Source organism: Furipterus horrens, unplaced genomic scaffold (genome assembly GCF_987537825.1).
Source record: "Furipterus horrens unplaced genomic scaffold, mFurHor1.1.pri manual_scaffold_12, whole genome shotgun sequence".
NCBI lineage: Eukaryota > Metazoa > Chordata > Mammalia > Chiroptera > Furipteridae > Furipterus > Furipterus horrens.
In genome coordinates, this window is record NW_028327182.1 from 89,630,622 (window position 1) to 89,702,710 (window position 72,089).

The 72,089-nt window shown below is 40.2% G+C and overlaps 2 protein-coding genes across 2 annotated transcripts in view; one reads left to right on the top strand and one right to left on the bottom strand.

The window, feature by feature from the left end:
- Positions 1-4,884, bottom strand: part of TRIML1 (tripartite motif family like 1) — a 5,205-nt gene extending 321 nt beyond the window's left edge. Inside the window, exons 1-6 of the mRNA XM_090258232.1 lie at positions 4,474-4,884; positions 4,134-4,229; positions 2,948-3,178; positions 1,896-1,918; positions 1,622-1,719; positions 1-245 (exon numbers count right to left, since the gene is read on the bottom strand). The exon at positions 1-245 is cut by the window's left edge and continues 321 nt beyond it. Coding sequence (XP_090114358.1) covers positions 1-245; positions 1,622-1,719; positions 1,896-1,918; positions 2,948-3,178; positions 4,134-4,229; positions 4,474-4,884 — 1,104 coding nt within the window. The remainder of the gene's footprint in view (positions 246-1,621; positions 1,720-1,895; positions 1,919-2,947; positions 3,179-4,133; positions 4,230-4,473) is intronic.
- Positions 4,885-29,854: 24,970 nt separating this feature from the next.
- On the top strand, positions 29,855-34,729 carry TRIML2 (tripartite motif family like 2). Its single transcript, XM_090258233.1, has 4 exons — positions 29,855-30,028; positions 31,093-31,115; positions 31,269-31,372; positions 33,775-34,729. Exons 1-4 carry the CDS (start codon positions 29,855-29,857, stop codon positions 34,362-34,364), a joined length of 891 nt encoding a protein of 296 aa, XP_090114359.1. The 3' UTR covers positions 34,365-34,729.
- Positions 34,730-72,089: the final 37,360 nt, after the last annotated feature.

Genomic DNA, 72,089 nt, shown 5'->3' on the forward strand with positions numbered 1-72,089 from the left:
ATTCCCCTTTCTGCTCACAGAGTCCTTACATATGCCCACTTCCCACTCTGTCTTATTTCCTACTTCCACCTCCCAGTAGTGTCTCCCACGGGTCAACCTCTGAGCACCCAGCACAGTGGCAGACTGGTCAAATCTCTCTGGGTTGTCAGGTAACTTCTGTCGGGTCCCTCCATAGCGCACACTTTTCAGATCCTCAGACAAGACGAGGTAGGCATTGGCTGTGGCCGGATCCAAAGTTATATTTGCTGCAAGAGGAGAAAAGAATAAGTCCCCATTGGTATTCTTGAAACACCTCCCTCCTTCCATATATATGCCATTTAAACGAAATTCTTAATATTCAGCCATATTTCTAAAAATATAACTTAGGTGGGCATGATGGGGATTTTTGCTTTTAGAAAAGAATCTGAGCCCTTCTTTCCTTAAATGCAAAGTAAATTTCTAAAAGAAAATAAAAAGCAGTTGTGTAGAAAGTAATAATTAGTCATCCTTCGTCATTTGTCTTTATTTCAGCCAAAACTGATTATGGTTGTCTCATTTGGATAGAAGAGAAATATAGGCATTTATCATTTACTGAACTCTCATCCTATTTAATCATGGCAAGTATTACTGTTTCTCTATTTTTTATTAAAGAGAAAACTGGGGTTTGTAAGGGAAGGGAAGTGGACCAAGATTACAGAGTTGCTGAGTGCTGGAACAGCAATTCCTGATCAGCCCTGTTCATTAAGTCATGCCTACTGGCAGCTTCAGAGGAGTTAGTGCAGCCCCCAGTGACTTTTGGATGACATGCCTTGTGACCCAGTGAGAGACCCTTCTCTCTCACTCTCTAGAAAGGATGTCACAGAACAGGCCTCCAGCTTTCCCTGACTCTCCAGGCAAGATTAGGCCCCTTTATCACACAAGTTATGCCTTTATTGATAGGTCAAATTCCAATGGTCACTAAATATCTGTGATTAATGTCTATCTCCTCGATTTCACTGAAAGGTCTACGAGAGCGAAGGCGAGTCTGTCTCGTTGGCCGCTGTAAGTATTCTCGGAGCCTGAGAGCATAGCACCAGGCACAGAGCAGAAGCTTGTGAGACATCTGTTGAGTCCAAAGCTGATTAGGCCTTCCTCTGACACTCAGATTGCCAAGGGAAAAGCTGAGCACCAGTGCTGACCTCTGCTGACCCTAGCCAGCCTAAATACCTGGGCTGTTCCAAAAGGATGGTCCTTGGCATGCTCCTTCGCTGGGATTTCATTTGTTAGCATTTGTCCTGACAAAGACAGGCGTAGAAAGGCAAAAGCCCCTGAGGAGAGGTGTACATGTGGACAAGCATGGGGGTGAGAAGGACAAAACAGAATAATGAAAACAAACAAAGGAAGAGCCAGGACTCCTCAGAAAACAAAGCCAGGCAGACAGTCCCTTCTCGCTGCTTCTGTCTGCTCCAGCACAGAGACGCTCTGTGGCCCCACTTTCCCTGGCGCTCCTGCTGGCTCCGGATGCCTTCCTTCCCTGACAGTCTGGCACCCACAGGCTGGATATTCAATATATTAGAAGCTGCCGAAGGGCTCAGTTTTGCACCCCTTGAAATATACTGAACTCTGGAAAGCCCCGCAGGTTGGACAAATGAGGCTGACTTACTGCTGAATTTTCTCAGCATCTCCCTCATTCCGGTGATGCGACACAGACTCAGCTCCGTGCTGGTGTTCTCTGGACACTGAAGCAGGAGTGGCTCACTCCTGCAAGAAGACAGACAGTCACCCTCTGCGCAGACCACATGACCTGCTCCAACTTGGGAGACCAGCTTATTTTGTCCCGGCCGCAGGGACCCTCTCATCTCCACTCTGTCCCCAATCTATGTCATCAGCACCCCATCTCTGTATCTGACATCACTGAACCCAGGATGGAAACCTACCTTTCCAGTGCTTTTTTCACCTCCTAGGGTAGAAAAGAAAGAAGGTTAGTATTTGTGCATGCTGATCACTAGCCAAGATTGAATTCCCATTGGATATAGTCCTTTGCAAAGGTCAGAGAGTCCTCGTCCCAGGGCTCTAGAGCTCCTTGAGTGGGAGAGCATATGGTAGAGAAAAAAAGTCCCCTGCTTCTCCTAGGGGCGGGTCCTTGTGAACATGAGCTGCTTCTCAGATGATGAGAGATCACTTTGTCTTTCTCTTTTCTCATGTCCACACTTTGTCAAGAGACCCTCTGGCTGACAGAGGGGCCAGACTATTGGCTTCACTATGCAACGTCTTGGGGGAGTCAGAGAGTAACGACAGCAAAGTGGCCAGTGGGGGCTGACCCCAAGCCTGTGTCTGGTTGGAGTGGGTTGTTAGAAAGGCATGAAATGACATCAGAGCATCTGGAGGAGCCAGTCCAGGGACGAGCCCTGAGGCTGGAGCTGGCTCACATGGCTGACGGCTGAGGAGGGCTGGAGGGCGCAGGGGCAGCCCAGCACAGCAGGAGAGCAGAGGTGGTGAGGACAGTGGCTCAGCGCGCGGACACCTGGCTTCTCCCATCTTCCAGCTGCTTGACAGGCAAATTACCTAACTGCCTTAGGTCTGAGTTATTAAACGAGAGCTACTCTAAACCCATTTTGTAGATAACAACCATCTATAGTACATACCATAGCAGTATTTAACCTCATCAGGCCTTTGTGAAGATATTTAACGTGCCCAGCCCGTAGGCAATGCTCACTGAACTTAAAATACTTGACGAAGCTGAGGCTGCAGGTGGGCAGGGACAGGAGCCAGTGGAGTCATCATCAAGCTTGGCTTAGATGGGTGGCCCTCTGCTTTTCTTCTCCACCTCTTCAACACTTTATTTATACCATATAGAATGTTAATTTCTTCAGAAAACTATTTTTGGACCATAATTCATTTTTTAAAGAAAAAAGAAAAATAACTTTGTATAACTTGAAATATTACATGTTACTACATAACTGTCCATTAATTTTTCCAATATGCTTACCTCAAAGGATGCTGTAAGCGATCTCTGACACGTGGACTCTATCTGACTGATCATTTTGCTGAGGCCCCTTATCTGCTGGGTCAGCTTGAGCTCATTGTCCCTCAGTTTCTTCAGGTTCTCTCTCTCCTCTCTGTCCAGTAACTGGAGATGCAGCCACTCCTCCTCCTTCAAGAACTGGTGCATTTTTACATACTCTGACACAACAACCTGTTTACAATTTTTTGTCTCTTCCTGCCATCACACACACACACACACACACACACACAATACAATAAGGTTAGTAAATGCAATTTTTCACCCTTACAAAGTCCTATAGTTCCACTGTGACAGTTCTTGAAACTTGACACATAACGTACATATTCTATTGACTGGCTGGGTGCATAATTTGATATTTTATGTGTGTGTGATATAGTAGTAAAGAAAACCAAAATTTCTATTCACAGGAGGCTGTCGTTCTAGTGGGAAAAGAACAAAAATAACAAATATATAACAGGTGGTGATCAGTACCATTATAAAATATAAACTGATATAAAGTAAGGACAAAATTAAGAAAAAAGTATGTTCACTTATTCAGCCAATATTTATTCAAGAAAGGTAGGCAGTGGGTCACATATTAGAAATAGAAATGTACATCACAAATACTCCCATTTAAGAACTCAACATTTATTGGAAGAATCAGATACACATGTATTTTTAAAGTATCTAAACATTTAGTTCTTTTCTTAGACAGCTCATATTCAAGTCAGCCTTGAGCATGCGTTCAGGTGTGCTAATCCAAACTACTATCTTGCTTTTATTTTCCTTCCTCTTTAGTTTTTGTATTTGTACTCTTTTCTTTGGGAGTGGGGTGAAGCACTTAAAATGTTTTTTGTTAATTTCCATTTCATGTTATATGAATATAAATTGTATTTTAAATCATGACAATAAGAGCTAATATAGAGGCAGCCTCTGAGTTATATATGTGGCCAAGGAGGAAAAGAAAAGCTGGCCTGGGGATAGAGGGATCGAGCTGAGGCTTGAGATTCCCAGGAAGACAATCAAGAGCTAAGGAGGCCACAGCAAAGCCATGGCACACTGTAGGCGAGGACTAGAAAATTTGCCTTTTCTCCCAGCTTTTTACTAACTATCCCTTTAGGACCCCCTCCTCACAGAATCATATACAAAATGCAAAAATACAGTTACTGACCTTACACAATATCACTCTCTCCTTCTCATGGGTTAATATAACCTGAGTTTCCTTTTTCTTTTTCCACAAAAGAGTGAGGACTTCCTGGAGTTTCTCCTGCAATAAAAACAAACACTCGGTGGCAAATGAGCAGCACACCAGGTTGTGAAGGGGTCTTGAGGACCACCACCAATAAGATGACTGGGACGCTAAAAGAACCAGTGAAGCAGGAGGCAGGCCACGTGTGTGGTCTGTGCCTGGAAATCAGCACCCGTGGTTGTCACCAATAGGCACTATTATGGGAGTTAAGAAATGGAACCCGGTCAGTATTCTGAGAGGTACATTAAGCAGCCAGTCTTACTTTGTGATGCTCCTCAGCCTCACTTGAGAGATACACTCTGTTTATTCCATGACACTGGGTTGAGAAGGCGTTTATATCCTGCTTATCACCATCAGGGGACACGTTAGTGGCTGTCAGCATTCTCCCATAGGGGCCTTGTTTGTCCTCACTCCTTAGCACCTGGGATCTGAGTTGCTTGCCAATGCCAGCCAGCCTCCCCAGACGCTCATTGGACTGGAAATGAGGGACCTCCAAGGTCCTCCAGCACTCAGGACAAGATAAAGGAGTTTTATGTTCCTCCCAGCTCCTCAGGAGACACACCAGGCAAAAGCTGTGCCCGCATTCAGTGGTCACTGGGCTGGTGAAATAGTCCAAGCAGATGAAACAGGTCAGTTCTTCCCTGAGATTCTCCATCAGATCTGCAGTAGACATTTTCTCTAAGCAGGACATCAGAGCAAGGTCACACCTCTATTCTGGAATTAGTAAATTCCTCTCCAAGGTTCTATTGCTTTGACTAACAAGTGAGTGATGAGTTTCTATGTTGTTAGTACAAGAAACTCTCCCTCTTTTCTGTGCCTGATTTCACCAACTGACATACCCTCCCAGCACAAAGCCAATTATGACTTAATGCGGAACTCCTATACACTGGTTCATCATCAACCCCAACCTTTTAAGGAATCTCTTACTGTATTAGCCACATGCTAGAACTGGGGATACTGGAACCTAACAGAGTTTTCATTTTGAGAATTGGTTATTATATATTCACAGCACCACAAAACCATTTAAACAGATTAGTCTTAGGCTGAAAGTTTGAGTAATTTGATATAAGCCAATACACAGATTTAAATCATGGATCTCTAGTAATATCTGAATTGGAAATATGGTCCAAATCTTTTGGAAAAATACACTAATGAAATCTAGTTTAGAAACTGAGGGAATAAAACTATAATATCTATTCCTTCCATCAGTAGGGACTTTTCTGTTCTTGACAAAAGTCTAAAAGCTCTTTGCCCCTTTATCAGGAATCATGTCCTTTCATCTTATTTTCCCCCAATAAATTAGAGCAATTCTACTGAAGTATTCCCTGACTTTAGATGTACAATGGATTATCAGTCCTGTTTATTGCTCTGCCCTGAAAACCATGATACTCAGTTCTCTGCCACCAGAGAAAGCATCTAAAATATCATTCTTGTTGCAAGTTGCCTCAAGAGGCTATTATACTATGGAGTGGAGGGAAAGAATTGCTTTTAGTATTATAAATATAATTTTGCTCACTTATTTTCACTCTTTGAAAATGTCTAGACTAGGACTTCTTAAATCCTCATTAATTCTTATTAGACAGAAATTAAATGTGCAGACATTATTTTTAGACATAAGACAAAACAAATGTATAAGGTCTGTCCAGAAGGTATCCCACCATGTACTATGAAAAATAAAGACATTATTGAAGAAGATCCAAGATACAAGAAACATCGCACATAGGACAATGACACCTCAGTCCCCTTCAAAGCAGGCACCTTGGGACCTCACACAGTTCTCCCAGTTGTCATCAGCTGCCCCGTCGTAATTTTCTAATTCTCGTGGACAGTCTGAAATCTCTTCTCTTTCAAACATAATTTTAGTTTTGTGAAAAGCCAGAAGTTGCAGGGAGCCAAATATGGGCTATAGGGACAATGAGTCACCTGGGTGGTTTAAAATTTCACCAAAAATCTCTGCACAAGATGTGACGCATGAGCAGGCGTATTGTTGTGATGAAGCAGCCACTCGCCAGTTGCCCACAGCTGTGGCCTTCTGAATCATCCGACTAGTGTCCACGGAGGAATGTTCAAGCTTAACGCAAAATATAATACAGATCCATTGCTCTACTCACTCATTCTTTTTGAATGCGATGGCCACACAGTACACATGCTCACTCAATGGTGTCTACCACCTCCACTGACTAGTACGGTGAAGTCATCATTGTTCATGCATGTACATTTCAGTCCATTTTCCTTGGCTGCCAGGTTACATCAATGTCATGCAAGCCATTCTCATTGTATTAACAATGGTTGGACCTTTTCTGGACAGACCTCATATAGAATGGAGACTGTGTACAATGCCCACTGAGATTAGTGTCAATTTCTATAAATTCACTATGCCATGTGCCCATGATTCAGTTCCTTTCTTGGCCTACCTTCTGCCACTGTATGCCAGAAAGTGGGACTTTAAAAGCTCTTCCTCAGAATCCAACCAATTTCACCCACCCACCAAGTTTATCATCCCTTATTTCTATTTTTATGTGGTCACTCTCCAGCTTAGAAACCTCCAATGGGTCTCCATCACCTATATTACTTAATTAATTACTTTCTGACTTTCATGGTTTCAACTGTGCCTTCTTCCCCGCTCTTCTCCAAGAGGATGTTTGGTGTTTTCTTATCTTGAGCCTTCGTAAAAAAATGTTTCCTGGCCTAAAATGGTCCCATCTTTCTTTCTTCTAGTTAAAATCCATTTTTCTGAAGTCATTAATTTCAAATGTTTTAATCATATGTCCTTTGTATAGCATTTGTGAATTACTAGAATGAGAATTTATGCTAAGAAAAGACAAAAACACCTGATCTAAGAGTTCTACTAGTTTAAATAGGAAGAAAGGCAGCATCATTTTGGAGTCATGACACCTTGATTGTTTAGATAGCTTCTAACCTAGTAACTTGGGCAGAGCTTTCAGGTATTAGAAGTTAGTTTTAAGACATGCTCTTGCAAAATATAATCTACAACACCACTAACTTCCCTCCTTCACCACACACCCAGGAGTCTTTAACAGTGACCAGGTTCATTAGAACAAGCCTCACAGTAGAACTATGGTACAACACAGAACCTGTATTCCAATTTGGAATGGGGAGACCAGCATGTTCTAAGTAGAATTCACACTGATCCGTTCCTTCCCACCTCCCTGTTCCAAAGACACTCCTTTTAGAGACTTCTTAACACAATACCGTATCTTACTCATCAGTGACGAGAAGAATTCTTTACACAGAACAAGGGCTCAACTTGACTATAAATAAATTTTAAATGAACAAATAAAAGACATATTATTATGGAATTATGGTCTTTTATCTGGCTGGAAACCAAGAGGTTACATAGTCAAAATCCCTTCCATGAAGAAACGTGAGACTTGAATAACTTGAGTTCACCTCTGAACACTTGCTTACCCCAGGAGTCAGGTCAGGGCATGGAAATGGGTTCTCTTACCTCCCAGTCCTTCTCTTTTATCAATGCATTACCCTGCATCTTCACTTGTCTGTGAGTGGATGAATATTTCCAGTTATCTCAGTGAAATAAGTGCTCGATTGCTTTCAGAAGGAAAGTGGACAGCTGTTATTCCAGTGTGATGCTGTGACAGGTATCTATAATCACCGGCTACATGCACTATTGGGAGAGCAGCCTTCTTTATCATCTCTCTGACAACACTGACTAAGCTTAACTCATGGACAAAGAAAATTATAGAGTGCAGCAGATATTCTAAAATACATTGCACCAACCCTCAAGGCTCTGCACTGCCAGACATGATTTGTGAGACCAACTACTCAAATAGCTTCTTCTTTGGCCTGGCTCCTTCCTGAGGAGGTGGTAATAGGGATATCCCAAGAGGTCCACAGTCATAACTATCACCCACATGCAATTAGGTTTAGAGCACAAAGCAAAGAAAAACCTTAAATATATCTTGCTTGAAAGCCTGGTTTTAAAAATATGTCTGTCGTTTCGTACTGGTGTGGAAAAGATAGATTATCTAACAAATGGTTTGGTACAAGTGGGGTGAGCCATCTGGGGAAAAAATAGTTGGATCTCTACCTAACAACTTATACCAATGTGTATTCCAGATGTGTGCATGTGTGTATTTTCTTTTCCCCCCTCTAGTCGTGAATTTCTACACGTATTATTTTCCTTTGTATTGTTTTTTGACTTAGTTATTTATTTTATTTTTGTGTGTCTTTGTGTTAGATTACCTCATATCTTCCTAGCAAGTAAAGACCATATTTGTTAAACATGTGGCCCATTATTATATACAAAGAATGAAGCACATCATAGGAGGAGATCATTGGCAACACAGTAGAAATTTAAAAGGGACTACTTATGGAAGGCATTTTAAAGCAGGATTCAGAGCTTAGACATCACTATGAAAAATGTTAATCATTTTAAATAATCAAAAATTAAAGATTTCAATACAGCAAAAGAAATAATCAACTAAAGTTTTTAAAATAGCAATTTAGGAAAGAAAATTTGGAACAAATGTTTCAAATACTTAATCTTAAATTAAGAAGAGATCTTGCATGAATGTATAACACTTCACAATAACAGATCTGTTCATATATATTGACATAATACTATATCCATTATTTGATATTAAAGGAAAAATATATGCGGTCTGTCCTAAAAAAAAGTCCAACCATTATTAATACAATGAGAACGGTTTGCAGGACATCAATGTAACCTGGCAGCCAAGGAAAATGGACCGGAATGTGCATGCGTGAATAATGATGACTTCTTCACGGTACTAGTTAGTGGGGGTGGTAGATGCCATTGAGTGAGCAGGTGCACTGTGTGGCTGTCGCATTCAAAATGACTGATCAAGTAGAGCAATGGATCTGCATCAGATTTTGCATTAAGCTTGGACATTCCTCCATGGAAACTGGACGATTCAGAAGGCTGGAGCTATAGGCAACTGATGATTGTCAGCCTCACCACAACAATACATCCATTCATGCATCACATCTTGTGCACAGTTTTTTGGCAAGATATCAAGTCACCTAGGTGACTCAGGCCCCCTATAATCCAGATCTGGCACCTTGAGACTTCTGGCTTTTCCCAAAACTAAAATCACCTTTGAAAGGGAAGAGATTTCAGACCATCGATGAGATTCAGAAAAAATATGATGGAACACCTGATGGCAATTGGGAGAGCTGTGTGAGGTCCCAAGGAGCCTACTTTGAAGAGGACTGAGGTGTCATTGTCCTATGTACAATGTTTCTTGTATTTTGTATCTTCTTTAATAAATGTCTCTATGTTTTAAATATTACATGGCAGATACTTTCTGGACAGACCTTTATGTTTGCTTCCCCAATTAACTTAAGTATAAATAATAAAAATTAAGTTACATAGTCTGTATTTTCCTCAGAAAACTAAGTTTCTGCTGTAGATGTTGATAATGCATTTACACACATAAAGGCATAGAAAAAGTTTGGCATTTCATGAATATGACACCAGAAGCACAGGCAACAGAAACAAAGATGGACAAGTGGGACTACATAAAACTATAAAGTTTCTGCAGAGCCAAAGAAACAACCAACAGAATGAAGAGACAACTAATGAAATGAGAGGAAATATTTTCAAATCTCTTATCAAAGAAGAGGTTAATTTCTAAAATATATTGGGGACTCTTACAACTCAATAGCAAAAACCCCAGTAATAATCCAATTAAAATATGGACTTGAATAGACATTTCTCAAAAAAAATTATAGACCAATAGCAACATGAAATAATGCTCAATGAATATACTAATTATCAGGGAGATGCAAATCAAAACCACAATGACAGCACCTCACACCTATCAGTGTGGCTATTTCTAAAAAAAAAAAAAAAAAAAAGACATGTGTTGGTAAAGATGTGGAGAAAATGGACCCCTTGTATACTGATGGATAAAATGCAAAATGGTGATGCAACCATGGGTAAAGTATGGAGATTCCTTTAAAAATTAAAAATAGAGCCCTGGCTGGTGTGGCTCAGTGCATTGAGCACCAACCTGTGAACTGAAAGGTCACTGGTTTGATTTCCAGTCAGGGCACATGCCTGGGTTGAGAGCCTGGTCCCCAACTGGGGATGTGCAAGAGGCAGCCAATTGATGCTTCTCTGGCACATTAATGTTTCCCTCTCTCTCTCTCTCTCTCTCTCTCTCTCTCTCTCTCTCTCTCTCTCTCCCTACCTTCCTCTCTCTCTAAAAATAAATAAATAAGATTTTTTTAAAAATTAGAATTACCATCTCATCCAGCAATTCCACTTCTGTATATCCAAAAGAATTGAAATCAAGATCTTGAAGAGATATTACATTTCAATGTTCATTATAGCACTATTCAGAATAGCTAACAATCTAAATATCCATTGATAGATAAAGAAAATGTGGTATATTCACATAATGAAATGTTATTTGTCATTTAAATAGATGGAAATCTCACCATATGTGACAACATGGATCAACCTTGAGAACATTATACTAAATGAAATAAGCTAGTCACAGGGCAAATACTGCATGTTCCACTTATATGAGGTATCTAAAATCATCAAAGTCATAGAATCAGAAGGAAGTGGGGGGCAGGAAGAATAGGAAATGGGGAGTCTGTAATCGAGGTGCATGGTGTTCATTATGAAAGATGAGCAAGTTCTACAGAGCTCCTGTGCCTAGTTAACAATACTATATCATAAACTTAAATTTTTGTTAGGAGGGAGGGTGGATCTCATGTTAAGTGATCTTACCACAATAAAATAAAAATTTTTAAAGGAATGAAAGGAAAAGTGTTAAAAATAACCCCAATGGCAGTTTCATGTGGTGGTGTTGGAGCACTGGAAGGGATCACTTTTACTTCTTCAGTATATAAAGTTTTTGTCTAAAAATTATAGTAAAAAATTATAGTTTTTTTTTTACCATTCTAATGTGATTTCAACATTTTCCAGTAAATCGGTGGCGGCAGCCGTCTGTCTCGAGAGACGATGGTGTAGCTTCTTAAGAGTCTATCTGCACCGCCGAGAATGGTTGTGCAGTCCGACTCGGGAGTGACACGGTATCTGTCTTCTGCCGTGTTGAATCGACATCTTGCGATGTCGCTGGAGTGTCCTCTCCAGTGAAGCTGAAGCTACAGAGCCTGGGCAGGGTGATATGGAGGGTCTGCTGTTGCCCATGCAGCAGAACCCCCCTCTCTTCGCAGCTGAAGGGCCCAAGGGAAAGACGGAGTCAATACAGCTTGGCTTCAGGTGCGTCGCAGGAGTTACCGGTGTTGACTACAACGTCAAACCGCCTTAGGGACTCCGGCTCCGGATTTTCTGTCGGGGTTTACTCCCTTAGCCTTTCCCCTGAAGAGGTATGCCGCAAGGCAGCGGAGGTTTTTTGGAATCAGAGTTTTCCTTCTCTGATGTGCCCTGACTGGAAGATCGAACCAGCGACACTTAGCTCGCAGGCCGACGCTCAATCCATTGAGCCAAACCAGCCAGGGGCTTTCCAGTAAATACATATTATCGAATGGGGTAGGATCAAAGAAAGTGAGGTATGACTTGCAGTAAACCAAGTAATGAGGTCATTTTCTTCAGGTAAAGGGGTAAAAAAAAAAAAAGTTATCTCAGATGATTGGTTTCAGCTGCAATATAATAAAAATTTTTAATGCTTTTGTGAATAATGCATTTATTTATAGAACTAGCAGTTATTGAGCTCCTTTTATACCCAGAGCAATGAGTTCAGTGAGGAAGACACAGCACGTGTGTGCAGGAAGGACAGCTACAGAACATGAATACATGCATGCCTCGAGAGCAGTAGACTTTGTCTAACCACTATGCTGTACACCTGAAACTAACACACAGAAATAATATTCAATGCGAACAAAAATATTACTCAATGTAATTGGAAATTTTTTTAATTTTTAAAAAGAGTAGCTAAATTTAAATTTATTACTGTTTTGGAATTTTAGTGGAGGAATATTAAGTTCTTTCAGGGAAAACTTCTTGGGAGAAATGGTTTTTGAGCTGAACTTTTAAACTAAGGCACATTTCAAATGAAGGACCAGTTACTATTTAGAAGTGGGAAAACTACTGAAATATTTGAAGAATAAAATATATGATATGACAGTGGGTCAAACATATTACAATAACAAAAAATCTCGATTGTATCACTTTTTTATTTCGGAAATATCAAAAGACCAATGCAAATGGGAAATATCCATCTTTATTATTTTTTATAGGTAACATGTTGGTTCTACCAGCAAACACCTGAAGACCGGATCGTCAGTGGAAGGGTTCAGGTGCTATAAATCCACAGACTCAGTCAGAAGTGGTAACCCAGACACTCCTGCTGAGTTGCCAAATTTGGTGGTGGAGTGTTGCGTTCCAGAGCTTTAGCAACTTACACATCTTGAGACTCTCAGGTGAGGTGTTTTGTTGGTTTTTCTGGAGAATAACCCCTTTATGTTTCATCTCCTTGCTTTAAGAAAAGTTCACTGTTGAAATTGTACTTGTGCTGGGCTTTATGCTGGATGCTTTATGTACTTTTCCTCTTAAAGAGATTAAAAAGAAAAGCCCACAGGAAAAATGAGCTGGGGAATCTAAACTGAAAACTTTTTTAAAGCTGTTCAAATAAATATTGACAAACGTGAATAAAAAAAAGCATACTCTGATTTTAGCACAAACTACTAAGGAAAAGGAGTTAAAAGTCTAACTTTTTTTCTCCCTTTCTAATGTGAGTTTATTACAGAAAAAATAATTTGAGTTACTACCATGTCGATAAGATTTTATGAAGGTGAGAATATGCTAGATTTTTAAAAAGGAGTGAAAAGATTACTTGTCTTGTGTCTTGCTTCCATCACATGACACCACTTTGAGATGCCTACCACTTAATTCCGCAGGAATCATTAGACATCTTTATATTCTAGGTGGTGTAGTACACCCAGTAGAGTAGAAAAACAGAGTATCATCTTATGCTAGACTGGTATTTATATGTAAAGACACAGATGCCCAATGTGTATACATGTTACCCCCTTATCTTTTTAACAGATGCTCAATGTGTATACATGTTACCCCCTCATCTTTTTAATGGGGAGGTCCACTTTTTTTCTTTTCTCAAGGAAATCTTAACACTTATTCATGAGACCACTTCTCATCATACAACAGCATCTTTAGGGAGAAAAACATGAGACCACCTGGTACAAAGGGAGAGCACTGGCTGTGTACTAAGCACCATTCTCAACACTTTTATCTATTGTGTTGGCCAAAAAGTTCGTGTGTCTTTTCCCCCTGGAAGATGGCTCCAGTAGCGCATAGCTGTCTTTAACATCATTTAAACCAATTTTGTTAGATTGTATTGTGACAGCTGTCATATCAGCGTGTATTTTTAAAAAGCATCAAAATTCATCAATTTTTGCGCAGCCATTTTAATATGGAAGATGGAAGAATATATGCAACATTTTTGGCATATTATGCTTTATTATTTCAAGAAAGGTAAAAAGGCTCGGCCTGTGAGCCAAGTGTCGCCGGTTCGATCCCCAGTCAGGGCACATGACTAGGTTGCACGTCAGGTCCCCAGTTGGGGGTGCGAGTGAGAGGCAACCACACAGTGATGTTTCTCTCCCTCTCTTTCTCCTTTCCCCTCTCTCAAAAAATAAACAAACAAACAAATGATTAAATAAATTTAAAAAAAAAAAGATTTCTGCGGTGTGTGGAGAAGGTGCTGTGACTGATCATCGAATGTGCCAAAAGTGGTTTGCGAAGTTTCGTGCTGGAGATTTCTCCCTTGGATGATGCTCCATGGTCGGGTAGACCAGTTGAGTTTGATAGTGATCAAATCAAGATTTAATTGAGAACAACCAGTGTCTTACCACGCAAGAGATAGCCGACATACTTCAAATATCCAAATCAATAAAGTTATTGGTGAAAATGAAAAACATGTCGTTTATTTTACGGAAAACACGGAATGGACTTTTCAGGCAACCCAATATTTATTTAGTCCTCCCAACCGCCCATGAGGCAGTTCTTCCTCTAGTCCCACTTACAGGGGAGAAAGCAAACTCTAGTTCTAAAATTGCCCTAGATCCGCAGAGGCGGCCATGCTCTTACCCTAGCCATGCTGACGTTCCCGTGGGCTTGAATGAGCCACAAACATTCAGCTCAAAGGGTTTACAACTGTGACCAAAAACAGGTTTGCTGGTTGTGCAAGGACCCGGTCAGGTCAAGCACTGAAGGCGGTTGGGCTACACCCCCCACCGCCCTCTACCCCCGTCCTATCCAATGGCAATTGGTGTCAGACACTGCCAGGTGGCGCTCCTCCCTTGTTTATGTGTTGTTGGCGGCCAGCCATTAAGGTCGGAAGACACTCCTGGGTAGGAAAGTTTGACACAGCTTTCAGAACAAGCCAGTGGAACCTCTTGAGAAAAAAACAAATTAAAATTAGCACCCTCTTATTTATTTATTGGAGAGAGAGAGAAACACAGATGTGCTTTTCCACTTATTTATCCATTCAGTGGTAGATTCTTATATATGCCCTGACCGGGGATTGAACCCACAACCCTGGCGCACCAGGACAATGTTCCAACCAACTGAGCTACCAGACCAGGGGTAGTGCCCGCTTCACTACACGAGGCTTTTCCCTGGGGTTGAAGCCCAAAGACCTAAGCCAACAGTTGGCTAGGGTGCCAATACAGTTGGAAAGAACTGAAAAGAATGAGGGTCTCAGGGAAGTCGGTCATCATAGGAATCCCTGCTGCTAACCAGCTACTGTGTAAATGTCCTCGGGGACAACTGCTGCAGGTATAGCAAGGAAGAGTTCAATGGCTGAGGGAGCTGTGGCACTGACACGGGGGCCAGGCGACATTGCCGTGATCGCGGCTGAAACTAAGCGAAAGTAAAAGACTGTCTGGGGCAGAGTGTCCCAGAAGATGGTAGTCCTTGCCGGACAAGCAAATAGGGACACAGAGCCTACTTTGTGGTCACCGGCTGGCTTAGGACCCCTTGGTTTCACATCTGCTTCTTTTTAGAGGGGTCCCTTAAAACCCTTCCAGCCTCCCTGAGTCTCAAACTTAGTTGCGCGTAGGTATGCCCGCGGTCGCTCCCAGTGATTCGGACCTTATCTGAAGTTTGGAAGCCACAGGTTTCGGCATCACAGTTGTTAGAGCTCTTCAGATGATGCGACGAGGTTTCAGAACCACGACTTTAATGAACAAAACTACCCCACAAGGATTTGTTTCCAGCGCGGCTGCAAGCTGGTCCTTCCGCAGGGGTTCACATGCCTCTTCCCAAACCCACCTGTCTTTCTCCCACTGTTAAAAACAGGTCTCCGGGTGGCAAATAACATTATGAGAGAAGTATATGGCAGAAGACTTAAAAGTCCCAGACGACTTCTCAATGGGGTAAGAATGGTAATTACAAGTTAGCTTTCAGTGACTGAGATGATGAAAGAATGTGACCTTGAGCTGATGCTAGAGACAAATCTCTGACTTTGCTAAAGAACAGGTTAAAGTGAGTGACTTTTCTTCTTCTTAGACTTCCTCTGCCGCCCAGAAAAGGACAATGGCAGCCTCAGACCCACCAGATTTTATAGAAGAGCTGACATGTTCTATCTGTTTATACTATTTGAACAAACTGCTTGCAGTTGGATGTGAACACAAGTCTAACTGTGAGTGCCTCTTAAGAAACTGGAAGGAAAGGCCTGGCAGCAGCACGTGCATTACATGGAAGGATGTTTTACAACCTGCAGCTAGGGATGAGGCTCAGGCAGCGAATTCCTCACGTAATGAACTTCAAGACTAGAGCATGTGAGACGCACCAAGGAAAACTAGAGAGGGTTTCCATGCCACTCGGTGAGTGAGATGTTTGCTCTCTTGAGAACATGAGTCTCATAGTATTGACCCCTGAGAAGGCAAAGGAATCTTTGGGGTAAGATTAGTTTCTCTTTCCAAATGCCGGGGGTTCATTCTCAATCAGTCTTCCCTTAATCCCTTGGGTCTTCAAACTGGTACATCTTTAAGTCCTTTCTTCACCCCAGACCCATCAGCTAGGGAGGCTTGGGAGCCCCAGTGGTCTCATTCGACTGGAAGTAAGTTTCACTTTATAACTCATGCCACTTACGTCACTGAGTTAGACTCATGATTCTAAGTAGAGATCCACACACGTGAAAAGAATTGTAATATTTAAGAACTTCAGGTTCACTATTTTATAAGCTTAATTTAGTACAGGGTTTTATGTGCTTAGAGAGTTTTTTTTTAATAAAACAATTGAAGTATTCAAAAATATTGACTATATTAAACTGATAACTACAATCTGACTACATGAAATGATTTATAAATGGGACCAAACGTAAGACTTGCTAGAATTATATAACAGAACTAAACTAAAACATCCAAAGACATATTTGAGTTTATTTTTATACATGTACAACCTCCACATAGTTCCCTTGAGGCATCCCCTACCCACATTCCTGGGATATATAGGCAGGTCCACACTGGAGCCAGGGCAATCACCATCTGAAACACTGATGCCTTTAAAGGTTTTGAAAGAAGGAAACAAAGCCCATCTAGATGAGAGGGAGAAAACAAAAGACGTATTGTTCTATACTTGATAATAGCTTTCCCTTCAAATCACCAATGATTTTGAAGAAGAAATCGAGCTTGCATGCAGCTGTTGATTCAACAAGGACTAATTTAAAAGTGAGTTTAAGATCAATGAAAGACACCTCAGAGGGCAAAGGGCATCTTTGCTATTCCTGTACCTCCCCCACTCCACGCCTGCTTAGCTGGAGCTTCCTCAGGAAAGCACTCACAGCTTATTACTGGATAACTAAGCTCCTCCTGTCTGATATTAGCCCCACAGTCCTTTGTATCTAGCTTTCATGGCCTTGGTGTTGCTGTGGTTTTCAGACTCTTGACCATAACCCACTGGAAGAAATAGACTTGGATACAACTTGGGACACATAGCTTTTGAAATAGACTTAACTTTGCCATGGAAAAGGGTCCGAGTCTTTGTTTTATCATTCTGGTAATGATTCACTAAGCTGACATAGCAACCCACAGGCAAGAAAAACTACCCATGACAGTAGGAAAAACATTGTTTTTATGTTAGCTCCATTGTATTCTAACAATTTCATGTGTACAGAGGCAGATCTCAAATTTGTTAGATAAACAAATGCCTGGATGGGAAGTTCGACTTTCTACTTATAGGTTGTGATTCTTTGAAAGTCTCCTTTGGAGGGAGTATTTCACTTCTTAAAATGGACACCTACTGATAAGAAAATGTATGTTACTAGTCTTCATAAAATTAAAAATGGGAAATGTCACTAACTTCAGCCAGCATGGAATCACAGTTAACTATTAACATTTAAAAATGTGTATAAATGGGTGAGAAATGAGCAAAAACAAAATTATAATGCAAGAATCTCTCAATATCACAGGAGACTTCAGTAAGAGATATTTTTTACAAGATCTAGTCAGAAAACATTGGTGAAATCAATAGCAATTCACACTCATCCTACTGAACATGTTAAGACATTCAGGTTACTCTTCAGAAAATAATATATACATTATATTCTCTAATGATGTTTTGATTCAGGGACAGGGTGTTGCTGCCTTCTAGGGAAACTATAAATTGTATCCTTTAATTTTGTCATGAAAAAAATATCAACTGAAAAATGTTTCTAGGTTAAATTCTGTCAAAGCTATTTTAAGTTTCTTTTGAGGCGATAATTCAGATTCCACAAAATTATTTTGTTAGAACAGAATTATTGACCTATTCTCTATATTCAACATAAGATGGAGAAATTGCCTGAAAAACTCATCTCTGACCCTATTTGTTTCTTAGTCACCAAATGCCAGATCACCAAAGCGTCGGTATTAGTTTTTTAAGCTGTGTAACAAATTACCACAAATTCAGCAGCTTAAAACAGTATCCATTATGAACTCGCAATTCTGTAGGTCAAGGGCCCAGCATTCCATGGCTGGTTTCTCTGCTTGGGGCCTCACGATGCCAAAGTGAAGGTGTACTCTGAGATGTGCACTCCCCTGAAGTTCAGTGACGACTCTGAACTTCACTTTCTCAGTCATAACTGTTCCCAACTAAAGCCAGCCCATTACTGGTCAGAGATACAACCCCACCACCCCTTTGTGCAGTGGGATAAGGTGGTGGTCCACTGAGCAGGATGAGTCTGGAAGTAACAAATCCAACCTCATGTGGCACTGAAACCAGAAAAGCCGGTGTCCGTACTGCCTGTCACCCACCAGACCCAATGAGCGGAGACAGGGATTGAATCTATGGGTGCTTTATTCAGATGGTCAGCGATCTGAGAAGATGGTGGGTTTGTACCCTAACAGACCATCTTACATTCCATTATAAACAGGCCCTTTTTAAAAGAACAAGAAAAGAGTAGGTAAGGGGTTTGGAATTCAGGGATAAGGTTAATCAGATAAAAGCTGCAGCATTCCTTCTCCTGTGTCCTGGATGGTGGCCTCACCCTGGAGTACAATAGCTCAGATACCATCTTGATGGGTTGCAGGCCTCCTGAGGCACAAACGTGGAACTGCTTATGGTCTCCTCGAGTCAAGGTGGGTCGTACCTCCAGTTCCCGAAACAGTAGTTTTTTACATACACTGATTACTAAGCTTATTAGCTGTTACCTGAAACTAACATTTTCCCACATCTGAGTCCCCCATCAGCACCAGCCAAATCCACCCCACCCAGAAGCTGGGCTTATGTCATAGGAGGCCTGTGTCAGGGGACTGGTGGCTAACGAATGTGCTAGGACTAGTAAAAGGTCATGAAATAGATGGTGCCACCCATGGCTCATTGGTAATTCTGTGCTTTAAAAGCAGGGAGAAAAACACACATTTTTTTCAGAAATTTTTTAAATGAGAGCTTTCCTATGTAAAATCTAACACTTTAAAATGATCCATGCTCCCTATAAGGTTGTTACTCTAGGCCTATAAAACTATCTCATGATAAATCATAATGCAAACTTGAAGCATTTTCTTTAATAAGTTGGCAAAATGTTTGATTAACATCTAATAGAAATAAGGATGTGTCATGAAATTTGGCTGTGATTCAAATCCCAGATCTGTAATTTTCTGTTCTGAGTGCACTGGGTCAACTACTTAACCTCTAAATCATCATCTTTATCAGCTATAAAATGTATTGTGAGCTTAGCACACTATATAGCACTATTTCTAGAATTATCTTAAGTTAAAATATTTAGTCTCCAAGAATTAATAATTTACTTACTTAAGATCTAAGAAGGGGCCTGGCTCAGTGGATTGAGTGCCAACCTGCGAACCAAAGGGTCACTGGTTTGATTCCCGGTCCTGGCACATGGCAGGGTTGCAGGCCAGGTCACCGGTTGGGCATCAATTTTTCTCTCCCTCTCTTTCTCCTTCTTCCCCCTCTCTCTAAAAATAAACAAATAAAATTTAAAAAATTATTATAAAGCTACTACACAGTAAGCACTAGGTAAATTGGAAGTCCTGACCAAGGTCAACCATTTAGCATTTGCTAGAAGCTCATTACGATGTAAATTGACTCCACCCTAGATTTCTCAAATCAGAGACTCTGGGGGATAGGCCCAGAAATCTGTTTAATAAACTCAGAAGATTCTAATGCTTACTTAAGTTTAATAACCCCTGTTTTAAATTTAGTACATGGGTATAATTTGACTCTTTACAGCTTTCCTACCAAATGATGAGAGGAAGGGGCTGAGGGAGCAGCAGTTCTGATAAAAGCCCTTCAATTTCCATTGTTCTGACTGTTTTTCCTAAAGGAAATACTCAGGATTACAAAGGTGAGCTCTTCTCCGATGATCATTCCCTTAGTCATGGTTTTTATTAAATACCTAACCTTGATCTTAGTATTTATGGAAACTTTAAAATACATACATATGCAATGCAATGGCATTTAAGAATAAGTGAGAAAGAACAGGCAAAGAAAAAAAATAGAATTAGGCAGAACAAGGTAAGTGTCGGTACGAACTTCACACACAGACAACGTACTAACTAGCGAGACAAATTCTCCAACTTTTCTTCCTCTTGGTTTCTGTAAAAGTATTTGATCTCTATTCTCTCTGTCCTTGTCTGGTTTCTTCTTTGTGCCATTTTGATTTACAATGTAATTTTTTAAAAAAGTATTGAATATCTAGTATGTCAGGTATGAACAGGGCATCTGAGGACCTTAGTTTTTTGCAAATGGAGCGATCAACAAATTTGTCATAGATAAATACAGTTAGAGTCAAAGGAAATAAGATAACATGAATGGCGGAAAGGTATTTCAGATTGGGTGGATATAGAAAGGCCTCTCTGAGGAGTGATGTTTGAACTGAGAACAGAAGGAAAGAAAGGAGTGAGAATGGCAAAAAGTTGAGAGGAAGGCATTGCCAGATGAGGCAGCAGAAAGGACACGGGTGACCCTGTCATAATTGGAATCAACACTTGCCGGGGGGCAAGCTGGGGGTGAGATCAGATGAAGGGCAGGGACCACACCATCCAGCTCCCATTTAGCCAATTTGAATTTTCTATTAAATGCAAAGTTATTAGAAACCTGATTTCGGTTTTAAAATAGTACTCTGGTTATTGAGATAAGAGGAATTAAGCAGAATAATGGGGCGGGGCTGAATATAAACTAGTCCAAATGAGGAACCGGTGGCAGTTTAAACTATGCTTCTTAATGAATTAATTTTATAGTGAGTTGGGAGAATAAAGGTATTGGTTAAAACCCAAGACTGTGTTTTAGATATGTTCATTGGAGTGCTAATTAGGCATTTAATTGCAAATGAGTTGGAAGTGGCTAGGTAGATTATTAAATCAGAGAGTGGTCCTTACGTTTTGAAAATAAATGTGATTACCTAGGGAGATACTGTAGATAAGGGACTCAAGCTCACTCATGAAGCACCCCAAAACTTGGAAGTTCAAAAGGATGTGAAGCCAAAACAGGATGCTGAGAAACAGACCAGTACAGTGGGAAGGATGTCCAATATGTGATCTTGATAGCAAAGAGAAGAAAACACTCCAAAAAGGAGGGTCCGTTGGTCAACTACTTTAATTGCTAGTAAGAGCTCCAATAAAATAAAGCTAGCGGTGGGGACAGAATTTGTAAAACTGTTCATTTTTGTGACCAATCAGTGTTTTTTCAGTCGATTAGCCTAGACCATGTTCAAGGAGTCAAGAGAAGGGAAGCTATACAAAGCACTGAAGGACCCAGGCAGTAAAAAAAGAATTGGAGCAAATTCAGAGTCAAATTACAAGTACAGAGAAAATATTTGCAATTTGTATAATAACAGGGGGATGATGATTTCAATGTATAAGTATCTCTTAAAATTAAAAAAAAAAAAAAGACCAAAAACCAGGTAGAAGAAAATGAATAAAATGTTTAAATATATGGTTCAAAGAAGAAAAGAAAAAGAAAAAGAAAATGGCTTTTAAGCATTTGAAAATAATAGCTTTATTCATAATAAAATAAATGCAAGCTGGAAAAAAATATAAAGATATCATTTCTTACCTACAAGTGGGCCAAAAAAGTTTGACACCTTTGTCATAAAGAATCTTCTCGGAACAATTATTGAAAAGAATGGCATGATTTTTAACACATGCTAATCTCTTTAAATTTCTGGTTTTTCAGAACACGGCTATTTTCTTGTATTTCCTTCAGCAGGCCATCTCTCACAGTGTTATTTTAGTTGTAGTATGTGAATAAAATCTGTCTTCAACAAAGACATAGTTGGAAAAGTGGAGAGCATTCTAATAGATTTGTACATAATTGATTTTTTTATTCTGGAGTTACATTAATGACCATTTTGTCTCTGTTACACTGAAATCCATCGGTCTGTTTTATACTCTGAATAAGTATAAGAATGACTCTGCACTGGTCTTTTGCTAAATTCACAGACTCTCCAAAAGTTGACGTGTTTCATTAATACCGCTTCCAATTTCACCAGGAAAGACTGTCTGGGGAAGCTGCCAGGCTTAAAATAGTAAGTACGAGTTTTGCAAAACTCAAATAGTGGATAGAACCTTTCCCAATCTAATTTTTGCTTAAAAGCTCAAATGTTATCATTGGCAAGTAATACTCCGTTTTCTTGAAATGGCAGGGACGTTTGGTTAGTGTTTGAGAAAATGTCTTCTAAGTCATCACATCTGAACAACTACGGTTTGTCTCATTTGCTCCCCTTCCGCTAAAAATGTTCTATGAAAAACCATGCCCTGTATGGCTTGCAACTCCAACAATCATAAAAAAATGCCTTTTCTTGAGACAGCCATTTCATTTCCATATGCAGCATGAATGCCTGATGTATATTTTTCATTTTGTCATCCAGAATATTAAATAAATCCTGTACTCTGGGGTTGAGATTAATATTTTTCTACTCCATCAAGAAATAATATTAAATAAAACAGGCCTTTTTTAAAAATTGTGGTTATGCACATACGTAGAGATTCAATAAACGCAATAAACGACTACAGTGCTGTTTGGTTTCTGCTTCCTTGACTGACAGTAAGACACCGGCGATTTTATGGACCATCAGCTCAAATGTCAGCGCACTGAAAACGGGAAGGCAGGTCTTGGGAACCACACTTTAAAACTTCTGCTTTCACCTGTACCCTAAAAAAGTAACAAAAATATACATACAGGAATAATCAGCTTCAGAATTACAAAAGTGTTTTACATATCTTAAAAGTTAAATTTAAAAAACAAAAGAATGAAAAGACAAAAGGTCAAGTCGATGGAAAAAAAAAAAAATTGGACAGAAGGGAGTGAGGGGTGGAAGAAGCTTGTAAATCCAGAAATGCAGGTTTTGAGATCTGCCGGTGGGTGCATTCCAGGAGATAGTGTCAAACGAGCAGGTTCGATTCGCGGGTTCGATTCCCAGTCGGGGCACATGACTCGGGGCGCGGGAGAAGCAACCGCACAGGGATGTTTCTTCCCTCTTTCTCCTTTCCCCTCTCTCTAAAAACAGCTAAGTAAAAATAAAATGAAAATAAAATAAAATAAAGTAACCATGTTACAAAATAAAAAATAAAAAAGGAGCCGGTTCCTACGGTGGAAGGAGGACGGCAGTAAATACAGCAGAGGCTTCTGAGACACTAACGCCCGGTGTAACCTCGGACCCGACAGCCGCTGGAGACAGGGTTAGGCGTGGAAACTAAGTCAACTAGGGTTTTTTTTTTTTTTTTTTATTGGGGACGGGTTTCCCCCAGACCAGTAGGTAATACATTTTAAATATATAATCGAAATATTTCTAGAGAAAAGGTCGAATTGTTGCTCAGCGGTCAGCTGAGGATTGTCTAGAAACGGGGGTGCCAGCGATTAGATTCCTTGTTCTGGTTTCCTTTAAAAAAAAAAAAAAAAAAAAGAGGTGCGGACATGCAGTTTTCCTTCCTAGTGTCTGGGCAAAAATTACACCTATTTATTTTGCAGGTCATTTTTTTTCAACCTGTGTCCTTTAAATGCCAGTTTCGGGTGGGTCATATGTTGGCCTTCAGGCGCAAGACTGCAGAGGCCTCACTCCCGGAGCATGCGCACCTAGGGGGAGCTTGAATGTGCCTCCGTAAATATGACGCAGATGCGTCAGAACGACACGCACACGCCCGTCTCCTTTAAGGAAGCACTGAAAGTGGCCCACCTTTCTGGTCCTGGCAAGCACTGCGAGGTTGAGTGGTTCCTTAAATGTGCACCCGGAAGGCCTAAACGCCAGACCTGGCCTTGCCCGAGTTCTGCAAGTTCCGCCAATACTTATTACAAGGCGCTGTGCCCTGCATAGAGCTCTTTTTATTCCTATTATTATTATTATTATTATTATTATAAGCCGGACAGGGACATAGCGCGCTATATGATCTCATTGGTAAGCAACGTTTAGCCGAGGGCTCAGAACTCTGAGAACACGTGAGAGCGCCCTTGCCTCTAGAATGCGGGTGAAACCCGTGACCACGACTTCCGCTAGCCTGGGCGGTGGCGTAACCCTTGACTACGACCCCTGATGACAGCTTCCGCCCACCTGGGTCTAAGGAGGACAGCGGGACAGAGCACAGCAGTCCGTGCGCTGGCTGGCTGAGCAGCAGGTCGCAGGCGCGGAGGCTCCCGAGCGTGTCTGCCCCGGAACGCCGCGGCCCTCGTCCTGTTCGGCGCAGGGAAGTACTCCAACCTGAGACGCAGCCCAGGCCTCGCCTGGGAATACCTGCCAGGATGCTTCGGTGGCTCAACCCCCAGTTACAGCAAAACGTGCCAGAAGATGCCTACTGCGAGAAACACCTTGAAACACCGCTGATGTTCTGCGAGGACGACCAAGTCATGCTTTGCGGCAAATGTTTCCTGTCCCAGGAGCACAACACCCACACGTTGTGTGGCATCCGGGAGGCTGCTGAGAAGTACCGGGTAAGCCGCCTCCGCGTCCCGGAGCGCCGCAGCCCTGTGGCTGCCTCCTCTGGTCTCCTAGTTTATTTATGGGGGGGGGGTCAGACAATCCGATCCTCTAAGACCGTTCCTCTGATTAATGTTTAATCAAATATATCTATATATATTAGACAACTGCCATGTTTAGACCTTCAGTGTCAAGGTCAAGAAAACATCTGGTCAGGCTACTGGCTTTCCTGTTGTTTTATGGGGGGGGGGGGAATCTAACTGTGCTAAAAGAATTGCTTTACCTGCTGAATTCGGTGATCTGTGTCCCTGCAGAAGCTATTCCTGGAGTTGCTGACCACAATGAAGGAGAAACTTGAAGTGACTAAAGTCCTGTTGTGTGAGGAACAGGAAAAAATGGTGGTTATTCAGGTCAGTGCCTATCTTGATTCTTACGGGTAAGTTACCTGTAATGTTGGCTAGCGCGGAATATAAAGAAAGTCAAAGGGCCGGTGACAAAACGGGAGAAAATATTTGAAATACATAGGTAGGAAAAGAGCTACTTTCTTAGCAGATCGAGCGCTTCCAAGTCAATAAGTGAAAGACTAGAAACTTAATAGAAAAATGGTCAAAGAAAAGAAAATGCAGCAAATAATCTTTTGAACGGACAAGATCTTGAACTTGGCTCATGGTGAGAAAAATGCAAATTAATGGAATTAAGTTTGTTAGTGAGATGGCATTTGCAGCCTTTCTTGGCAAAGATCAAAAAGGTTGGCAACCGTTTATAACGATGCTGTAGGAGAATGAACATCTCATGTATTTCTGGTGGCCATAGAAATTCTGAAACCATTTTAAAGGGCAATTTGAGGATTACCTTACAGATGGAGCGCTCGCCATTTGTTATCCACGAGTTTCACCTCTGACGTCAAGCCTTCTCTTCATAGTTAACTTAGTCTGAGCCGGGTACCCCAGATTTTGAGTCTTCCCTCTTCCGGTTTTTAAAGAAAAATATCAGTTGAAGATGATAAAGGAATTGCCTGGCTGTACAAGATTTTTTCACCTGATCCCCAGTTTGTTTCAGCCTAAGCACCGTACGTTCAACAAATACTGGGTCCCCGCCCTTTGCCAGGAAATATGCTCGGTGCTGGCGATTCAGCAGCGAAAAAAACAAGCAATTCCGCCCCACTGTAACTGCTGTTTTACTGGAAGTTAACAAAGTGAAACAACTAAAAGGAATATTTAGTATGTTTCTATTTATTTACTTATTTATTTGTTGAGTTTATTGGGTGACATTGGTTAATAAAATTATGTAAATTTCAGGTATACAATTCTACAATACGTCATGTGTATGTTATATTGTGTGTTTACTACTGCGAGTCAAGATACACAGTAGTCCCACTCTATCACGGTTCACTTGTCACGGCCTCACTGTATCGCAGGATTTTTTTAAATATTAAATTTAATTATTTATCGCAGATTTTTCGCTCTATCGCGGGATTTTGCGATACTGTATACATATGTTGTTAAAGTGACGTAGGTTTAAGAGTATAGAATATGTTTAAGAACATAAGGAGTGTTTATAAAAGTGTGGAAAAGATTAATAAGGGAGTGGGAAAGGTTATTAAGGGACTGGGAACGGTTTATAAGTGTGTGGGAAGGATTTAATAAAGCCTTAAAATACATAAAAATACTAAAATAAATGTAAGGTTCCTACTTCGCGGATTTTCACCTATCACGGGGGGGTGGGGAGTTCTAGAACGTAATACCCGCAATAAGTGAGGGAATACTGTAGTATGTTTCATGTTAAGTGCTATAGTTTTTATTTTGAAAAGCAGGAGTGATGGGGTTCAGCTTTAGATAAAATAATCAGTACCTAGTCCTTCAGTAATTGGCATTTGGGTAGCCTCAGGCACATGAGGAATGGAGCCGTTCAGTCTTGGGAGTAATGCTCTAGGCAGAGGCAAGGACAAGCGGGAACATGTCAAGGTTGATGTTTCCTTGGTTGGGGTAGTAAGAAGGAAGTACAAGAGGATGAGATCAGGGGAGAAAGGGGCCAAAACATCCAGGGTAGTTTACTGCACATGAAAAAAAAGGAAACCCCTGGAGAATTGTTTTTGTTTTTAAGACTTTATGTATTTTCAGAGAGAGGAGAAGGGAGGGAGAAAGAGAGGGAAAGAAACATAGATGTCTTGAGAAACATCGATCAGTTGCCTCGCGCGCGCCCCCACCTAGGGGCCCGCAACCCAGCTATGTCACCTGACTGGGAATCAAACCAGTGACCTTTTGGTTCGCAGGCCGGCACTCAGTCCACTGTGCCACACCAGCCAGGGCTTGGAATGTTTTCAACAGAGAAATAGCATGGTCTAACTTCCATTTTCACAGGAACACTAGCTGCCCAGGTGAGGATAGACTGGTAGGGGGAGTGGGGGAGTGGAGCTGAAAAAGGGAGCTGCTGAGATCATCAGGGCCACGTGACTGTGAACTCTGGGGTAGTGACAGAGGGGCTCAGCGGTCAGGTTCTTGATAAATCTTGAGTCCACCACGTGTTACGGGATTGAATATCACTAGGCTGACTATTACCACCGCACAGCTCCAGCCCCACCTTTCAAGTAATAGGCCTTCTTGTTCTGCTTCCTACTTGGCTCTCTCCTCGGAGGGCGAACTGGCTGATCAGAATCAGCGTATCTGAACCTGAGCTCCTCATTCCCCAGCTCTGGAACCTGTCCCTTCCATTGTTTCCCTTTCTATGTTTTTGCAACTCTGTTCTTCCAGCTGCTTGGGTCTAAAAACCTTGGAGGGGGCCTGGCCAGCGTGGCTCGCTTGGAAGAACCAGCAAATGTTGGCGATCCGTCCAGTTTTTCTGGTTTCCTTCGGTTTGGCCTCTGAAGTTGTAGATTCCTCTAGGTCAATTAACATTCCTTCGCCCGCATTCCGTGTTCTGGGTTTCTGTTGCTGTCCTCTTGATCTTCACTCTGGAATTTCCTTTGGCCTTGTGCTTCTTGAACCCCATGCTCTGTATTTCCTTGTCTTTATACCGAAGTTAGGGGTGAAAAAGATTTATCGTCAGCGTGTGGCATTTAACCTGAAGTCCGTATCTATGTCTGTGTCGAAGGGAGAGGAGCAGACTTTTAGGGACGTGATCGAGGCTGAATATAAGATGATGTTCCGGTTGATGACTGAAGACAACGAGCCGAGCTACCAGAACCCGCAGGGGAGCACGTTCCACCTGAGCTTAAGAAAAGCCAGTCTGGCGCAGATGAAGGCGTTCGTCGCAGAGCTGGAGGAGAGGTTCCAGGAGAGCGTGCAGGTGAGATGTGGCGCCCTCGCCGTGCTGGGAAGCGGGGCCGCGCGCGTCAGCCCCGCACTGGGACACCCGGTGACAGCGGCGTGTTTATGAGCAGGGCGTACCCACGCACCCAGCAGCGTCGTTTCTGAGAGCTTCCTGCACACACACATGCGTGTAAAAAGACACACGAGTAAGGGAACGTTGCAAAACTATCTCAGTCTGGTTTAGAGGAAGTCTTCGAAGTCAGGTTGATGAGGTTCCTGCCTCTCTGAGGTTTGCCAGCCTCTCTGTGGCCTTGGGCTTGGTTTTCTTAGCTATAAAGTGGAGATGATAAAGGCTCCTGGTTCATAATACTGATGTGAGGATTGACTGTGACAATCTACATAAGCTTTTTTCTTTTCCAATCGAGGCAAAACACAGAGCACAAATCATAAGTGTGAATTTTCTCAAAGTGAACATGCCCCCATGATAGCCCAGCACCCAGATCGAGAGTCAGAAATTTGCCAGCCCCCAGAAGCCCTCCTGGGGTGCCAGCCTAGTCACTAGCATTCTCCCAACCCAAGGGTCACTACTGTCCTTGTTCCCAGACTGGAACCAGGCAAGAGCAGGTTTGCCTTGGACTGGCCAGTAGTGTGTTGGTTCTTGACTCCGTGCAAGAAAGATGTCACAACACAAATCCAGGTGACTCTGGTAGTATGTTAGTAAAGCTGGGAACAGTGAAATAAGAAAGGACTTAGCATAGAATAGGCAACGGGAGAGCCTAGGCGGGGCTGCTTTGGCTCACTGGGAAGTCAGAGAAAAGGGTGCTTTGGGGACGGGTCCAGAGGGTAAGACCAGGAGCAGCTCCTGCTCCCTGCTCCCCTGGTTGCAAGTCCCATGGGGACCCTTACAGTATAGGAGATGGCACGCCTGAGAGGGAAGAAAATAGTGGGGGAGCACCACCACAGGCTTTTAAAATAGTGCTTGTAACCCTGGCCTGGTAGCTCAGTTGGTTAGAGCATCACCCCCTATACACCAAGGTTGCAGGTTTGATTCCTGGTCAGGGCACCTACAAGAAGCAGCCAATGATGCATCAGTAAGTGGAACAACAAAATCCATGTTTCTCTCCCTCCCTTCTTCTCTTTCTCTTATCTCCCTCCCCCTCCCACCTTCCTTTCTCCCTCTCTAAAATCAATAAATAAAATAAAATAATGTTTGTATATTTTTTGTACCAGATAAGTCTTAGGTATCTTTACTCCTATAACATTTATTGATAACAAGAGATTAGGTACAGCCTATAGAGACTTATGAAATAAATTTATGTATATGAGATGGAATGCTCTTTAGCATTTAGAAAAGATAACAGGTTCTTGGTATGGATAAGAAAAGCTCTTCAAGAACGTAAGAAAATAGCAAGTAGTCAGATCAGTGGTAATACAGCATAGTAGCAATTACATGTATTCTTCAAAGGGAAAAAAGAAAGCATGGGCCCTGGCTCGGTAGCTCAGTTGATTAGAACATGAACTCAGTGCAGTACGGTTGGGGGCTTGATTCGTGGGCAGGGCATGTATAAGAATCACCCAGTGGATGCAGAAGTAAGTGGAACAGCAAATTGATGTTTCTCCTTTTCTCTCATTCTCTGTAAAATCAATAATAAAAAAAATAACACGGACATGTGCTTTGTGCCTAGGTGGAGCATCTTTGCAACGATAAAAAGGAAAGTGATGTCAGTGGCTTGATTCATTATTCTTATTGCTGTTTTTTTAATTCAAATCTTAATTTTAATTTGATAAAGGAAATAGGAAAATTTTTTAAATGAAACTGAACAGTAAACAATGACCTATTTTAGGTCCAGGTGGTTATCTGAGTAAGCGGGCTACATGCACACCATTCATGTCAACATAAATACACTGGGTCACAGAATCGAGTTTCTGAGGTGTCTTGCTTGACACATGGGTACCCTGGCCTTATCCAGTTACGTATATTCCTGGAGTGCAGGCAATAAAGCGGGTTTTGAAAAAGATGATTGGGTTAGCAAATGAGAGAAATTACTGGATGGTAGATAGTAATGAGGAGATGCTTTTGCAGGTGCTGCACAATCTGGGCAGAGAGAACATGAAAAAACTGCAGGAGAGTGAAATGAAGCTCTATGAGCAGACCTTCGGCCTCCACCAGATCATTTCAGAGCTGGACAAAAAGTGTGGAGAAAGTCCCTTAGCATTGCTCAAGGTAAGATTCTAGAAAGAAGCTTCATCATAATATCTGAGAAATGAGAAGTGGCCTGTCCTCCAGGGGTCATTTCCAGAGCAGATTATCCAGTGACTTTCAACCATTCATGCAGGCTACCTGGCTATTTTCCAGTCACCAAAATCATTGTGAATCATCATAAGATCATAGTATAGTATAGAGCTACCCCCCTTAAATTCATGAATAGTACATTGGAATTGAGATGTCCCTTAATACGTAAATGATTGACTAGTCAAATTATAATACATACATCTAAACAATAGAATGTCTGCCACCATAAAGTAGGAATGAAGAAGCTCTGTGAGCACTAAAAGATTATCTTCAAGATATCTCATTAAGTGAAAATAAAAAAAAAAAGGATGCAGAGCTGCTTTTTGTTTGGTTTTACAGAATATGTGTATACATAGAGGTGTCTGCTCATCAACATTCAGATTACCTCTGGCAAAAAAATAAAAAAATAAACATTTTAATCAGTGGTAATCTTGGGATATTTATTTGTATAATGTTGTATGATTTTGTATAGTAACTTGCGTTACCTTTTTAACAAGTAAATTATTATCTTTTGAAGACTCTTCATATCTCTCTGCCAGGCCCATGTGTGCAATGTGGGTGCTCTTAGTTGAGAAGCCACTACCCATAAACCCTTAGGTTCCGTTCTAGAGCCACGGCTAGTTGCAAACAGCACAGGTAGATGTGACCCAGCTTTGCTCAGTTCCTGACCCGGCTCTAAGCCTCCCCAGCTAAGGGCGCCCCTTCACATGCCCAACCCTTGCTGACCCCAGCATAGAAAGCAAATAGACGGGCTGAATTCGAACGGTGAGTGTTCTGAATAAAATATTTCCCTTGGGAATATAATGACGACTTCATGCATTTTCCTGGCTTGCCCTATTCAATGTGAAAATTTGGTATCTGAGAATTAGCATCGTGAAGCTGAAGGAATTACATGGAACTCGAGCTTCGTTATCAGAAGATAGTATCATGGGCTTGACTCACAAATGCCTCGGCTCAAATACTCACAGTAACCGTGTCTCCTTTTCTCCCTGTAGGATGCACGATACTGTTTGGAACGGTAAGTTTCTACCTTGTAGTATCTGAGTCAGCATCAGGGATTGATGTGTGAGTGGACATGGGGAGAGACGCTGGGGTAGGGACAGGGAGTTCATGTGATGAGACCGCCCTCTGGGTAGAGCACCACGTGACTGAGCTTGTCCTTTCTTTGTAGGAGTAGCGGGCCGATCCTGCTTCAGAATCTAGAGCCTGCCCAAATCGCAGACCCCAAAATAAACCAAATAGCAGGAATGGGGAAAATACTGGAAACACTTCAAAGTAAGTTGACACATCTCTTATTACATCCTACCATTAATAAAGGTAAATCCCAGAGAGCTTAAGTATACAAAAGATCGGAGAGTTTAATATGCTTACAAACATTAGATAACTCAAAATAATTGCTGGGTCTTATGTTGAAAGGCTCTCCTGTGCAAGTCCTTTTCCTTTTTCCCAGGCTTGCAGCAGAATCGCAGGCAAATTCCCCTATTTAACATTTTTAAACTTCTAGGGAAAAAATGTCGATATGTGTAACGAAGGATGTATATCTCCTGCCCCGTAGTTCTGCCTTTTCCTGGATGTCCTGTGAGTGGATTCACACAGTATGTGGCCTCTTGAGTCTGCCTGCTTTCACTTAGTGGGATGCTCTTGGAGCACGTCCTAGTTTGGTACATGTATCAGCAGTCTGTTCCGTTTGGTGTCCTGTGGTATTCCGTTTTGTGGATATACCACAATTTATGTGTCATTGTGTGAATCTGTGGATGTTTAAGTAGTTTCCTGTTTTACGCTATAAATAATTTCTTACAGGCTTTTGTGTGGCCATGACTTCATTTATTTTGGTTGAATATCTAGTCGCGTTGCCATCACTTCATTTCTCCTGATTGAACATCTGTGCCATTTTGCAGTCCAGTAATGTACGAGAGATTCGGTTGCTCTACACTTTTGCCAGTATTTGGTATGATCATTTTTTAAAATTGGAGCTAACCTCATAAGCATATACTGGTATATCACTTTGATTTTTAATTTGCATTTCTGAAGTGACTAATGGTATTGAGCACATTGTCGTGTGTTTACCTCCCCTTTACTGTTTTTTGAAGTATATCTGTGAACATTACCCGGTTTTCAAAATTGTTTTATATTTTCTTTTTGAGTTTTGTGATTTTTTTTTATATATTCTGATTATAAATCCTTTATCAGATACGTGTTCTGCAGAGATATCTCCTAGTGTGTGATTTATATTATCATTTATCTAATAGTGTCTTTCAAAGAGAAGTTTTAAATTTTGACGCTTTATTTATCATTTTTTTCTCTGATGACTGCTTCCTGCATCCTCAGAAATTTTTTGTTGCCTCAACAAAGACTTTTCTCATAGAAGTTTTACAGTTTTAGTTTTGATGTTCAGGTCTATTATCCATTTAGTTTGTGAGTGTATGTTTAATCATTTCTTAGCAGGTAAACTTTCCTTTTTTCCTTAGATATGGATTTTAGAAAGTCTTTGAGGCCAAGGACAAAGGTGTGAGAAAGAATTTGCATTTGTTTCTGCTAGGCTTCTGGAAATGCTAAGAGCCTGGGGCAACTTGAAACTTAAAATTCAAGGCTTTGTATCTTTTAAGATCATCCTAATAATAATATGAATTGGGTTTCAGGTCCAGAGATTTAAACTCATTTGGCCATAAAATTTGCCACTGGATTAGATGTTAAAGAAAGGAAGAGATAAAGAAGTACTCCAGGTTTATGGCTTGATTAACTAAAGCAATGAATGTGCCGTTAACTGAAAAGCAGAGAGTGAGAAGGGAGAGGCCTGAGCTCCGTTCTGGACCCAGTGTGTTTGAAAGGCCTGTGTTATGTCCAGCTGGTATTTGGCAGCATGTTTATGGAGTCGGTCGTGAATGTATAGAAGGTACTTAAAACTGCGGCTAGATGAAGTCACAGGGGGAAGGGGTACAAGAATTGAAAAGGGAGACCCAGGAGGAAGCCATGAGGAACCACAATATTTATAGAGTCTAAACAGAAAGAGATAAGAGAAGAAACAGACAGAGATATGAGGGTGGGTCTCACTTTCATGCAGGTATAAGAAGCCACCTTAAGCTTTCTTGTTCTCAGCTTGATTTTTCTGGAGGAGTCTCCCAGGTCCGAGAGCTTCTGCTATTGCCTTCGCTTTGGACTCGCTCACGATCAAGGGCCTGCGGGCAGCCTTTGCCAGACATCCCCGCCACCCTGGTGGTGTATGTAAGATGAGGAGAGAGTTCAGTCACAGGGAAGAGCCAGGAATCAACGGTTTTTATCAGGAGACTCAGTGCTTGAGGCTGTTCCAGGCTTGGAGAAGCTCTTTAGGGCCTGGGTCGGGGCCCGGGGATACTGGCTAGGACTGGGCGTCAGGACATCCTTACAGCCTGGTCCAGTTCCTTCCTGGGTTGTAGCCTGTTATTGTTTGTTTGTTCTCCCTCCACAGACACGCTGCCTCTCCTTCCATCATCTGGTGGAGGGCTTTCCTCCACGATGCCTTTTCTTGCAACAATGCTTAGAGGCTTCTTCTCCCAGACTGGCCCACCTTTCCTCTCCCGTCTCTGTCTCTGAGACATGCGCCCTCTCACGGGGCAGCCCCCCTGCATGTGAGACATCATCCGGCCGTGGCACCGGCTTCAATGAACGCCTCCGCTGACCAGATCTCTCTCTCCCCGCAGGACCTGTAACTCTGGATCCCACAACAGCTCCTCCCGATCTCCTCTTCTCTGACGACCGGAGAAGTATGAGATTCAAAAACGTCCCGCAGAACGCATCTGACAGCTCCAGGCAGTTTGACTTCAGCGCTTCTGTGCTGGGCGTGGACAGCTTCACCTCAGGGCGGCACTACTGGGAGGTGGACGTGGAGAAGGCGACCCGCTGGCAGGTGGGGCTCTATGAAGATACCTCCAGCGAGCCGAATTTGGTTCCCAGGCCTTCCGGCAACAAGTTCTTGCTCACGGGGTTCGTGGTGGAAACCGAGTGTACCTTCTGGATCTTTCCTCCTTTAAAGAGGGTCTCCGTGGGGCAGCACGTACACAAAGTGGGAGTCTTCGTAGACTATAGGCATGGGCAGATAGCGTTCTATAACGTGACCAGGAGACTCCTCATTTATAACTTATCTCATCTCACCTTCCAGGGGACGCTCAGGCCTATATTTTCTCTTTGTTTCCCAGATGGCGACACAAGTTCAGAGTCTCTTACCATCTGCCTACCCCCTGCCTTCTGTCCTTGTCACCTCGCTGCTGGCCCTCACCCCTCCTGGGTGTGAAATCTAAAACCACAAGGCGCTCGAAGGTCAAGGGCCTGGCTTTGTAAAAGAATTTATCCTTAAGTAGTCCGACAAAAGATTTCTTGCACTTAGTTAGAACTCAGTTCCCTATCCCCAGAGCCTTTGCATTCACGGGACGTTCCGTACCTATTAGCGTAAGAGGCTCCCTGTAAGCCAAGTCTTAACTGAAGGACCCTGTACTAATTAGAACAACCAGCGCCTCAGCAGCATGAGATTGGGAAGCTAGAGAAGATATACGGTCCAGAATCCTTAGGATTAGGTTCAAGACTCTAGAGATATTTCAGGAAACAGAATTAGGTGTAATCAGGACTTTAGATTTGAAGACATCATGGTTACTTATGGAATAGAGACACCCCATTACTGATCCTATTACTGACAGTATCAGGACTTCATAACATTTATCATCCCAGGTGGAGAACAGCTTAATTTTCTGACCATTTTGTCAGTGTAAGGAGGAGGTGTTGCTAAAAGGTGTGAATATTTTAAAATTATTGTTATGTATTCTTTTTTTACAAGAATATTAGAGCTCTTATAAGAAGCCTTGATATTTCAATGCTTTGAAACACATAAGTGGTATTGTCTTGTAATGCTCTTATCTTTCTCTGTTGGACATCCCACTGCAGGACGTGTTTTGTACAAGGCATGTCATGTATGATTCTGAGAAGTGGGTGACAACAAATTTATGGGGGGACTTTTATGTGAAAAGCTTATTATACTTTATATCCCTCAATAGTTTTAACAACCTTTAAGTATGTATTAACGTTATTATTCAAATGTGCAACCAGATTCAGCAGTAGTCTTATTTTCTTAGTCACGTAGCTGTTAAGTATCTCGTAGGTAACAAGGATAAGGTATTGTTTTTATTTTGTGCTGTGGAGTATTAGCCAGTTTTGTATCTAACCTAAGCAATCTTGTTTTAGCTTCTTTTATAGCCTTGATGATCTGTGTACCCTGCTGGTCGGTTTTTGTGGGAGCAGTTTTACTCTCTGTCTGTAACCCTTATTAGTCGCTAAGTTGAATAAAGTCTTTGACACGAGTTCACCTTTGTGTGGATGAGGATTGTTTTTAGGCCTTTGACGGTAACACTCGGACACCACCTCCTGACTTCTGAGTGAAGACACCTAGTGCGCCCTTCCGGTCCCAAAGCCTGCGTGTGCAAGACCCGTACCTCAGTCCACACTCCCCGCTTTTTGCGAATTCTGGCTCGTTCTCCAGACATTCCCTGAGGTGGCCCTCCTCCTTGGCGTCCTGGGAGAGCCTTGTAATGACAGTGTCTTGTTGCACGAAGCACAGCTGCAGTTTAATATCTGGGTGATCACTTGCTTGTGTTCCCCGCTGGTCTGAAGATGCCACAGTAGGAAGGCCTGCCTGTTTCTTTTGTTTCGTTTTTTTTTAATCTTCTGGTGTTAAATAGCCTCCAGCGCACACTTTCTTTTCTTTCTTTTTTTTTTTTTTTTTTTAATATTTATTTGTTTGTTTGTTTGATTTTATTTTTAGAGACAGGGGAAAGGAGAAAGAAAGGGAGAGAAACATCACTGTGTGGTTGCCTCTCACTCGCGCCCCCAACTGGGGACCTGACTGGAAATCGAACCAGTGACACTTGGCTCGCAGGCCGACGTTCAATCCACTGAGCCACAGCAGCCAGGGCTTCTAGCACACACTTTCTTTCAATATGTGTTCATTAAGAATCTGAGGTAGAAAAGTAAATGTGCTAAGTCACAGGGCTGGGCGGGTAGCCATAAGCAAGTGCCACGAATGGGGGGCTTAAGCAACAGAAAACTATCGCCGTAGATCCCTGACGCCTAGAAATTCAAGGGCAAGGTTTTGGCAGGGCTGCCAGGCTGGCCTCCCTTCTGGCGGTTTGCTGGCGATCTTCGGTGGTCTTTGGCTTCTTGATGCATCCCTCCCTTCTCAGATCCTGTCTTCATCTGTTCTCCCTGTGGCTCTGGCTCTTTACAAGGCTGCTTTTTTATTGGTGGTTTTTTTAAAATAGGGGCACCAGTCACCCAATTATATTGGATTAGGGGCCCGCTCTGCATTTATGGCCTCATTTTAACTTAATGACCCTGTTTCCAAGTAAGTTCTTATGTGTGTGTGTGTGTGTCTGCACACACACAATGACAATTCACCCCACATCAAATAGGTGGGTGTGAAAATGGTCTTTCATGTACAGCAGCAAGCTTACAAATTATGCTAAAATCACCTAAGTTTAAAAAAAACTCAATATCCAGTCCCACCTTCACACAAACACACGTCCCCTCCATACACACACCAATTATTTCAGAATCTCCGGATGGAACCCCGGCATCATTTTTCCAAAGCTCCCTGGGTGATCACCATATGCAGCCAAGACAAGAGAATTAGCAGAAGCAAGAACCGGAAACAGCTGGCTTGGTCTGCAGCTACACCCTTTTGTGTGGCTCGCAGTTCTGAGTCTTAAGATGTAAAGATTTGGGGATAGTGCTGGGGAGGTGGACTATTAGCTCGCAGATTAGGGGGAGTTTTGCAAGTGGCCTCTAGTGATGAGCAGGCACGCTTGGTCCATGCAATGGGGACTGCCAGTCAAACTGCTGTTTTAGGAAGTGGTTGGTGGGGTAAGGTATCACTGGCAGTTGCATGGTCTCCAGTATCTGTTCTAAGCAAGATCTAGGAAATCTTGGGCCATGGGAGAAGCCTCCAGTGACTTGAAACATTTAGAAGTATCTCACTGCACTGAGGAGAGAGCTCTAGCCTTAACACACTTGGCCTGTGATAATAAGTTTTTTGGCCAGGGTACATTTAAGTAAAAAATCCAGTTTCACTCTGTAGTCATACCTTGGAAATAGTGCTCTACAAATGTGCAGCGAAGTCAAGCTATGAAATTCTTTATAGCTGGCCTAATGACACACTTCCAGGTTAAGAATTCAGGGAAGGCTCAAAGCTCGTACCCAGCCAGGCACGGCTCATACCTTCAGCTGAGACACAGGGCAGTCTGCTGAAATAATTTATCGGGGTGAAAAAAAGAGGAAAGGTAAGGGATCTCACTGCAGATAATTCTGTCGATCTTGTATAAAACAAGAAAAAGGTTAGGGTTGGGGAAGAAGGGAGGAAGAAATTACGGGGAATAGGGAAGTAAGTGATTTGAAGCTTTGACTTCTTGGATTCCTGGATTAGAATATGATGAACACCAGCAGGGTTTATCTCTACAATGAAGTTAAAAAGCTCAGAGATGCAAACTGGAAAAAGGGGCGGAAAGTGGCCTTTCCATTGTCTTGACAATTTGGAGAGCATGCAAGAGAATGGGGACATCTGCCCTGGCAAAACAAACAAACAATATGAGATTAATCTACCCCACAGAGGAAGAAGGAATTCTCTGCAGTAATAGACAAAGGCAGTAGAAGAACCCAAAAGAGTCTTAAAATGCAATGCTCCATATTAAAATAATTTAAGTTTGTACTTAAGCTATCTGCAAGGTAAGGTTCCCAATGGTTTATATGTATTACCTCACTATCTAATTCTTTTAATTCTAAGAAGTATATGCCTTTATTTTTATTTTATCATGACAGAAATATGCTAAAGATCACCAGAGGGTGAGTGATACAGACTGGAAAAACCAAGTTATTTCATCTGTCCACCTACAGGAATGGCATCTCCCCCAAGGTATTCAGTGAGATAACAGGCCGACTGGAGGGGAGGGTGGGGGAAGCTGAGGCCTGGTACAGATGAAAAAGTAAAATTCACATTTTTCCAAAGAAGACGTTGATGGAGACTTCACGTGCAATTACGTTCATGAAATGCATTTCTGTATTTGTATAATACAACTCTTAGTTAAAGCACAGTTTAAAGCCTTATATGACTGTCTTCTCTCAAGGCGTATTTTAATCAGCTTTGTGTTCATCCTAGAGAACACTTCCTGATCAGCTGCAGATGACCCTGTTCTGCGCTGCCTGTTTCAGGTAGGAGAACTATACGGTCCTTCCAGATGCTTAGAGATACCAGCAGATTTTCCATCTGAAAGAGGGGATTGGGTCTGAAGGTCTAAGGTTACTTTTTCCTGAAGTCCCTTTAACTTTTTCATTCTTTGGCTTGTGAAGTTTCTGAAGCTAAAAGCTATTGATGTTAAGATTCATTCCTCTCTGGAATGTAAACTCGATGATGGCAAGGACTTTGAATAAATGGTGAACAAGACAACCATTTATTACGTGACCACTATATGCTAGGTATTTCACATATTTATTAACCGGTCACTATATTTATTAAGTGGTCAGTATATGCTGGGTATTTTACATACTTATTAACCGGTCACTATATTTATTAAGTGGTCACTATATGCTGGGTATATGACATAAGAACAAATCAATAATTTCTGACATCAATGAGCAGATGAGACACTTCAGAGCTTTGGAGTACAATTTTGTCTAAGGAAGTCTTCATAATTTCTTTGTTTTGTTTTGTTAAGATAATAGCTGCTAATGAGAAGACTCTAGTATCATTTTGCCATGGTCCAATGACCTTCAAGTTTTGCCAAATATTGTCTCCTAATATTATGATTTTAAAAATCCTAAGCAGATATTTTCTGACCCAAGAGCAGACTAGCTTTCCAGCTCAGATGTAAATCCTAAGCTTGTTCGCAGGAAGTGGGGATGTAGCCTAATTTACTTGCTTCAAATAAAAGGGAAGACAATCCACTGTGTGAGGAGGGGTTAAGCCTTTTCAATCATCAGAAACAGATGACATTTGTTTACACATGGACAGCAGCTCATTGTACTGTCATGGATGGAATAGAGTAACACTGTCCTGAGTAGCAAAGATCACATAAAATGTCTGCTTAAGAGAAGGCTCTAGATACCCAGAGGTAAGCAGAGACAAGGCTAGGTTAAGATTGCATACTGATTGGAAATTTTAAGAGTATTTTTCCCATTCGTTGGTGATAGTTGCTCTGGAAAATTTCTTTGTGGCTCTTAAATGAGTATCAAAATCCAAACAGTGCTTGAGAGTTGTTTTCAGTGCATTTATCTAAATCAGAATTCTTGCACAAGGATCAAAATCCTTCTATCACTTAAAAGTCTAGTGGTAATATATCTACATGACGACCGGCTAGTTCAGACCATGATGAGTTTCGTGCCCCCGGTGGAAGGTCAGTGGCTTATTCTTTTTGTTGGACGGCACAGCCGTCCATAGCAAACACATGTTAAATGCATTTTCCCTTTGGGAAAGATGTCTTAGTAACTTCTGTCTCTCCCCTTAAACACTGTGGAAGTCCCACAATAGCCACTCATTCACTACCAGGTGGATGGGGTGCTTGTTAAAAAGGAAGGGGCTTTATTCTTGCCTACCGAGTGCTAAGACGGACTCCTACTCGCACGTGGCTGCTACAATGCTGGCCGTCAGGTTTTGCCCTTGCCTCAGGCAGACTCTTAGCCCCAGAGGAAAACCGCCCAAGAGAAGAGACCTGCTGTTTGGTGTTGCACATAGTTCCAGCTACTCGTCAGGCACTCTGCTCATACATAAAAGATGGACAATAAATCATCATTGAGGAAAAATACAAAGTGTGAAAGATGAAGACCAACAGTACAAAGCAGAAATTGGAGTACAACCTCAAAATTGTCATTGGTATAATTAGCGAGATGAAAAGATATTCCAGAAATGCTGTGTACGTTTATAAAAATACATGTATTTTTAAGGTTGGAATAAAATAATTTGAAATATCCTAGAAAGGAGAGCCAGAAGATGAAAACTAAAAAACATAAAGATAAATAAATATTCATCCTTCCATCTATGCAGTCCAGGAACTCTGCAATTTGACCGATATCCACACTAAGGCAGAACATTATCAGGGATATCCCAGGATATTATGATAAAGCTAAGATCCTAACAACTCCTAAGAGGAGAGACCAGGTCACACGGGTAAAATCTAATATCAGAATGGCTTTTTAGCTCTCAGTATTGATACTAGAAAGAAAGGAGTAATGCCTTTCCCAGTTCTGGGGAGAAAAGCTTGCCCAGTTACAGTCCAGACCTATAGCCACGTTACCAGGTTAGTGTAGAAGCCCTGCACTTGCGAAACTGTAATAATTGTGCTCCATTACCAAGAAAAAAAGAATCCCAGAAATGGTAGCTAAAACACAGAAAAGATAAAATATAAAGGAGTTTTCAAAAGGATAGTGAAGGAGAAAATTTCCTAAATAACAACAGCCGGCCCAAATTAGAACAAGAGGTAGAATATTCACAAAAAGGTATCTTGAAGGAAAAAAAGAAATAGAACTGATTATCTGATAGATATTTGACTACATCAAGAAGAGCTTATAGCTTCATGGAAACTAAGGAATGTTTAAATGAAGAAAACTCTTAAGGAAAATGAGGCAATTGTTAACTCCATGAAAAAGAAAGTTGTTGATTAATGAGTATTTATGTTTGTCCAACTAAAGAATATTTCTGTGGTTACTAAGCACACAATAAAAAAAGGATTTCATCAAATGTCATAACTATATTGGAATGATGGGGAGGGGAAGTTATCTATAGGGAACGGGATAATAAAAGCTAATTCTTATTTCTTATAGTAGAGCACCATTAATAATGTCTAAAAATGAAAAGTTAAGGAATATGTAAATTCTGTAGAAAGTACTGAGTTGCACATGATTGTGTCTAGGTAGTAGGAACAGAGGAAGAAGACCTGTTTTGTTTTGATTTTTTTTTTAATTATAAGCCTTATAGTACTTTTTGATCTTAGAAACTGAAGTGTATGTATTCCTTTGATAGAAGTAAATTAAATTTAAAACCCTGGAGAATGAATAAATAGTAAACTCTATTTCCTTTAAACAACTAAGGACCTTTTAATGTCAAAAGTTACCTGGAATATCAGATTGTTTCTATGACAGTTATAATGTGAGGATTTTTTAAAAACGATTTTATTTATTTTTAGATACAGAGGAAGGAAGGGAGAAAGAGAGGGAGAGAAACATCACTGTGTGGTTGCTTCTCGCGTGCTCCCAACTGGGGACCTGGCCCACAACCCAGGCCTGTGCCCCGACCGGGAAGCAAACCACTGACCGTTTGGTTCACAGGCCAGAGCTCAATCCACTGAGCCGCACCAGCCAGGGCAGGAATTTTTAAATGAATGCTAGTATCAAGCTCTTTAGCTTTCATGATAGAATCTATATAATTCCAAAGAAAAGTAAAAATAAAAGAGGAAACCTTACCAATTTAAAGAGAAAAATTAGAACAAACAAGTTAATAAGAGGCAAGGCAGTGAAGCCCAGAGAGCCCCTCCAACAAGCTTGAGTCCTGGGCAGATAAGGTGAGAGAGAATTGGGTAAAAACAAATCAATAAAAATGAGCTATCAAGGCTGCAGGCTCTCAGAAGTTGGCGCTTACAGGAAACTGAATAAAATCAAAACAGTCTAATCTAGAAAATTCTTCTTGTAAGAGTATACCTGAGGTAAAAAGAGAAACTGAAGTGTTCCAGCTGGGACTTGGGGCAGAGGCCAGTGATCAGCTACCGGTGGTTTTGTGAGTGATTTTGTCCTCTAGCAATACTACGGTGTTACGTTAAACTTGTGTCTAACAAAAAAACTGGTGCTGAACTTGAGCTTCCTTCGGCTAACAGTGCAAGCCTGAGAGCTGTAAACAAGTCGTAAGCAATGGCGGTTTGAACTGTGGGTGGGCAGCAATTGTTGTGACTATTGGATGAATAGTCATTAATTCTTGGTAAGTCAACACATTACTTGTTAATGTTAAGTTATTAATATCCATAATTCATTATAAATATGCTGACTGATCAATATGGGATCGGCCAGGTAGCCAGAATAACAGGAGACTGAAGTAAATCTAAAGGCAGACTGGTTTTTCTTCCCCCCCAGGTTCAGGATGTGTTCTGCTAACTCATCTTGTACCGGGAAGAGCCCAACATCTGTAGACTTTCTATTAATGGAAGTATGACAAACATAAACTGTGTGTAGAAGTACTTTGGGATAGTAACCAAGCGTGATGTAGAGTCTATGGTTCCGTTTAAAACCACCCTTTTGGGCTCCATCATGAGACTGACCTGTACAAACCTGTCCATAGCACCTGGGAGGTGCACCAGGGTGTCTGTCCTGGCTCTCTAAGGCCACCTTACTTGAATGAAGTTTCTCTTCTAGTTACGGAAACAAATGGAGGCTGTCGCCTGATCGGACCGAGGATGTATGCCTCTGTGTCCTTGAGTTCAGGCGTGCCCTGCCTGCCACTGGCAGGTCACTGGAGATGCTATCCCTCGGCCATAATGCATTGAGTGGCAAAGCAGCACCGGACACTCTAAGGCTGTGACAAGAAGTGGGGGTCGGGGGGACTGGAGGTAAATGGACCTGAGTCCGAATGGACTGCTCAACAATCTAAAGCCCGGTCAGACCGGTCCGTAACCTCTCCATCTCGCTCCCTCTCTATCCTTCCTTCAGTCCTTTGCTCTTCAACGTGTTGTTCCTTGTCCTCAGCAGTGATTGCCACTGATCACAGATGGTTGTTTCAGTTCTAGGCGTTACCCTCATCCCAGCAAGAGCATCCACGTGGGGGCCAGAAGAGGAGATGTCTACATTTGAGGTTCTTTCGTGTCTAGCACAACTGCCGACGGGCACAGTAAGATCACCAGAAAGCAAACTTAGGTTTATTAGACTTACTGCAGGGAGAGAAAACACACTGGACAGGCTCCGAGTAGGGCCCCAAATGGGGAAGGAAGTGCAGGATAATTATAGAGGTGTAGGGTCTGTGGCAGGTCATTTCTAGGGGGGTTTTGCCAGGCCAAGAACGGAGAGAGGCTGAGCCAAGCAGCCCGCATCAGAGCAGAGGATTAGAGCAAGACAAGGGGCCCGGCAGGAATGAGTGAGCATCCTGTTGTTCAAGCCGTTTCATGTCGTTCCTAGTCTTATCTCTCAGGGGCAAACTGCCTAAAGTCGTCACAGAATTATTTTTACTTGGCCTTGATGTGACTCAACATAGGGGTAGGACATTATGTTGTTTTCAGTCCTGCTTTCTTAGGCAAGAAAGGAGGTTGCCTCTTAATGGGGTCATGCACAAAACACATGAAGTCACTGACTGGGATTACTTCTCTGTGTATCTGTCGGGACGGGGTGGGGGGTGTGGCGAGATACAGTCATAAAAATCGGGTCGTATTAGAGATGCTACTTTTTTTTTTTGCCTTTGCGTTACTGAAGTAGTTAATTTAATCTGGCTGAGAGAATTATTCAGCCTCTTCCAATTTCTGTTCCTCCTGATGCCAGGTGGCACCTGGGGAGATCTCAACCCAATCCAGACTCTTATCTTGTCAGGGAACAAGAAAGAATTGGAGAGAGTGACAGAGGATTTAGCAAAGTGTAGGGAATGTATTAAAGTGCTAGGAGGCCCCTGAGAACCAGATGCCGCAATGGGGTCTGGGTGGAAGGTTTTCATTAAACGTGGCCAGGGTGGGGATAGGGTGGCCCTCCGCTTCTGATGCTGGTGGGGTGACTGCCCATGCAGCTTATCCTGGTGTCCCCTCTCCAGATAGCTTTCTTTTTGGTCCTCCTCATTACAGGAAATTGTAAGGGGGAAGCAGGGGTGGTCAGTGAAGGTCGCATCTGTGATGTTCCAGCTGAGATGGAAAAGGGGAGGGAGAGAGCTTGAGGCCTTTGCTCCCTGTTCAAACTTTCCTGCCCCATTCCCACTCCAAGTCAATAGACTTCCTTTCATCTGAACCCCTGATAATCACTTTGTTAGTTCCTCCTGCTCACTGCTGTGCTAGAGCCATCAAGAGCAGATTGTTAATTTTCAAGACTTGTACCAGCCGGTTGACATAATGTTTACACCTTGCAATCAGTCCTGGTGGATATATTTGCACCATAGAAATCAATGAACGTTACAAATTATTCTCCCCAGCCCCAGCAGGTTATTAAATATTTATCAGCACAGTTTGCTATTGGTGCTCCTCATAAGAAAGCATGCAATTTTATAATTACGTAATTTTTTTCAAAAACAAAATCAAAGAATTGGTGAACATAAATACTTATTTCCTCTAAGAAATATCATTTCCTCTCACACCTCTAAGGTTATGAGGCAAAAAAGTCATGAAATACATAAAGACATTTGCGGTTTTATGGTCGGGAACTGTGCTCGATTGGGGTTTGTATTTTGGGGGCTCTGGCACTTTGACCCACATACTCTCTTCATGTTTCTCTTTCCGAGTAGCGTATTGTATTGTTTTTAAGATTCCATGAGCCCTTGCGCAAGCTGGCTGGCTGGTGCAAAAAGCTGACCAGCTTGACTATTTTGTCCATCCGATTATTAAGAGTTTCAGCTGCAGTCAGGTTTTCTGACTGGGAATTCACATGATAACCGTTCTCACCCCCTGAACACATGCCGTCATGCTGTGTCGTACATCTAATAGTCTTCACCAAGGCGTTCAGTATTGCTAGAATATAAAATTGCCCATTAGCAGGCGGTGCGTAAAGCTGAGACGGGACGTGATCAGGGCCTCTCAAATGCTCAAGCAGTCACGTAGGACTTTTCATAAAATGCAGGCTCTGGTTACGCAGATAAGAAATGGACCCGCAGTGCTGCATTTCTGAAGGTCCTAGGTAATGCTGGTGCCGCTCACCTGCAGACCGCACTGAGCAGGACAAGTTTAGACCAGTGCACTGAGATCCTGCAGGTGTAAGGAAGAAGTCTATGGAGCAGGTCAGCACTAACTGGGTGAAATGGTGTCTTTCCACTCCAAGAAACTGTTACCAGATAGAAACAGAGGGTACATTACTATCAGATCTTCCTGCTATTTTATAACAGAACTAGGAGTCAGTACTTTTTTATTTGAAGTCACACCAATAAAATTCTAACAATGAAAAAAAACAAGCAGACAAGAATGTTGGTCTGCTGGGTTTTGACCCCTCAGAGGACCTTTGAGATTCTTTTAAGAAGACTGTTCTAGTGGCAGAACTCAACCCAAGAACAATCTGGAGAAGAAACCCGACCTCTGGGAGGCTGAGATAAGGAGGGGCTTGCGGGCACAGAGGCCTGCTAGTTACTCTAGCAGCTCCTGGGCTTGTCCCACCGAAAGGGCACAGTTAACAAGTATCCTCAAGCCAGTTCCAGTCCGTGGAAATGACTTCATTCCCAGGAGATGGGATGACATTATTTAGTGTAAAGAAAGAAAGAAAAAAAAGAGAGAAGAAGCTCCTGATCTCTTCATGTGACTAAAGATAAATGAAACGGGGGTTAGGGTATGGCCAGTGTTTAGTAAAAAGTAGTCTTCTCACAGATTTCCCAAGTCATCACTTGGCTTTGGGGAGTCCTTGACAAATGGTTTTCCTTCTAGGTCAGCAGTCCCCAATCTTTTTGGCACCAAGGACCAGTTTTGTGGAAGACAATTTTTCCCCAGACCAGCAGGGCAGGGGTGGGGAGGTGGCTTTATAGCTTGCCACCAGATGCAGTTTAATTGTCACTTGCAACTCACTAATAGGGTTTTGATATGAACCTACAAGCAATTGATTGATTATGGTCTCTCTATAGTCAAGCCTCTCTGTTAATGATAACCTGTATTTGCAGCCACTCCCCAGCACTAGCATCACCACCTCAGCCCCACCTCAGACCGTCAGGCATTAGGTTCTCATAAGGAGCACGCGACCTTGGTCCCTCACATGCGTACGCAGTTCACAGTAGGGTTCATGCTCCCACTCAGGCGGTAATGCAAGCGATTGGGGAGCGGCTGTGAATACAGATGAAGCTTCACTCACTCGCCCACCAGTCACTTTCTAACAGGGTTTGGGGACCCTTCTCCTAGGTGATCATCAGTGGAAAAAGCACCAAAGAAGAGCTTAACGTAAAACCTTTAAAATCAAGAACTGCCATACCTAAGTTTAATTCAGATCTGAGTGTCCTTGTCAGTGTGATAGACATGCATGTCTGACAGAGAAAGCCACGCTTCACTCTCTTCACCTAAAGAAGGAAATGTTCCGGAGCAGCTAAGGCTATGCTGTTGGCAGGATTAGACACCCACTTTTTCACATGTTCCATTTCCCTTCTCAAGAACAGAGGGCTAGTGGATGGATCCCCAGAGCTGTTGAGAGAAAGATGAAGACAAAGAGTAGTGGTGTCTTTTATACAAGAGTACCGCCCCACCTACCATAGGCTCAGATACGGGCCACTAATCCACACCAGCAGCCCCCCACTCCTGGGCCTCTGATAGTGGAAACTGCCTGAGTTAGGGAACTTTATAACTTCACGTTGCAGTGTTGGAAAAGTCTTCCTGGCCAGATTTTCCTTTTTAAAAAAATTAAATTTATTGGGGAGACATTGGTTAATAAAATCATGTAGGTTCCGGGTGCACAGTTCTATGATACATCATCTGTATGTTGCACTGTGTGCCCAGCACCCCATATCAGGTCCTCTTTCACCTCCATTCTAATCTGACGCCTTCACCCTGTACTACGGCCTCCGCCGCCCTTCGCTCGGTAACCACCATACTGTGGTCCGTGTCTGTGAGTTTCTGTCTGTTTGCTTTTCTTACTCGTTCATTGGTTGCTTTCGGTTTTCTGTCCCACATCTGAGTGACATCATGTGGTTCTTGACGTTTCCTTTGTCACCTCAACTTTTTATTCTGGAAAAAAACTCGCCTACAGAAAAGGTGAAAACAGGTTCCGATGAACATCTACACACCTTTATGTTTTTCTGTGTTTGGTTTCCCACCCACATTTTTGCTCCTCTCAGACGTGCATACACATTCAGACTTTGGTATTGCTTCAACAAAAATCAGATGACTCAGTGTCGTCTTTGGGGGACTGCATTCAAAGTATTCTCAGGGGGCCTACACACTGGCCTAGATCCTAGTGTTGAAAAAAACACTGGTTCTACCACCTCCTCCTTCCTACCTCCTCCCTCCCCTCAAAAAGAGGAGATTCACTGCAGAAGTTTGCACCTCCTAGGTTCTCCTAGAGAGGGTTTGGGAAAGGATTCTATGATTCCAGGAAACGGAGGACACATCTTTTTGTTAATTCACCGGCCTGCTGTGTGCTATGAACTGGAAGTCTGGCCTTTGTTGAATGGCCTGAGAGAGTAATGAAAGAAAGGAACAGATACGTAATCTGCCTTCAAACTTGTAAGGAGCAACTTCTTAGGAGAACTTATAAAGAAACACTGAAGCTTTGTCTTAAGTGTCTGTGGGCTGTCATTATGAAGATAGAAAAATATGAACTAGCTCCCCTGAGCTTGCACAAATACAAATATAATTAACTTGATATGGAGTATTTCTTGCAATTTCCCTTCCTCTGTTAAGGTTTTAATTTGTATAACTGGAATCATACAATGTATGATTATAAAATCACTTAATTTGCTTTGATGGCTAATTACAAGGCTATATGGAGACTTGTTTTTAAAATTTAATTTTTGAATAGATATCCCTACATCTGCTTCTCCATTCAATCAGATATTCCTCTCCAGAGAGTTTTCAAGTTATCTAGCATGTATATATTTCTTTTTAACAGAGTAATTAAAGCATACTTTTCTACATATTTTTCAAAAAACAGTGTCATGAAATTTATTGTATCTATTTTTTCTATATTCTGTTGTTACAGCTGCACATATATTCAAAATCATACTACTGTGTTTTATATACTAGATTTCCTGTCAATAATTTGTCTTTAGATTTTCACTGCTACACATAATGGTCCAATAAATAGCCTTGAATAATGTAATTTTCTATAATACATGTTCAATTATATATTTAGAATGAACTTCCTATAAGTAGAAATAATGGGTCACAAATTATGTACCCTGTAATTTTTCTATATGCTATAGTTCTTCACAGAAATAGCAGCATAAATTATTATTCACAATTCTCTCTTTCCCTTTATCCTGGCCCATAATGTAATCAAACCTTTCTTAATGCATTTAAATTTTTTTTTGGAAATATACATATGGGATATATGTGTGAAGGTAGGTGGGTAGATATAGATATGCATGCGTGTGTTTTATATACATATACACACACAGATAGGTAGATATAGATATTTATGTGTATACATATATGTCTAAACATACATACATATATTCACACACAGACAGACATACAGAGAGAGTGACTGAAGAATGAAATGCCAGGGAACCCATCACTTAAAGGACAAAATAGAATATTAGTAACTTAGAAGCTTTTTATGGGCTTCTCCTGATTGTTTCTCTCTTCCTCCTTCCTCAAAATAATGACTATTTTGAATTTTGAATTTATATCTTGTATATATTTTTATTGTCTGGTTTTCTTGATTTAGAAAAGGTATCTGTGTACTAAGTTACTCATTTGTGATATTAGTTTCATACTTTTCCCTGTTGTTCTTTGTTTTGATGTGGTCTTTGTAGTTTTTGCTGTGACGTTGAATCTTCTATAGTTTTGGGGTTTTGTACTAGGCTCAGAAAAATCCTTCCCACTGTGACATTTTTTAATTTTTTTTTAATGATTAGTTTTCTTTGTTTTTTTTTCCCATTGCTAGCTTTGTGTAGACCCTTTCTTGATTTTGGAATTGGTAATCATTCCTTAGAATATCACTCCCATCATAGAATTGCATTTGACATTTTCTGTGCCATTATATGGAGTCTTACATTTCCCCTTTTTCCAAATTTCTATCAGGAGAGGCCTATATTTGAATAATTGGAAAACTAACCTTGGGGTTTCTGGTTTACCTGATGTTACAGATATGAATTTTGCAGAAAACAGTAATTCAAAATTGAAAAAATATCTGGCTAGAAGCACCCTGACGGATTTGAATATGCTATTTTCAATTTTAAACTGATGAATACCAGTTAACAGAAAATTTGGATTACTCCATCAAATAAATTCCAACACCTGGAGATAAACCATTGCTGTTAGCATTCTAATGTATTTTCTTTCAATTTATTCCTCTATGAATGTGTAGACATTTTAATATTAAAAATAATTTTGGATTGGGATATTTAGTATTTCATATCTTACTGATTTCATATTGTAATTTGATAAAAACATCTTTCTGTGTCAATACAAATCTAGATAATTTTCATAGCTATATGGTTTACCACAAATAAATGATCTAAGTTTTGGTTGGATCCAATTAATTTGTTTATAATTTTTGCTTCTCTTGTACATATAATAGACAATCCAACCTGGTCTCAGTAACACATAGTTCTGCTATTCGGGATGGAGGCCTCAGGAAACTGCTTTTCACATCGAAATGGTAACTAAATAGGTATGGGAAGCCTTCTGAGATAGCCACAGAACAGAGTCAGGCCACTTAAAAATAACCTAACATTATGGCCAGTGGTGAGAAAAGCTCTTGCATTAGAAAGTGTTCCCACCTGATTGCTTGAGTTGTATTAAAAGAACAGATCTAGCTTTGAGAGGTCTGTTATGCAAAAATGGCTGAGCTGACATTGGCCCAGAAGCTAGCCAGCCCTACGGTCGGTGAATGTGTAAAATCTCATCTCAGCTGCAGAGACACACAGCCCAGAGCTGTGCTGTTAGAACTCTGCTCTTCAACACATCAACCAGTAGCCACATGTGGCTATTTAAGTTTAAATTAATTGAAATGAAATGAAGAACTGAGTTCTCCAGCCAAGCTGGTCACATTTCAAGTGCCCAGTACTGTGGCTAGTGGCTAGTACCTTGGGTGGTACCTCTGTAGAACATTTCCATCATTCCAAAAAGCACTGTACTAGGGAACTAAACTGAGAGCATTTTATAAAATATACTGGGGCCAGAGATTGGATGGGGAGGATCCTAGTAAGAGACTAATTTTTTTGTAGTCCATTGGAAATGGTGTTAATAAAAAGAGATCGAATGAGATGCTATTCAGTTATTATAAGGTGTAAAATGTGATGCTCTAACTTTTAACTAGGAAGCCTGGGAAAAAGAAATGTCACTTAGAGAAATAAAGGGCACAGAAGGAGCAGCAGGTGTCACAGGAAACATTGTCTGGGAATATGCTGGGTTGAATATTGGGACCTAACTAGATAAAGCAGGTGGAAGTATCAGTGCATAGAATGAATTTTATAGTCCTTAGTGGATTTTTGAGACAAGTTAGACAACTAATTTGGGGTGTTTTGTTTGTTTTTACTTTTTTTGTTTTATTTTGGGAGGGTGTTTGTTTTTCATTTGGACTTTTATTTTAGTAACTAGATTTGCACAAACCTATTAGGAAGCTTACTTTTTTTAATTTACTTTTTTTCTATTACAGTTTTCCCACTTTTTCCCCCATTTCTCCTGTCCCCCCACCCAGCCCACCCCTTCTCTCACAGTAGGAAACCTTACTTTTTAAAATATTCAGTAAAATTTATGTCGAGTAAACTGAACAACATTAAGTGTGCAGACCAAGTAATTTTTACACATTTAGATAATAAATGTATGTAACGCTATCACTTGGGCTTGGATTCTGTTGCACCCCAAGGTCATCTTGAGCTCTTTCCTAGACAGTATCAGGCCTCCCAAGAAGTAAGCATTATTCCGACTTCTATAATATTATGAGATTCGTTTGATCTGTTGCTGAATGTCGCATGAATGGAGCGATAGAATATTGGTCATGAGGTTTTCCACGCTGTTTCTTGCATCAGGAGTTATTTTATTATGGTTGTTATTGCTGGGTAGTACCCCTTGGTATAAACAAGTCACAATTTGTCTATCTGTTCTCCCATTGGTGGACGTTTGGATTGCTTAGTTTTTAGATATTGTGATCAAAACTGCTGTAAGTATTGTTGTACACATTGTTTGTTGGACAATGTATTGATTTGACTTGGATAAGTATCTAGAAATGCAGTTATTGGGCCACTGAGTTCTGAAAGATGCAAACAATGCATCTAAAATTCATATACACCTAGAGCTTGGCATGTTATTACTTGTTGCATGACATTTGTGTATGGGTGTGTTTGTACACGCACATGTGCGTGCTTGCAAAGATCCACGGCATCTTGTAGATGTAACATTAGCAATAGCTAAATAAATGGAATGGCAGAAATAATCTCATTTACTGAAAGAAAAAAACGCTCAAAATTAGAAATACCTTGGAATTGACAGGAATGTGAAAGACGTGTGGAGAAGTTAACGATCGAGTTTATTTAAAGACCATACAAGTAGGAAGACACATTATGCTTCCAATGAAACACTTAGTATACAAATGCCCGTTCTCACCTAATTTCTAAAACGATTCCAAACGCAGTCCCTTCAAGATTTTCTTGGGATACAACAAATGGTTCTAAAGTATATACGGGTGTGTGAAAAGAGCCAGTAAAAAGTGTCTGAAAGAAAAATAGTAGGATGGGGATTCCCAATGAGATACAGACAATAAATTATTTAGTAACCAGTTTGAAACAGTTGACTCCAGTGTTATAAATAAAATGCATATCCTTACCTCAAACTGAATAATAAAGTCCAGATGGATTAAAGATGCAAGTACAAACAAATTAATCTAACACTCTGAAAGAGACTAAAGAAATAAATAGTTTTAAATTTTGGAATAAGAAAGGCTTTTTACAAGCCTGCCATAAATCCTAGATGCCGTAAAATAAGGTTGAACTGTTTAAAACTACATATAGTTAAAGAAAAATGGCAAATGAGGGGAAAATGTTCTCCAACATATATGACAAAGTATTAATAGTCTTAATATAAACACTCCAACAGAGATCAATAAAGGAGAAAGAGTTCAATAAAAAACTAAGCGAAGAACAATAAAAGGTATTTCACAATGACACAGGTAAAAGTAAACAATAAATATTCATTTACCTTCACTAATAATGCATGGAGAACAAATTTAGACATTAAGGAGAGGATGATATTTTTTACATGTGAAAATATTTATAGCATTTTTTTTTTTACCAAAGTTATGACAAACAGACGGTCTCATAACTGCTTAGAGATCGTGTATGTGAATCCGATCTTTTTATAGGCAACCTGGAAAAATCTGTTTCAATGCATTGGCTGGGATACATCAAGTCCATTTCTAGGACCTGCTCCATGAGAAAAATTGGACAGGTGTGTAAGAATGAATAACAAGACATTCACTGTAACACTGTTATGGAAGGGACAACATGAATAGCTAAATTAATTATTAAGCATTTCATTGCTGAACAGGAGGTGGATGGATGGGAAAGATTCCTGAATTATACTTTGAGTCATAAAAGAAACTGTCAGGGAAACTTTTAGGTGTATATGTATTGAGAATTCTGGGCTAAATGGTTTACATGGATCATGTCATTCAATCAACAGAACACTGATTACCTTATATATCAAAAACATTTATTTCAAATATATCTTCTTAATAAGAGCCTGCCTTAAATGTTACAATATAGTAACAGCCAAGGCTTTCGTGGAATACTTTCTTGACTTTATTCTTCAGTGACTTTTTGAGCCTTAATGAGTTGATATTCTTTTTAATATTTAACTCCTATGCAATTTTTCAAACATATCAAAAGTAAAGAGAAAAATAAAATTAATGTTCATATGTTGGCAACTTACCCTCCTTTAGTATCAGCTCTTGGCTATTTCGGGTTCAGCTCTACCCCCACCTATTCCTGCCCTCCTGGGGTGCTCTGACCTAGACCCCTCAGGTCTCATCTCTCCATCCACAAACATCTAAATGAGAATCTCCAAAAACAAGCCAGCTCCACTTTGCCTTCCAGATAACAGATCCATCAATTTGTCTTTCTGTTTTTTCAAACCTACTTCATACATGTAACCACTTCTTATTGTTCCCTAGTATGTATACAGCCAGTTTTTTTATGACCATTTCCTTATTAACATGCAGTTCAGTTGCTGTGATTTTTTTTTCACTCTAACAAACAGTGCTACAATAAACATTTTGGTACAATCTTCCCCTCGCATAATGTGTTTGAGTATCTCTTTCAGATAGATACCCAGATATGAACTGGCTGGACATAGAGCAGATAGCAGAAATTAAAATTTTTTTGCATATGATACTTCTATGTCCTCAGTCTTCCAGTGACATTTTATCTTATTCAGGCTAAAAGCCAAAGTTCTTTGAAGACCTGTAGGGATCCCTGTCACATCCCAGCGCCCACTACCACCATTCCCCTCTGACCTTGTCTCCCCTGACTCAACCTCTCATTCTCTCTGTGGAACTAATACCAGATTTATTTCTCTTCCTCAGACACATGAGGGACAGTCCCACTCAAGGCCCCAACACATTCTATCCTTTTGGCTCAGAACACTCTTCCTAAAATAGTTCCATGGCTCCCTCCCTTGCTTCCTTCCATCTGTCAGTACAAATTTTAATTTAAAAAATTAAATTAGAAAGCTGATTCTAAAATGCATGTTAAAAAATAAATGACTAGGGTAGAAAAAAGAAAAAAATTAAAAACAGCAAAATATGTAAATGGTTGCCTACAAAATAATAAGACAATACCAACAATAATAAGACATGGTATTACTAGTGAAAGAATATAGAGAACCATCAAAGCAGCAAAATAAAGAGTCCAGTAAAGGACTCAAATACACTCAGGAATCTAGTCTTGGGTAAACGTGATGTTTCAAGTCAGTTGGGAAAAGATAGATTATTCAACAAATGGTAGTGCTTACAAGTGAAAGTATTTTAAGAAAAAAATCTGTTTGTGCCCATACTTTGTACTTTATACCACAACAAATCTTGATATCAAAAAAGTACTAAAAGACAGCAGAAGAGTATGTTTATAAAATCGGCTTGTATAAGACTCTTCAGTATGTTATTAAACTCAAAAATCACAAAAAATAGAGATTGCTCTACTTGAAAAAGTAATTGAAACTTCATGACCAAAATTTTTAAATAATAAATATGAAAGAGTTAATTAAAAGACAAATATACACCTCACATCATAGACAAAAGACAAATTTAGTTAATCTTTAAGAAGTTTCTTCAAATAAAAGGGGGAAAAATAGGAAAACATGCAAAGAATATCATAGCTTATAGAAAAAGTTTCTCTCAATAGTTTCTAAACTTATGAAAAGATGTTCATAGTAAGGAAAATGCAAACTAAGTCTGTCCTGAGATACCACTTCTTACTCAGGAAACTGGCAAAAATCCAAAATCTTGACCCCCTACTCTTGGCAGGGCTGCATAACATAGACACTCTACGGTCATTGTTTGCGGGACTGTGAGGGTCTCCATGCCCCTACACTGGCCTTTCACATCCTTCCTTACTCAGGATCTCCCGCCTGAAGTTTTCTTTGTGTAGCGCCCAGTGGACACCCATTCATTAGTCAGAGCAAACCTGAATATCATGTCCTGGAGGAAGTCTTCTCTGACCTTACCTCCCCCGCAGTGGTTCTCCTGCCATAGTGACCACCGTGCCCTTTTGTGCCACCTCTCGTAAACGGTGTGTCTTCATCGAGCATTTGTTTCCCCCACTGAAATTAAAAGTTGATGAGGTCAGAAATCTCAGCTGTTATTTTCTTCAGTACTTGGCACCTAATAGTACAATTGGATTGCAATTGAAGAATTAACTTTTGAGTTGTGTGTGCCTTTTAATTAACCTCTCTGAGCCTCTGTTTCCTCAAAAAATACACATCTCTTTGGGAAATTGCTACTATTAATGGCTACCATAAAGGATATGGAATAATGCTTTTTACAGAGGACGCCCTCAAAAAAGGGCAGCTATCCTAATATTTAATTATAATCATCATTGCCAATGCATCTGAAAGATTGACATTTGCCAGACTTCAATCCTCCCTCTCTCTGCTTCTGTAGATCTGCCATAGTTATGGTCTGTATAAACTCTTATTTCCTTAATATTTTTCTTTATACCGATTGACTTCTTAAAATTAAATGCCTACCGTAACTTCATACTAAATTAATACCCGTGAAATTATTAGTTTTGTAATATATTTCCTGCAATAAATCATTATCTAATAAAAAAAAATCTTTCTGGTGATCAACTAAAATCATTGTGAGAAGGTGCTACTTGCCTCAGCCTTTGGAAAATACTGAGACAGATAATCACCTGATGCCTATCATAACCCTTCTCCACACGTCTCAATTGAAACTATTAAAGTTATTTATCTCCGTGTTTATCTTCATCATTAACTGGAATCTCAACAGGCAAGGATTGTGACTGTAAATTCTATTGCCAGTGATTACCAAGATACTTTTCCAGAACGCCAGCTCAATAAATATCCGAAGTGAATTAAACAGCTTTTAAGTACCTACCCTGATTAAGGAGTGTGCTAGGCATGTTGACAGAATTCAAGGAATAATCAGACAGATTCTCAGGCATACAGAAGAAATATTTTTATTTTTCTATAAAAATGTGTATGTTATACGTTTTATGTTTATGTTTGCATATGTAGTTGATTTTCATGAGTGGTAATAATAGTTAAGATAACTTTCAGCCCCAAATTAAAATTATACCTTAAAAGACAAGATGTGAATTATTAATATGTGCTTATTAATAGGTGTTTGCTTGCCTAAAAGCTTTGTATAAAATCTAAAAGTACAAAAAGTACTTGCAGTGACAGTTCGCCTGGGGAAAGAGAAATAATCACTGTTACCAGTTTTGGTTTTGTTTTTTTTTCACTCCACGACCACCTGGGGATGGTCTGGGCACATGGAGTTAAGATCTGATTTAAAATTGAAGGGCATACTGGATAGAGGCATTTCAAGAAGAGAAAATTGCCAACGCCAAGCCACTGAGACGGGAAAGTGAGGAAAATGTAACAACAAATTATAGTAGAGTAGGAAATAATAAAAATATGTTTCTGACAATGCACAGAGATGAAAATACAAGTGTCTTTAAAATGTGAGATTAATAAAATATATTCGATTTCATTTATATTTAAAGAAAAGAACAAGAAAGTGACAATGTGATATAATTCTTCAAGTCTAATATGTAATGATCTCAAAATCTGATAACACTGTTAGCCAGCATGAAGGAAAACAGTGCTCTTACACGCTGTTGATGGAAGTGTAAATCACTGGAGTGTCTATGGGAAGAAATTTGCCAATATCCATTAAAATTTTAAAAGCATTTACTCTTTGATCCAGCAATTCCATTTCTAGGATGTTCTCCTCCAGAAACTTGCACACATGAGCAATGATATCCATGAAAAGGCATTTATTGCAACACTGTTTAAACTCACAAAATCCTGGTAGCCAAAATAGCCCCAATAACAGACTGGCCAAAGAAACTGAGGACATACCCACTCAAGATATACTATGACTTCTCTATAAAGAAGAGTTTTCCAAAAATTAATATGAAATGACCCCAAAATATAGTAGCTGCAAAAGGAAAGGTACAGCAGTTGTGTATAGAGTGTCCCTATGTGAGAGAAGAAAAAATGATGGCCACGGTGTGTACATATACACATTTACAAACACAAACGCACATATCTGTGTATCTACATAAATGCACACATGCTTAGCTGGACTTACAATATCTCTGGAAAAATACCAAAGAAACTGGTAAAGTGCTGATAGCCCTTGGGGATCCACTGGGTATCTGGCAAAATAGAAGGGAAAATTATATTCTACCCTTTTGTAGCAGTTGAATTTTATAATTGTTGAGACAGCAAATATTTATTGAGGAGCTACTAAGTGCCTGTCATTTTTCTTGTTGCTAGAGATAAAGGACCTATTCTCACGGAGTTTACATTGCACATGTACATATTATAAAAAAATTAAAGTTCATAGTGCAAATGTGATTAATATTGTTAATTATAATTTTATCTCTGTACATAAATAATAAAAGAATTGTTTTAATCATTGCGCTCTTTCACATCTAAAACTTCGTTTTTACTCTAAAACACAAGCATTAAAATTTGTTTTAAGTGCAAGTAAACTTTATTTAAAATTATAGTTACCAGATATTTTATTTATTTATTTTTAATTTTTATTAATTTTAGAGACAGAAAGGAAGGGAGAGAGAGAAAGAAACATTGATGTGAGAGAGAAATACCGATTGGTTGCCTCCCATATGTGTCCAACCAGGGCCAGACCGCAACCTTGGTATGTGCCCTGACAGGGAATGGAATGATGCTCCAACAAACTGAGCAACCCAGCCAGTTTTGCTAGACACTAAAAAACAAACAAATAAACAAACAACAAAAAAACAAACAAACAGTCAAACCTTAAAGTAAAATTAAAAGCTTGGAGATCAAATGCAGACTGGTAGAGTTATACTAGATTTAGGAGTTGAAGCACAAAAGTCTCAGATTTGGCGATTGGATTCAGAGATGACCACAGTGCTTCTTTCAGCAGGTTCTCGGAACCTGAATGAACAAAGTAACACTCCAGGCAAATCAGGAGCACAGGCAGAGAGACAAACAGAATGGCCCCGACTTCGGGTTTGGAGGTTGAAGGGGCAAGGTCTGGATCATGGTCCTAATCATTTGAGTATTCTTGACTCTGAGCTGGGGTGTGCCAGAATGCGAGGGAAAATAAACTGTGGAGCTCAGTTGGGATATGTTCAGTTCCAGATGACTTCAAAACATGATTAGGCCCAGGCTGGTGTAGCTCAGTGAATTGAGGGCCGGCTTGCAAACCAAAGAGTCCCTGGTTCGATTCCCAGTCAGGGCACACACCTGGGTAGCCGGCCAGGTCTCCAGTTGGAGCGTGCAAGAGGCAACCACACATTGATGGTCCTCTTCCTCTCTTCCTCCCTCCGTTCCCCTCCTCTAAAAATAAATAAATATAATCTTTGAATTTTCTTTTTGTTACAAACAGCTGAGAATGAGGATCAAGGACCTTAGCGAAGCAGGCAGATCAGATTTTGCAATTCAGTGTTGTGAATTTTACTCACACACAAGGTAACTATGGGATGATCAAGATCAGGCTCACAGAAAGAAGGAGCACCCTTTGGAGTAAAGCCGACAGAAGGAATCATGAAGTTAAAAGGGACAATCCGTGTGTCATGTGACCGGAGATCCTGAACTCGATGTACCTTGAATGCAGCCCAGGCAGAGCCAGAACGTTGAGCAACAAGAGTGCAAAACAACGGAAGTGCGCAGGCGCGGGATGCGGTCGTTCCGAGAATAGACCGCCGAGCAGGAGGAATTGCTGCCGCGTGGGTGTGTGGCGACCGCAGCCCGCAGGCAGCTGCGTGCAGAAACGGGGACTTACAAGCCCCCGGCGCCCCGTGGATGGGGCCTGTGCGCCCAGCTCGTGCGGACAGAGTGCCGGTCTCCGCACCCCAAGGAACCCGCTTGCTTGCTGTTACTTCTCTGGGTCGCTGGTCCTTGTGGAACGGTGCACCTGACAACATGCATTAAGGGCAAAAGGAGGACTTCGGACACAGCACAGTTAGGGAGACGGGTTCTCTAAGGATAACAGAGTTAATAGGGTCATGGTGCAAGAGAAAGGGGGTAAATAAAAGGAAAGTCAGCCACTGGCTGGGGTATCTGAGGCATTTGCTTCAGAGACACACGCGGGAAGTGTTTTGCGACTAGACGGCATTTTGCAGAAGCTAAATAGTGAGCTCCAAGGGAAGAGAGAGAGAGAAAAACAAAAAAAAAAGTAGAAATATAGATTGTTATGAGGTCAGAATAGAAATGACCTGGGGATATTTGTTTCACACGTTGCTTGCAGATCAGTTCACTGAGGCTGTTCAAGAACCTTCCCGTGGATGTGCTTCTGGTGTATGAGGAGGCTTGCAATTGCGGGGATAATATTCCACACACTATAACCATATACCGTATTTAATGTGATTGTTCTCCTTATTCGCTTGATTGGACTTTTTAAATTTTACTGAGCTGTCTAATTACTCCATTATAATCTCTATGTGTTCCCCCAAAGACCAGTTTCCTTATGATAGATTACAATGAAATAGCCCACAGAGATAAGCCAAGTAGAGGCATATTATCCTCCTCTTAAGCACAAATGTATTTGTGTTTGTGTTAAAATTAGATTGCAGAGGGAGGTGAATTCTATTCAATTAAACCACAGAGAGGTTACATGAATGTGGATGAAGGGAATGCTCCCTGGGTGACCTTCCAATCACATGTTCAAATCCGAGTAAGAGACGCATAGCAAACTTCTTTGGGGGAGTGCCATGAGGTGGCCTGATTCAATACCATGTTCTTGAACATTACAGTCCCTGGAACGCTTGGGGACACTGGGTGCCTGTGCAGTTGAGTTAACATAATGTAAAAAGAGGGTAGAGTTATGTATACTGCTAATCAAGAATTATATCGACAAACAAACAAGGCTGTGTTGGTCATATCCGAAGATGGCCACACATTAATTACTTAGTTGTTTAGTTTTCAGCTATTACATTTAGCAATATTTGAATGTGAGTGTAGAGTTTGCCAATTATCTCAATAAATTACTCCCATGTTCCTGACTTGAATGCATGTCAACTTTCTGTTCTGGAGACAGAGCCTTAAGTTAATTTGGGGATGATGACCAAAATCAAAAAGAAACAAAGAAACAAATCTCACTTTCTTTAATTAAAGGTGAAGTGAATTCAATGTGAAAACCAAAATTCAATCAGGAGCCTTGAAAACTCTCAGCAAGACCAGAGACCCTTGTGTGTTCTCTTTGCATTTCCAGAATGACTCAGTAAGTGCTTCCCCCAGAGAAAGGGAAGTAGAAAGAGCTAGCAGTTCCTGTAGGCTAACACACGTGTCGTGTACAAGAATGGACAGACCAAAAAGAGTGTTAGAGTGTTCTCCTGAAATTGAAAACGTGTGTCTTGATAGATAGATAGGTAGATATATAGATATATCGAACAGTTCTCTCTAGAAAGATAGATGATAGATAGATGACAGATAAAGATAGACATATAGCTGGTTATTCTATTTTGAAGATTCACTAATATATATAAGCAAGAATGCTTTCTGTAGATGTGTTTTGGGGAATAAGAACCTTTAGTCAGAAGTATGCTACTAATTTAATTAACTCTATTGATAATGATGATGGTTATTCAATGTAAATTATTCCTCTAAGAAAGTGCAGTTTGTATTGTAGCGGCAGTTGGCTTCTTTATTCTAATGCTGTTTATCACGAGAATCATTCCCAGTATTTGTTTTGGTTGTTATTGTTGTGATTTTTATCTTTGTGGAGTCCAAGTGTTTTGATCTACAAAGTTTTCTGATTTGGGGCTTCAGTTTTTCTGTAACAAGATCGGGTGTCTTCGGTCAACCTTCAATTTCTAAGCCATCTTTGTGGTTAGATAGAATGCATTAAGGTTGGCTCACTCAGATGTAAACTTAGGACACTTTGTTTGCTTTTATTATAGTGAATAAATAACACTGGACTCTGCAAAAGGCAGTCTCCTAGTCTTAAATTTTGGGGAGTATTAAACATAGAGACTTCATGCAATATATACTTGAAAAGTAATTCAGACAAATATGAAGTCAGAAGTAGGTCCTAACCTGAATAACTCTTTATTCAAAATGGTTACTTAAAACAAAGAAATCCAGGTCTACCTTTGTCAAAGTTATTCTCTAACATTTTGTTGTGAAAGTGTCTTGAGTATGTTTTCAGATATTGTCTAATCGATCAGTTATTTTATTTTTAAGCATAAATGGAATTGCACTATATACAGGGTTCTGAAACCTGCCTTCCTCACTAAGTAAATCTTGCCCAGCATAGACAGAGATCTACTTAATTGCCTTTAATGGCTTAATTTTTTAAATATTTATATTACTAATGTTCCACATTAAGCTGAGCAAACCTCCTCCTGATGAACACCCCTGGTTGTTTCTACATTTTTATAACTATAAATATTCCTGTCTAAATATCATTTTATATACTTATGAACTTAATAAGTGTCTGTAGAATACTTCTAGATGTGGAATTGGTGGAGAAAAAGGAAAAAGCCAAAGTTTTAGAATCTAATTTTAAAAATGTGTTGATACTTTACTCTCATAATTTTCTGACACTTAAGGGTATATTCTCAAGAAGCTATTGTATATAGTTACTAAAATCAATAAAGTCATTTACAATTATTAGATAATAATATCAATTTGAGTGGAAAATAAAGATGAATTTTGTGAACGTAGTAAAACATTTTAATGTATATGTAGGTGATGAAATTACATCTCAGTTTAATACTAGGGTAATTATTTAATTTAATAATAAGGCAACTAAATGTTATATGCCTCCTAATGTGATACAATATGTAGTATAATGTAAAATATACTTGCCAAAATAATTGCCCTGTAGCTAATGAAATCCTTACACCTCACTTCCACATTGCAGGAAATACAGGTGATAAAGAAATGTAAGTGGTATCATGGGGAAATAATTGGACAAATCTGAAAGGTCAAACATTATAGCAACTTGACTAGTCTCTTCAATCTGTCACTGTGATTTCAAAATAAAGAGGGGTCACTGTTCTAGACGAACATATACCTAAAAGACATAACGACAAAATGTGAAAGCTTCTCACTTGTCGTATTTTGGTTTAAACAAACATCTTGTGCCAGAAAACAAAGACTTGCTCAAAAACTGACAGGGACATGTCACGAAGACATATGAGTCAACCTGAAAGCAGTCAAATTTGGGACAATTTGAGCATCCAAGTGAATAATGACAGAAATGTACTAGAAAAAGTGAAAAAAAATAAATTCATGTGTCCATACTGGCCGAAATAAATAAATAAATAAATAAAAGAGGGAGAGGGAAGGGAAAATTCTTTTCAAAAGATATTTTCTAACATATAATTTTTAGATTTCCTTGTTATAGCTGTTACCATGTTAATTGATTCTGACAATAATCATCAGTGAACTAAAACCATTGAATAAGAGATTATTGGGGATCATGGTTTTCACGTAGTATTAAACTACCAGACAAAAGATATCTTCTTCATTACAAAGATTAAAAAGTACATTTCATTCAATGGTGAAGTACTAAAGACCATTTTAACCAAATAGTCAGATTTAACTTCTTCAGTAATGGGACTCACTGACATACGTTCCCAGATGTGGCACGCCCAGAAGGGCATGTCACCTATGCAATGGCCCTGCCAGAAATGTTTACCCTGAAGCTAATTATGAAGAAACAATCAGACAAATTCAAACCAAGGGACATTCTACAAAATAGCTGCTCTTTAAAGAGATCAATGTCATAAAAGAACTAAACAAAACAAAACAAAACAAAAAACCCAGGTAACTATTCCAGATTAAAGAGACTTGGTAACTAGAGTATGTGTGTGTGTGTATGTGTGCCCTGATTAAATTTTGGGTTAGAAAAAATAACAAAACAAAAAAAGGCTCTAGTAAGACAAAAGGGAAATCGGGGAAATTTAAATAAGATAGTACATTTGTTGGGTACCACTGTCTGCGTTTCCCGAATGTGAAATTTGTAGTGTAGTCAGATGAGGAAATGTGCTGGCTCTTGAGAAGCACCCACTGAAATCCTTCGGGAAAAGTGTCGTGATGCCTGCAACTAACGCTCAAAGATCGCCCTTTCCCTCTGTCCCTGCCAAAGTATGGAGATTATACGTGTGTGTGCTTTATATGTCAGTGCATGTGTTTGTATGTGTACAACAGAATGAGCATGCAAATGTTGCAAAGTGTTAACGATTAGTGAACGCATATGAAAGGTGTATAGGTGTCTTCCTTTGCTATCACTGCCATAACAAAACACCACAGACTGGGGGGCTTAAACAACGAAGATTTATTTTCTCACATTTCTGGGGGCTGGAAGGTCAAGGCGTCACCGAGGTTGGCTTTCTCTGAGGCCTCTCTCCGTGGCTTGCAGTTGGCCGCCCTGTTGCTGCCTCTTCATCCGGTCACCCAGGCCTCCAGCTCTGGTGCCTATTCCTGCGACCAAATTTTCAATTCTTAAGGGGGGGACAGCTTGAGGGAGGGGGAGGGTCACTGGGTGGAGGGGAACAAAGGGAAAATAAGTTGGGACAGCAGTAACAGCATAAACAATAAAGCATATTAAAAAATTAATTAATTAATTTTTAAAAAAAGAAAAGAAAAGAACGCCAGTTGATGTGGATTAAGGCCCATCCTAACAGCCTCCTTTCAACTTAATCAGTGATTTAAAGGCCCTATGTCTAAACATAATCATATTCTGAGGTTCTGAGGTTTAAGGCTTTAACATATAAAGTTTGGAGGGATGGAATTCAGTCCATAGAAATGGCTATTCATTTGGACTGTTCTTGCAGCTTTTCTTTTCTTTTCTAAATTTTATTTTTTGGTTTTTCAATTACAGTTGTCCCATTCCCCCCCCCCTCCCAGCAGCTTTTCTAAAAGTTGGAATAGTTTCAAAATTAGGTTGGGAGAGAAAAATTAAGGAACAAGCTTGTTCTTATATACATTTATAAGACAAAATCATTTTGAAAGTTAGAAGTATCTTTTATGTCCTTGTCTAAATTACTTGGACAAGCCTTTTAAGATACTATAGAAATATATATATAGATATGAAAGAAACAGAATAAACAGAAGCTAGACTATGTTAGTAAATTTCTATCTGTCAGCTAAGCTTAGGGAAAAAAACAAACTCAAACCAACAATCCTTCTACAACCCATCCTCTAAACAAAAGCATGCTAGGAAGTAAAGCACGGATCTGAAATTTAAAATGAAAAACTTCCCCATTACATTTTCCAAAAAGTCCTTTCCTGTTTAACTGATTAAATTTAATGTCTCATCATCCAAGAATATTCTTCATGTGACACCTGTCAACATGATGTCTTCAAATTTGCAAAATATTTCTATTTTAAGTTTTTTTCTGATTACAATTGTTCCTATTATAATTTAGCTGTAAAATAAAGAAATCGAATCACGTTCACCGTTTGTTTCTAAGTTCTCTAGATGCTGTTCAGTCCTCAAGCTTGCTTCACCTCCAGCTGTGATCTGTCAGGTTTTATAACCCGTGAGCACTGTCAGGGTCGCCGGTGCGGGCATGGGAAAGCTCTGGGGAACACCCGGGCTCTGGAGACAAGTTACTGGTGATTCAGGCAGCTCCGTTCGTTCTTCTGAGAATTGAACCAAGGCCCCCAGCACAAAACGTGCTCTTTTTTGAAAATGACATAAGACAGAGGTCTCAACTTTAGTATAAGACTCTCTCATAAAAAAAAAAAAAAAAAAAAAAAAATCCAGAAACCACCTTGGTTTCAGATTTCACGAGCAGTCTTAAATTTTTTTTGATTGTACATACAAAAGTTTTAATACTTCAAAAGGCGAGAGGAATTTTACTGAGTTGCAGATATCTTTATTACCTGATTGCTTTTTCAAAAGAAAAATATTCTGATTATAACGTTAGACATTTTTCATTTAAAAATTTTTCAGAGATAAAAGTATAAATTAAATGATATCAGTACACAATTAGGAGACTAGAATTGTTAGTATTTAATTAATGTATTATTCTAAAGTCTAGTAAACAAAAAGAAAAAAGCATCTATTGTGCCTTTTTAATGCATGAACTGAAATTCAGGATAACAAAAAATTTATTTCTGACATATATGCCAATCTTTATTATTCCTTGATTAATATATTTAAATTTATTTATTTCCCTCTAAATATTACTTTAGCTGGCTTTGTTCCACAAGTATTAACATGAAATTTTTTATTGTTGTTTAATTCTAAATTCCTCAAAATTAGTATTATTTTTTCAGAAGCTTTTTAATAGCATGTTGTTAATTTTTGAGATATAATATTTTAAATCTGTCCCTCTAATATTGATTTAAAATCTATTACCTTATCAGCAGACTGTAATCTGTATGATATTGATATGTAGAATATGTTGGGGCTTTCTTTGTGCCTAGGACATAGACAAATTTTTTTAAATATTTCATGAGTGCTTTAAAAATTAATTTTTTTGTGTGTATGGTGAGTCTAAAATTCTTTCTATACTTAATATTTCAAAATTATTTTTAAGGGTCATTTTTCAAACTTAGGTTCACCTTGAAAATTATACTTATTTTTCCCCCACACTTAACAATTGTTTTCGTTATATATTTTAATAAAAGTACACTCAATCAAGCTTATTAGAAAGAAACAATCAGCCTATATCTATTGATATAGTCATCACCCAGCATAGGATCAATATCCCTATTTTTAATTTTTACCTGTTGGATTCTCCCTTTTTCTACTCTAGTTCACCAGTTTCCATAGCTAGTGGGAATTTCAATGTATCACTTTCCCTAACCTCTAGAAACGCATAATGAATTCTAATCAGTTTTAACTCAGGTGGGGGGAGGGGAAGTCTTCTCCCTTTTAGTCCAAATCAATTTTACTTTAGTTAATCAACTTAAAGAAAACATAGACACAAAACGGGATGAAAATACTGAATAACTAGATTTCTGAAACGTAGTGAAACATTAAATCCTACCACCCTATTGATCCATTCAGTCTTACTTAAGTATGAATAACTCAATAATGTTTACTTGTGATTAGTTGTTGGGTAATTTTGTTTTTGTGATGGTATAAGCAATTATTCCGAGAGGCAGAGCTGTTTTCTTTAGCGTTTGTTCAAGCAGCATCTATTAACATGATATGGAACATACCCTGAGTATAAATAGGTACTGACATTAGTGATGTAGTTGGCAAGAAGACTATAATCCCTGGTAATTATCTTCTAAGCTTAGCAGAGTGGGGATAGTTATTATGTTCTTCCTTTCGGGAGGGGACCCACTTCTTTCCTCGGCCATGGATCTTTATAGAACTGACTTTCTCATTGCATCTCGAGTGCACTTCCTCCCCCGAGGTCATACTGTAACATAAGACAGCTCTTTCAGGGCGTTTCCCATGAGGGGCTTACCACTGTCCTAAGCAATAGCAGCTGTCCTGGAATGAGCAAGAGGCCCCACACTGGGAAGCTTTTTAAGCTTCATTTGCTCTACGGGTGCCCATGTATTCTACCCCAGACTGGTCAGCATGCCATGCCATGCCACAATTGCCATTTTTAATGGGGCTTATGTTCCGAACCCTCAGTTTATTTCTAGAAGATTCAGTTTTGGGCTCTTTGTTGCTGTATTCCCACTGGGGCCCACTAATATTTATGAGCCATGAAATGATATATTAACTCATGTTATTCTTAGTCTAGGAATCACCCATGTCACCCTTTCTTTTCATTGGAAAGATTTTTTTTTAGCGTCACACCACCAAACTGCAATCCACAATCACACTATAGTGTAATTGTCTGTTAGACCGTAAGCTGTATTGCGAGTATTCATGTGCCATGCTGAGTTCATGAAGTGTCTAAAAGAACATGTCTAAAAATGTTCAATAAATATTGATGGAGCAAATAACAGTTAACAACTATTAGCATTTATTTTCATCATTTAAAGTTTTAATGGAAACACCTCAGTTAAAAAAACTTAGATGTAGTCAGTATTTTCTAATAGATACATATACAAAGAGTCCTATCATTTGTCAATGGAAATAGTTCTTTAAATTTAAACAGACTCGTAGTTGTAGTTTGCATCTAATAGTGGAAAAGAGAGAAAACCCCCCATAGAGAAGAATTCCAAATAATTTATGTAAATATTCCTCCTCCACCTCAATAAGGCAAAGCTCACTTCCTCGCCCTCTAGAGTGTGGGTTGTGCTTTGTGACTTGTTTTCAAAGACTGGAGTCTGGAAAGAAAGTAGGAGTCATTTTGCGTGGCAGAAACCAGGCAATTCTCAAGTCAGGTGATCGAGTTTAACTTCATCAGCAATGTCATGTTGATGGCATGTACCTGATAAGAATGGTACCTACCCTTGTGATATTTTTTCCCAAATCCATAACCCTAGTCTAATCACGAGGCAGGAAAAAAGAAAATAAGACAGGGGCTTTTTACAAAATACCTGGCCCGTACGCCTCAGCCATGAAGGTCATTAAGAACACATGACAACGCAATGGAATGTGCTGGTATGCTGCCTGAGAGGGGCCTGGAACAGAAAAAGGACATTTGGGAACAACCAGTTGCTTTCATTCTGGCTGCTTTAACAAATGATCATAGACCGGGCGCCTGAAAAACATCTGCCTCTCATAGTTCTGAGGCTGGGAGCCTGAGGTCAGGATGCCACCATGGCCGGGCTTTTGGAGAGGGCCCCTATCTTGCTGTGTTTTCACAGGGTGCAGAGGGAGGTCACCTGTTATGTCTTTTTATAAGGGCACTGATCCCATTCACGAGGGCTCTACCATCATGGACTAATTACCTCCTAAAGGCTCCACCATCACGTTGGGGATGAGGATTTTACCGTGTGGATTTGGGGACACGAACGTGCAGTCCATAGCACTAGTAAAATAGAGCAAATCGTGGAGTTTAGTTAGTAGTTAATGCTATCAATGGTGCTGTTTAGTTGTAACAGATGTACTATTGTTACCTGAGTGGGGCCTGGCCCTGAGCGGGTCTGCCTAGGCTTAGCTGTAGTGCGTGGGTTCTTGACTTCATGTAGGATAGATTTCACAAGTCTAGGTGACTATGAGGATCTATTTATTAAAGCTGGGGACAGTGAAACAAGGAAGGGCTTAGCATAGAAGCAGCAGCAGGAGAGCTTAGGCTGGGTGGGCTGCCTTAGCTCCCTCGGAAGTCAGAGAAAAGGTCACGTTAGGAACAGGTTCAGGGGACCAGCTTGGGACAAGCCACCAGCTGCCCACTGCCTTAGAGTTTAGGAGACACATGCCTGTGAAGGAAGAAGTGGGGGAAGAAGAAGGGAAAGGGAATGACCCCGGCCGCTCCCCAGAGGGACAGCGCAGGCTGAGTCCTTTGTTTTGAGGCTTTTCTCTCTCTCTTGCAGGCTGGACTTTTAGGGGAGATGTCAAGGGAGGGTTCACTAGAATATTCATCAGTTCTCCAGGTGCCCCTTTCAGGGTCATGGACTCCTCTGATTGGTGAGTGACAGGGCAAGGGGTTCTTAGTCATTGCAGTTGATTCTGAAGTCACCCACCCGGTTTTGCTGCTTTTCTAGACCTGGAGCTGAAACATAACTGAGGCCTAGATGTTATCACCATGGAGGAAAGGTCACCTTCAAGGAGAGGTCCTGTTTTTCCAGTTTTGTCCCCTGCCGGGCACTGGGGGCCTTCCACCCGGTGACCGTCTGTACCTGGCTGTAAATTTCTTAGCCGTGGTGCTCAGCTGTGTGTCTCCGTTTCCCTGTTCCACTCGCCAAAGAATTTTCCTAGTTTCTTTCTATCCTGTCTCACTATCATAACATAAATTATGAGCAACAGAGAAAACTGAGTGTAGAGTATGTGAGGTTTCTGTACTCTATCTCCTACTTTTCTGTAAATTTAAAGCTATTCTAAAATAAAAGTTTATTTAGATTTGAAGAACTATGTCAGTGTACAAATGAAAAATATATTCACTTCAGGTTCTGAAACAGTTCATTTTCTGAAGATGTGAAAAGAAGTGATTATGTATTAAAAGAACATATAGTACCTTGGGCTTTACTTACAAAGTGATATATAAACTATTATGAAATAATAAAAGTCATAGAGACATTAGAGACTCTGACCTATTTAGGAAAACAGATCTGAGTTGAAAATGCTGTCCCATTTTTCAGTTTTATGACTTTTCTAAGAGGTTACAAAACAATGAGGAATTATAATCCAATCTCTATCGACCGAAGTTATGTGATCTGGTGGGAGACGGGGTGGCTGGGGGTTGGAATAAAAGGAACACTTCCTTTTCACTGTAAGACATTTTGTACATTTCCAAGTTTGTGTCGTGCACATGTATGTGTTACCTACTCTTAAAAAATTAATTAACAGTTGGCTCTATTTGAAAATAACAAATATAGCTAAAACCCTGTATGTGGGAGAAAATCGGCCTCTCTCAGCCAAAAATGACAAGAATGAGGCTGATAAGCTATGTAGTTGCTGGACGAGTAAATCAGGCCTGAGAGTCAGATGCCTTTTTATACTTGGCAGACTTTCAGAACTGACACTACCTCAAAACTTGACTCACACCAAATAATACAACCAGAGTTTAAAAAAGCAAACAAACAAAAATTTACAGTGTGGAAACTTTTTACTATGAAAATTATATATTATCAGAGGTTAAAAAAGAAATTCAATAGTATTAACCTTGGTCCTTTAGCAATAAAGTAAATCTTTTTATATGTATTTTTCTATTCTCAAGACAGAACTTATCCAAAAATATCAGCCTAATGATGGCAGTCTTTGAACAGAAGATTGACGTACATTCAGGTTTTTATGTGTTGCCTGTTTTATAATCATGGGGTTTGGCAGTTTTCATTAGCTTTTAAGTTAACAAGGGAAGTTATGGATGGGAAGACTTTCCAGATTACTTCAGGTGTGATCTTATTTACACAAAGGTTTTCCAAGGCCCTGAAGAAAACCTGCTAACACGTGGAGCTTCAGTTCAGCTCTTGAGCTGTTGCTAACTGTATGGCTGCTGGATCCCCACAGTTTATCAGGAATTGATGATGATGATAACAAGGAAACCTCTCATCTCTCATGACTATTGGCCCATGAGCAGACTAAGAGAATTTTGTAGAAATCTGAACTTCTGACCCAAAAGCTAAAAGTTTCTAAGGACTTAGGATTTTAGAATGTGGAGAGGTTATAAGACTCAATTTAGTCAAACCCCTTTATTTTACAGATCAAAAATCTAAGGCTCGTAGAAGTTAGATGGTCAGTTCATGTTCACACAGCAAATACTTGGTGAGCAGAACTAAAATTCAAGTTGCCTTTTGAGGGATATATATACCTATGTTATTCACTGATATTTCTAGTGAAGACCTTCATCATATAAAAATACTGGGGTAGAGAAGAAATATGTAGAAAGTAAACCAATTCCACAAATGAAGTCATGGGAGAAATTTTGAGTCCTAGGGGAAAAAGAAGACACTTATCTAACTAACATCTAATAAGACAATCCTCTACTTGATTTCACGACAAATTTCTCTCTCCCTAGTACATTCTACATATGGGTCTCCTTTACTAGTTAAGTATTGCTATTTGAAAATTGACAATGTATCATGTATGAGACATTTCCTGATTCAAGCTAATTTTATTCATGCCTCCCACTTGTATCAACACTGAATGGGGAAGTCAAGTGTAGAAATCCCAAAAAGTGTCATAAAGCAAGACCTGAGAGCAACTCCCAATTGTAGGGATGATGGCAATGAAGAAGACTCTGGTAAGAACCCAACAATACCAAATAATGTACTCAGCAATCTGATAACTTTTAAAAGGCTTTTTAAAGAACATCTGTTCCCCAAATCCCAATTAAGAGTGCCACAGTCACTCTTAATTATATGGCTTCTATTCTGATCCATTACGCAAAGTTATTTTTGGATTTTATATTCAAAGATGCAAATCGTGCATTCTACTAATTCTACTAATTAGATACATAGATGAATAGTGGTTTCTGAAAAGAAGATGCTTACAATGGGCCTCTGTCATGTTTATTTGGGAGTCGCTTTTCTTTTACAGAAAAAGATCTCTCCAGTTATTATTATTGTTTTTAATCTCTCCGGTTATTTTTTTGCTCTTTAATTTAACAAGAGTAGGAGAAACACAACCGATAATCTTTCAGTGATTTCCTACTCTAGTATCTTGCATCAGGGACTGGACATTTTGATGTAGGGGTCCTTTTTTTTTTTTTTTTTTTAAGTATATATTATTGATTATGCTGTTACAGTTGTCCCAATTTCTTTTTCCTTTGCTCCCCTCCACCCAGTACCCTTCTTCCCTCCAACAATCCCATGCCCCCTTCGTCCATGTCCATGAGTCATGCATATAAATTCTTTGGCTTCACCCTTTCCTCTATTATTCTTAATGATAAATTTATCTTGTTCGTACCAGCTGATACAGAGGTCTTGATGTTGTAGTTTTTATGCTTCCATTTTGGCTCAGACTGAAAAACGAACAGTAAACTTTTCCTTTGAATGAAAAAGCTTTATTTTTTCCTGCTTATAAAATTAAACAGAAATCCTGCACTTAAAAATGGAGACCTGATTTTACATTTTTCACATTACATGTGTCCTGAAATGCTACCAAGATCATAGTTATGAATAAAGATGAGGGATTTCAAGGAATTTTCTGAAAGAGGGTAAAGACGGTTGACAGCTTGCATCTCGCCCCATTTAAAATAAGGCATAAACACCTATCTTCAGTGGGTTTGCTGGGTAGCTGGAAAACAAAGCCACACATGACAGTTTGTAATTAAGAGCTAAACTGTATTACAGGGACCAAGAATGTTACTCGTTTAAAGCATTGAGACTAGAGCAAAAAAGAATGCTTCCTGGTCAAGTATGTCTTGTGCCTTCCACTTGTCTAGTTCATAGGTTTATAGGTCCCAGAAACTACTACTTTGTTCCCTCACCAAAAACATACGAGAATGGTACAAAGAACAAAGGTTTTTAAATTATAGGAAAGAACACTTGGGATGAATGGTTAAAATTTGTTGGATGTAATAATCGTATGATTCCATATAAAATTTTTACTTATCTGCTAGAGATGCATATTAAAAATATCTACAGATTATATAATATTTCTAATAGTTAAAATATTTTTAAAAAATGATTTTGGGTGCAATAGATGAAATAAAAGAGCAGATTGCTGATCATTAATGAAACTGGATAATGGGTACAGAGAAGATTACTGTTCTCTCTACTTTTCTGTATGTTTTAATTTCTCCATAAGAAAAACAAAACGTAACCTAGAGCAAATGTTACACTGAAATGCAAGATGAAAGTTTGCAAAAAAGTAGAATGTCCTCTATCATTATTTCTTTGGCACCTCTAGATTTTTGCTGTGGAAGAAAACCAAGAACCTGTGCTAATTCTCTATTTCCCTCCATATTGGTGATGTCAACTTCTGTACATAAAGTATGAAAACGTGAGGGGAATTGGGGAGAGTGCTAGTTGACAACCCAAAC

Excerpts from the sequence above, each read along its gene's own strand:
- TRIML2 (XM_090258233.1), top strand. The coding sequence starts at position 29,855 with ATGGTAGATAGTAATGAGGAGATGCTTTTGCAGGTGCTGCACAATCTG. Across the intron at positions 30,029-31,092 it reads GTCCCTTAGCATTGCTCAAG|GATGCACGATACTGTTTGGA; the intron begins GTAAGATTCTAG and ends TTCTCCCTGTAG. Across the intron at positions 31,373-33,774 it reads AATACTGGAAACACTTCAAA|GACCTGTAACTCTGGATCCC; the intron begins GTAAGTTGACAC and ends CTCTCCCCGCAG.